Raw genomic sequence first — 68502 nt, forward strand, 5'->3', positions numbered from 1 at the left:
ATCACGTTTTGGTGAAGGTCAGGTCAAGGTCAGGTCAAATTAGGTCAAATTTCAATTTTGATATTTTGCATAAAACGTGTATCGATTCGATGCAGCTCGTCACGGAGAGTCTAATGGTGGTATTTGGTGTGCGCTACGTGGCCTAGAATTGCCAAAAATTGAGCTTGAAAATCTTACGTCATCATTTTTAAACAGCTCTTTTCTCGCTATAACTTGGCCAAAAAAGAGATATCGATCTGAAATTTGGTATGTAGATAGAAAACGGTAGGTACTATCATATATATATATTCCGTTTTTTAGATTCATTTTTTGTAATATATCAAAAAAAAAATCTTTTTCATTTTTGAGAGCCAACATCCAGAAATGTCAAAAATCCGAGATTGCAGTTTTATAGCCCTATCAATTCTACACCTTTTAAATCTTATTCATTTTTCTGTATCTTCAAAGCTGTAGGCCTGACAGCTCTTCTCGCGAAACCTTTTTTGGGTCGAAAATGGCAGAACATGACGTTATTCTGACGTCATTTGTGGCCAACCTATCATAGCCTCTGGATTTTTTTTGTCATAATGTGTAAAATTGATGCCCGGAGGGGTCCTGAAAGTTTGGTGGCGGTATCTGCAGCCGCGGGAGATATCCACCTACGGGGCGCGGGTTCTGTTCTGTTCTGTTCTGTTCAAAACACCGGTTCTGTTATTGAGACGGAGATAAAGATGGAGCGATATTTTATTGTTTATGCACATTTAAAAGCAGGCCATCTACTTGTGGCATGAATGCAATAGACGCACCACCTATATTTGGTCAGTGTTTTCTTGTCTAAGTAGTTTGCCAATAGCCCTCATATTGCTGTAAACGCCGTTTATCTTTTGTGATGGGTGTCATTTGTGCACTTGTGGTTGTAATTCACTGCTAAGAAGCGTACATTGCTTAGAACTCTGAGAATGTTCTTTTCTTTTGAGCATTCTTTAAAGAAATGACACTAAGATAAGTAGCTAGGTTATGTGACAGCAGACACATAAACTGTATTTACACTACTGTTGTGAGTTGTGAGTTGGAGGAATGGAATGGTGTGGTGTGTTTGCACCTCCATAGTGGCTCAGCGGCCTGAGTGGGGTGACATGACGTGGACAGTGTGTGGCAGTGTGTGATTGGCCGTGTGGATCAGGTGCGTTGTGATTGGCCGAACCCCGACCTGGCGGGTGCTCACTGGTCCGGGGCGGTCAGTTGGGGTCTGGAATAGACTGTGAAAGGAGCCCTGTGTGTGTGTGGAGCCCGAGAACACGCCAAACTACTATCTAGTTTTGCCATCCTTAACAGCCCTCGTGAACTAGGATCAAAACAGACGAAGGGAGGTGATCTTCAGGTATATTTATTACCAGACGAAAATAACGACGAGCTAGGCAATCACCTAAGGACATAAAAACTAAAACTATGGAGGTGCAGACCCCCGTCATCAGCACCCCTTTCGCGTCTTCAATAGCCGTGGTCAGTTGGCCACCAGGTGTCGGGGCAATCGAGCTAGGGGGCAGGGCGACCCCGTTCAATCACAACGTCTCTGCAACCAGTGTTTTACATTTTCTTCTCTCACATGTTATGTATGTAATTCGGTCGACTCAAGCATCACAAAAAGTTTCCGTCTTTAGTTTGCCCCTACCACTCCCTACCCCGGACGCTGTCGCAGACCTCCCCTCCCCCAGAGCCGCTGCCGCCGCTGCTGGTCCCGCCGTCTGCCGAGCCGCCTGACCAGCAGCTCCACGCCCAGCAGCAGGCAGCCGGCGGCGGCGGCCAGCGGCGTGACGGCCAGCACGGCGGCCAGGTCGGCCAGCGTCAGCGGCCGCACGGCGGCCACGGCGGCGCAGAGGCGGCGGCCGTGGCCGAACCAGCGGCGCCGCAGGCGGTCCACGGCGCCGGACTGCAGCAGACGCTGCAGACTGCGGACACGATGTGGGGAGAGACGTCACTGCTGGCATATCAATCACGTGGTTGGCGACACGTGTTTAACAACGTGTTTAACAGCGTGTTTAACGTGTAAACAACGTGTTTAACGTGTAGTTTGTCTTCGTTACTTAGTCCACAGTTACCTGGGCGTTACGCTGTGTAATGAGCCTTTTGGTATGCGTCGATAAATGCATTTTACTTTGGTTGTAAGCGTGAAGTACGTTTCATCATTCATGTTCTAGTTCAAACATCACAGTAGAGACACAAATCAAAAACCTTGAGATGAGACTGGAGTCGATGAAAAGATGGTTGCCCATCCAATAGGCCTCAGTCAAAATGGTTCGACACCCGGGTTGCTTAAAATATGAAAATCGTAGCGCAACCCTAACTCATGAGCTTGCTGCAATAGAAAAAAATATTTCATATAACATCATACTCACGGTCCAGATGCCTAGACAGTAGACAACCTTATGATTATATGACGATTTTTTAGAGCCAATGATGCATTTTGTACATGCAGTCGCACCTTGCAATACTTATCGTACTCACTAAACTGGGTGTTTGCAAAGTTACTGCACTGTAGCTTTGCGTGCCATCTGCAGTTTGGAATGCCAGCAAACGTGCTATGAACCTAACACCGGTCCACTAGGCCCCTTTGACATGGCGGAGCCGACAGTATACCATCGCATACCCCTCGTATCGTAAAGGTCATTGCAATTTTAAGCTTCGTGTATAAACAAGATAGAATCGGCCGTGCGGGAAAGCGCAGTCGTTAACTTGACAGCGCCGGATTATTGTTTGGCAGTTTTGTAGCTTGAGCGCGATGTCGTTTCGCTGACTTAGCTAGTAAACAATGCGCTGAGCGTCATTTCATTGTACGGTGGCCTGGCCAATGGCCGCCTCTGTGGGGTCGGGGAGGGGGCAGGGGGAGGGGTTTGATTGTGTCCCAAGGCCAGGTCCCAGGACAAGCAATCTGTACTAATGGATGTGGTGTGGGTCTGTTTGGAAGAGCGGCTTTCATTGTCATGCCATTTGAAATTGATTTGCTCTTTCAACCCTGATATATAGTGATTATTAAACCAATTTATATGTTGAATGCGTATGCAAGTTGCAATAACAAAATGAATCAGTGGTCTGTTTTAGGCTTAGACTCACTCTATCATTAATTACCTCATTAATTCTATCATCATTTACCGATTTATTTTAATGTTGCTTCACACCGTCCGGTTATCACAAACCTATCTTTTAACTCACAGTTTGTTCATCCTGTTCCTGAGTGCACCCAGTCCCCTGCGCAGCACCAGGTAGTTGGGCTCCTCCCGGCGGTGGGGGTGCTTCTTCCGCAGCGGAAGCAGGTGGCACGCGTCCTCCTCCAGCCACTTGAACAGCATCGGCATGTTGTAGTAGAGGAGCGTGTTGGGCCGCGCGGCGCGCGCCATGACCTCCGGGGTGCCGTTCAGGGCGAGGAACCGCTCGCCGGTCACCACGCGACGGTATAGGTGGCGCTCACTGGCCGAGGCGCTCTTCTGCAGCAGAGGAGGCGCAGATGGTTACCATGGAAACGCGACATTTCGCTGGGGAAGCGACTCGTCTGCAGAAGAGGCGCGAATGGTTACCATGGAAACATCTCATCGTTGGGAAATTGGCAACGGTACGCATGAAGGAACGTCCTTTGCAGAATGAAATATAAATTTACATGTTCAATAGAAACGCATCTACTGACTACTGGTTCAGTAGATTAGCCCCAATAATATTCAATTGAACTTTATTTTTAGTCGATGCACGTTCATGGTTGGTTGTTGATTCATTAAACTTTAGTTGAACTGGATGTTTGAACCAAAAATAATCCTTGCCATTGAACAACCGGTTACAATTCAACATACCTGTCCTATCCATATATTGAGACGGGTTACACAGCACATTCGGGTGGACGCGTTTCGTCTAAATGACTTTATCGACACCCTCTCGGAAATTAAAAACAATACTTGTATACTTGTTTGTATTGTTTTTAATTTCCGAGAGAGTGTCGATAAAGTCATTTAGACGAAACGCGTCCACCCGAATGTGCTGTGTAACCCGTCTCAATATATACAGTTGTCTATTGCTACTCATACCTATCCATGCTAATCAGGAGCAGCTATGTAGGCACCCTCCCGTCGTCTTACCGCCCAATCCCCTATGATGCCCACACCGCTCTCCATCGCGAACGTCCAGTCGTCCCTGGCGGCAAACTCCTCCAAGCTGTTGATGGGAGCCTCCGGCCGACTGACTGTCAGAAACGACATCAGGTTGGCCGTGTAGTTGATACTGATCAAAATACCTGAGAAACAGAGAGAGAGAGAGAGAGAGAGAGAGAGAGAGAGAGAGAGAGAGAGAGAGAGAGAGAGAGAGAGAGAGAGAGAGAGAGAGAGAGAGAGAGAGAGAGAGAGAGAGAGAGAGAGAGAGAGAGAGAGAGAGAGAGAAAAAAAAAGACTGCTCAGTCGAGTGGATCTCTGAGCACGAGTTCGTATTCGGAAGCCTTCCATTATCCATATGGTCTCTAATCAGAAAACAAGTCATTACCTATGGCACATTGGAATGACAGCTCTACACAGAATTCATTTCAAAACCGTTTCTTTAGAAGTGCTGTAATATCCACAAAATGCAAACATCAACAATCTCCTCTCTTTCCGTTTTGTCTGTCTACAAGTCGCTCGCCAGCACTGCTGCGCCGCCAAGCCTTTGTGCATTGCGGCACAGTATGATTCAGGCGGTCGACATCCCTGACATCTAGCGAGCGCTCTGAGAACTACACACCAAACCCTGCGGCACAGCATGTATCAGGCGCTTGAAACTGGTGACATCTAGCGGCTGTTGTTGCGACTATTTTAGGGCTGTGACCGTGATACACCCGAGTGAAACTTTCGCTAAGCGACCCTCATCGGGCATCAATTTACACATTAACAGTGAAATTTTATTTTAAGTAGTCGTATAAGTATTTTAGCTTTACTGTTAAATGATATGGGTGTTGTCTGTTATTGTGCAGTTACACAATGTGCACTGTAAAGTCAATTGTTAAAAACATTTTTTTTTTTGTATTCTGCGTGTGACGAGAGTTTGAGGGAATCCGGAGCGCAATTCCAACTCGCCCGTATAGCGCCATGCGGTCAGCATCGCTCATTTTAACGGGCCAAGCCAGCAAACATGGCCATTGTACGCCTGGCGACTGCTTTGAATAATTAATCGTGCATGCTATAGTGTCGAGAATGGCGACCTCTGCACATTGTCCATAGGCATTTATATGCCGTCTCACCGCTGGAATACAAGTTCACGGCTCATGAGCGGGTGCTGTGTAGCCCGTAGTGATTTGTGAACCGTCTATCGCTGCAGCAGTGTGTCCTTGACGGCTCAGATTGTCGGTGAATCAGCGCACACTGGCCTGTTTAAATGGCTCAGTAAGTGCCTTTGTGTCCGGGGGCGCAACGCTGGTCAGTGCTAGAAACTGCCGCCGCATACCGCGTTATTATTGTAGCTGTGTATCGTAACCTAGGACACGAACCCAGAGACAGTCCAGCTGAACATCGTGAGGGAGGACACGATGGTTCTCGGACTGACCCAGGACCCAGCTGGAGATGGTGACGGTCCGTGCCGAGAGGCAGGCCGGCAGGACGGACCAGCCCTGGCCGGTGACGGTCATGAAGATGGCCAGGACGCTGGAGCCCAGAGAGAACTGGCGGCACGTGCTCTCCGTCTCCCCGCGGCCCCGATTGAGACGGACCGTCAGCGTCAGGCCCACAGACAGTACCAGGATACTCAGCACTGCAGAAAAAGAACGGTAAATGATCAACAGCACCAGGATACTCAGCACTGCAGACAATGAACGGTAAATCACCAACAGCACCAGGATGCTCAGCACTGGAAACGGAAACAAGGACAGCAGATGAGAATTGTAATACTTGAGATATAAAAGTGAAAAAATGTGTGTCAGCACTTCCAAGACAAAATTACCGGTCAAGAAAGTCTCTGCGATTGTAAAACTGCAGCCAACATCGAGCATGTCAACAGTCGTGATGTGTCATCGTAACTGCCACATCATGTAAAACCTCACAAATAAGTGAAGTTCTGCCTATTCACACATCGTCGCAGATCATTCGAAGACTGTCCTGCGTCCTGTTTGGTATTTTACTAGCTACACGTGTGTGGTATGGAATTATGTACATATGCGCTTATGCAACATTTCATCAAGCTAATGGCGTGAAAAGCCACTCCTTTTCTTATTCATTCCGCTATCATTCGCTATACTCATGGCGCACTGTGGTCAAGTGTCGCTTATGCTAGCCGAAACTACAGAAATATATAAAAGAGCGTGTGTTTGCGACGCCATATACATTCGAGGGCTTGTTTTCTTTAATTCAACATTTGCGCAAAGGAGGAAAATCATGTTTGATGACTATCAAACACTCAGTACATGTGAAGCGACACATGCACTGAGAGCATTCGTTATTTATTTATTATCTTTTTGCCTGGACATGCAGTTTATTGGCGGTGTTTGCTGCTGTTTAGTGGTGTTTCTATTGACCCGTGTTTTATATGCCTTTGTGTTCGTATTGATATGTGTTGGTCAGTTTTGGTTGGTATTTGTATTAGCCGGTGTTTGCTGGTGCTTGTGTTGGCCATTATTTGTCGTTGTTTGTCAGTGTTTGTGTTCGTAATTCCCGCAGTGTCAGCCAGACGTGCGTTGCAGCGGCCGCAGCAAAGAGGTTCACAAGTGTTTGTCGCTGTTTGTTGATGTTTGTGGGTATTTGTCGGGGTTTGTGTTGTCACTCACGCAGCAGGAGCCAGACGTTCGTGTGCAGCGGCCGCAGCAGTGAAGAGAACACGTCGCCGCTCAGCTGCGGCGCGTCCCGCTCTCCGGCGCGAAGGAAGAAGTCGTAGCTGGCGCTGAAGACGGGCACCATGTCCAGGTACTCGAGGACAGCAGCCCGGTCCCGCCGGTAGTGCAGCCACGAGAGCGCCACGTCCGCGCGCTGAACGAGAGGGGCACCCGGGATGACATGAACACGCGCTGTCAGAATGGCATGCACAAGCTCTGAGACTGACATCCTTCACTAACACGATATCAGACATATGTTCTTCCAGTTCCATGTACACATTGCGCTGCGCATGTTGTCAGATAGATGAATCGCCGGAAAAAAACGTCACAGAATGTCACAGCGTCGCATCAAACAAAATGTCGCGCATTGTAACAAATCCACAACAGCTGACCGAGACACCAAATGCGGTGTCGAAACATGTATTAGCCACCTTGCAGGTCATCTGTTATTCATACCAGACCAGACCCACTGCATGTTGTATAATGATCGCTCTCGGACATTCAGATAGTTTTAACGGTGACACTTTCGGTCTATAAATAATTCAGAGTACATGGAGATTAAGGCTGGTTCGGTAGCCGATGTCACTGCTCAGCGCTGCTAATATAAGACTTCGTTCATTTTTAAAGCAATAGTCCCCGGCCGACTGTTCACTGAGTGATCCTCTAAGGCCATAGATAAGAGCCCAACTGGGGTTGGAATAAATGGAACCACTCACTTTTGATGGATTAGGAGTCTGACAATCTGTCCGTTATAGTGAAGAATATGACCGTCTTATTTATAATATCAAATTGTCTTGCAGCCTATGTCATCAAGCTATCTTTGCAGGTGCTCAATTAACCCTCGCCGGCACAGGGGGTTGATGCAGCCCCTCCCCCTCGGTTTTTCGCGAATAACTCGTAAAAAGCGGCTGATCACGACGAAACTTTCAGTACCCTCGAATTGATCAATTTTACACCTATCCTTAAAATTTCATGACCCTGATCCAAATTACCTTTGACCTGTGACCTCTTTTCCGTGACCATGTTTGGCCGGAATCGCGATTCGGCGTATGTCGGCTCGCATTAGCCGCGAGTTGGCAGTCTTTTCGTGGTTTCAAGCGTTCAAACATGTGAAATGATATTGGTCCCATGCATAAGGGTGGGTGTCAAGGTCACCTGAATGTCAGGTCAGGTCACTGACCTTTGATGACCTCGATTCACTTTTTCGAGCTTTACATGTTTCTAGGCCAGTTTTTGGAGCTGAATTCGAATTGAGCAGCCATATGAACATTTAAGAAGTAGTTTTGGTGCCTTCGTAACATGTTAAGAAGCTGTCAGAGGCGACTGACACCTACTACGAATACCCGGCAGGACCCCTACTGGTTGACCTGACCTGACCTGACCCGACCTGGCCTAAAAGCATCAAGACATCATCTGTGATTAACCCGCGCCCCGTTGGGCTCTGCCGAGCAACGCGCCCTGTTGGGGGGGGGGGGCATTTTGGCCCCCGCCCTAAGATCTCGAGAACCACGCAACCTAGCGACAAGCGGCAAACGGTGTTGGATAGCCCTATCAAGGAACTACCTTGTGACCTATTTTATTGACCTAGGTCAAACCGATGACGTCACAGGTCAGGTCAAAGGTCGAATTTTCACCGTTTACAGGCATTTCAAGAAATGCGTTGTAAAATCGAGTAAAATGCATTTCATTGAAAGTCATCGATGGGGAAATGTACTTCAAACACATATTTTGCTATTTGAGGTCACTGATACCAGGTCAGGTCACAGAGGTCAGGTCACCGGGGGGTCACAATATGAAAGTGTCGTGTGATACATGTTTTATGGTCCATTTTACATGACAAATGCGATTATGTGGGTCAGGTAGCCTTTGGGACCAGCTTAGGTCACGTTTTGGTCAAGGTCAGGTCAAGGTCAGGTCAAGGTCAGGTCAAATTAGGTCAAATTTCAAAGTTAATATTTTTGCATAAAATGGGTATCGAATCGATGCAGCTCGTCACAAGGAGTTCAATGGTGGTCTTTGTTTTGCCGTCCGTGGTCTAGAATCGCTAAAAATTGAGTTCAAAAATTTGACGTCATCATTTTTGAACAGCTTTTTTTTTGCTATAACTTGGCCAAAAAACGAGATATCGATCTGAAATTTGGTATGTATATAGAAGAGCGCAGGGACTATCACATATATTCCGGTTTTTTTCGAAATTCGGAAAAATTTTGATTTTTTAGTTTTTCTAAAAAAAATCAATTTTTTGAATTTTTTGGGTCAAAAGCCCAAAATTTTGAAAATCCGAGATAGTAGTTTTGTAGCGTCGCTATTTTCTACTAGACCATATAAAGAACTTTGAAATTGCTTGATAACTGTAGATTTGGTGAGCGTTTCCAGATTGCATGTTTTTTGCTCATTTTTGCTCGAACATGACCTCAGTTTGACCTCAATAACTCCTGACCTAAGGTGACCTAAGAATTGAAATTTGGTGTGAAGGTGTCAAATTGATGCCCGGGAAGGTACTGAAAATTTGGCGGCGCTGCGTGCCGTCGTTTTCTTGCTATTCAGGAAAAACCACAGGGGGCCGCCAAAATGCCCTCCCTCCCAACGGGGCGAGGGTTAAAACTAACATGATATTCGTGATCAGCACCCCGAAAAAAAACCATAGTAGCCACACTTTACGATGTTCTAACAGGTCCCGATTTTCTTGACTTTGGGGTCATTGACCTGACCTAGAAGGTGGGACTGTGACCATGTGGGACTGTGACGCTGTGGGACTGTGAGGTCGGAGCTCACCACCGTCTACCCACATGGTACACCACCTGCTGCGCTGAATACCCACCTGGCTGACCACCTCCCCCACCATGTCCGTCCAGGGCCCAATCTTTCCAATGCCGTAAATAGGATTTGGCAGCACTGGTCGGAGTTAACGGCATTGATATCAATGATATCCTTTTTATTTACATCCAGCTCATCTTGTCCAATAATTTTGATAGCGTGAATGATTATGAATGCTGCCCGAACGAATGAATAAATGAATGTTGAATAGCTGTGAGTGTTACCAAATGCCGTGAATGCGTATTCACGGCATTTGGTAAGATTGGGTACAGGTGCCGTACCCTCTGCTCTGAATACCCACCTGTTCTCCCACCTCTGCTCTGCATACCCACCTGGCTGACCACCTCCCCCACCATGCCCGACCAGGTGCCGTACCCTCTGCTCTGAATACCCACCTGGCTGACCACCTCCCCCACCATGCCCGTCCAGGTGCCGTTGGTCAGGAGAGCACCGAATCCGCCGGGCGAGGGGGGCAGCATGCGGTACGTCACGTTCAGTTCGCGGCACATGACGTCCCACAGGTCCAGCAGGTAGCCGCTGTAGTTATAGCGGCCCTCACCTATCTCCTCGACATAGAGGAACGGAGGGTCCTGGAAAAAATCGATTTTTGCTGTAAAGCTTGTTTGAAATAACTATAACAAGCGAAAATATACATAAAGAAGCCAGCTGTAGACAAACAGCCCTCAGGCCTCTGAGTTCTGACAGTCCACCAGACTTAACTGGTCGATAAGCTGAAAAAGCAGCCTCAATAAAAGCAACATGACGCAGCCAATGTAAATGATTATCGGCAAACTCACGTGGAAGTTGGCGATCTTTAGCTCTTCGGTGTACACGTCTGAAAAGTTCCCGAGACGGACCAGCGATCCGACGCGCTCCATGGCTCATGTCCGACTAATGGCGTCTGGAACACTGTGGTCGGTGCCCCCTGCCTACGGACGGATAGTGTTGCATCGACAATATAGGTCATGTGAGAAAACGAGAGCACGCAGCTGCAACTTTTATCCCTAACCATGTCATACATAGCTTACCTAATATACAGCTTACCTCAGGCAACTAACAGGAGTAGAGCCATCACATTCATGTCATCACTCGCTCTGCATCTGAGACAAGTCGTTTAACCCTCGCCGGCACAGGCCATTTTGCGTCCTTCGACGGCACAAGGAGGGGGGAGGGTACGACCCCCCCCCCCCCGCTCGCGTTTGGCCCCTGATCGAGCTAGAGCTTCGCGGAAAAAAAATCGATCGTGTTGCCCGTCACGAGAGGAAGCCGATGATATCCAATTTCAAGGTCCTAGGTCATCGGGTGACCTTCCCGGTCAGGTCAATGACCCGAAAACCGGGAAAATCGGGACCTGTTAGAAAGTCTTAAAGCGTGGCTGCTACGGGGTTTTTCGGGGTGCTGATCACGAATATCGTGTTAGTTTTGATCACAGATGATGTCGTTAAGCATTTAGACCAGGTCGGGTCAGGTCAGGTCAACCGTTAGGGGTCGTGACGGGTATTCGTAATACGTGCCAACCGCCTCTGACAGCTTCGTAACATGTTACGAGGCACCAAAACTACTTAGTAAATGTTCAAATGGTTGCTTACTTCGAAATCAGCTCCAAAAACTAGCCTAGAAACATGTAAAACTCGAAAAGTGAACCGAGGTCACCAAAGGTCAATGACCTGACCTGACCTTCAGGTGACCTTAACATCCACCCTAATGCATGGGAGCAACATCAAATCAAATGTTTGAGCGTTTGAAACTACGAAAAGCTTGCAAACGCGCGTCTAATGCGAGCCGACATACGCCGAATCGCGATACCGGCCAAACATGGTCTCGGAAAGTAGGTCACATGTCAAAGGTCATTTAGGTCAGGGTCATGAAATTTTCAGGGTAGGTGTAAAATTGATCAATGCGAGGGTATTGAAAGTTTCGTTGCGATCGGCCGCTTTTTACGCGAGTTATTCGTGAAAAACCTTTGGGGGTGCGAGGGTTAATATTTGCTTTCTTTCCTCCCTCTTTGTATTTATGTATAGGTACTGGTGGTGACTCTACTTTCTCAATTCCTATATAGAACGGACCTTATTGCTGAGTCAAAGCGCAAATATTGTCATTTAATCTACGAAATAATCGCAGACGGCACACATGACACCCTCCTCACTACCATTCACTGCGTCTCAGTTGTGACCCTTCCAACACAGTATCTTCAATTACCTACCATTCACCGTGGCCCAGTGACAGCCCAGAGATATCACACGCGTACACGCGCACACACACAGTGTGCTCACGGTTCGGCCTGCGCCGGTCGACTGGGGCCGTGAGGTGGGGTGTCGCCGGCTCGACCGACTTGGCCGGACCTGACACACGGTGACTATTGCAGTCATGTTGGGACCATGCATAAAGTCCGAGCTTTGTGTCATTCACATATTGATTTTCACAACCTGCACGACAGTGCATTCATAAACTTATCCACACCACACAATGGGCTAGCATCCGTTTTAAGTTTGGTCGAGGCTTTGCTCGCTATTTGTTTCAGGCCCTTTTAACTCCTTGCTTAGCAACTGTTCAAAGCTCTTTGTCCATGAAATATCGAAATAATACGGTGACGAAGTCACGCGCGCCGGTTGATTCTCTGGTAAATGCGGCCTCGCTGCAGTGACGGTGGACTGAAAGTCGGAACATTGCTGACCTCTCACAGTGACGGCGGGTGATGCACTTACCTAATGAGCTGCGCTGGCACCTCCGGCCAACCGGTGCAACACTAGGCGTGGAGCATTCATATGACGTGTGTTTGATTGGCAGCGCTCTAAGGCCCTTTGGTTGGAAGCAAAAGACGGCTAATGTAGGTCTGATGAATGTTTTGTCGACATTGAGGAAGCCTCTTTTTATCAACTTGCAATACCATTGCTGACAATATTCTCTTATTCAAGCCACCACGACCGTAATGACGATTTGCTAATATGAATATCCATTAATTTGTACTCGTATTGTCTCATTGTCTAGCGATCGGGGAATTATTTCTCTGATTTGGGAGTCATTCTGATTTCTTATCATGCGATGAACATTTAGGTATATACCTACTGGCTTGAACTATTTCGCTTTTATCTATAGAAAACAAGTTTGTGCCCTTTTCTAACATCAATAGCACTTCAAATAACTGTTCGTCACCCTGTACCATTGATATGCATTATGCGGCCCTCTGACGCGACCACGTGTGTCGCGGCCGGTCGGCAGTCCCGGCCCCTGACCAGCCGCCATGAGACGCGCAGTTGGCAGAGCGAGCTCAGCGCGGGCGGATGGGTTCTAGGTGTGAAAAGGCCGTGCGAGTGCGGCACTGAGTGTGGAAATGTCTATTTGGTGAGAGTAGCTGACAGGTAAAGCAAATAGGCAATAGCGCCAGCTTGATCGTTTATCTTCATGAGTGACGAAACGATATCAAAGAAAACGAGGAGTCGAAATCATTAAAATATTTGCAAGATTTCCTTTCGTCTTTGAGAACCCGAAGACGAAGTGGCATGTCCATGAGGCTGGAAGTAGCATCTTTAGTGTGATAATAAGCCAGTTTCAGCGCTGAACTTAATGAAATATTACTATCGGACACAGTTATGGCGTTAGTGATGTGAGCAAACAAGACACAGTAACTAGCGAAACATTGGGTATTCAAATAACGTTAGGTTGTGACACCGGTCGCACCGACTGAATAAAACAATGACGACAGCGCTCGAAGACGGCAATCAGATAAATGGATCCACAGATAACAGCGAAAACACAAACGGAGACTGCAGAAGGAACTCCAGTGATGGAGAACCACCACCGCCAGTAGCTGGTAAAACGGACAGCCAGACTTACCAGACATTCGAGAGCGCCGACCTCCCGCCCCTGACTCTGACTCAGAAGAAGACGATGGCGGCGCTGACGCTGGTGAGCCTACTGAACGGCTCGCTGACGGCCGTGATGATTCCGTTCTTCCCGGCGGAGGCGGCCGACCGCGGACTCTCCCAGACCGCCATCAGCGCCGTCTTCAGCTGCTACGCGCTGGCCAAGCTGGTGCTGAGCCCGGCGGTGGGCCGGGTGGCGCCCGCGGTCGGCGTCACGCGGCTCTACACGCTCGGTCTGGCTGCCGCCGGGACCTCCACGTTGGTGTTTGGGGCGCTGCAGCACATCGCCGAGCCGCGCCTGTTCGCGGCCGGCTGCCTGCTGGCGCGGCTGGTCGAGGCGGCCGGCACGGCGGCCGTCTCCGGCTGCGCGCTCACCATCATCGCCAGTCAGTTCGGGCCGCGCACGAGCCGCGCGGTGGCGCTGCGCAGCGCCGCCTCCTCGGTGGGCCTGTCGGTGGGGCCGGCCATCGGCAGTGGCCTGTACACGCTGGGCGGGTTCTCACTGCCCTTCTACGTCACCGGCGGAACCCTGCTGGTGATGGCCGCTCTGATCCACCGGCTGCTGCCTCCGCTGGAGAACTGCCAGCGCCAGTCCATCCCCTACGTCACCATGGTGCGCACCTTCTGCAGGAGCCCGCAGAACTGGCTCTGCATGCTGAACGTCTTCATGACCCCCTTCATCGTCGTCACGTTCGACACGTCGCTGGCGCCGTACGCCGGCCGCGCGCTCGGCGTCACGCCCTCCACACTGGGACTCTACTTCACCGTCGCCACGACCGCCTACGCGCTCACGGCCTATGTGTGGGCGCGTGTGGCCGAGAGCGCGCGCCGTCCGCACGTGTTCATCGGTCTGGGCCTGCTGGTGGTGTCGGTCGCGCTGCTGCTGGCGCCGCCGTCGCCGCTGCTGGTCGGTCTCCAGCCGCGCTGGTGGCTGCTCGGCCTGGGCATGGTGCTGATGGAAGCGGCGCTCGGCGGCGGCTACATCCCCTCGTTCCAGCTGATGCTGGCGGCGGGGCGCCGCGCCGGACTGGAGGACGGCCTGGTCACCCAGGCCTTCGTGTCGAGTGTGCTGAGCACGTCGTTCGCGCTGGGCAGTGTGGTCGGCCCGCCGCTCGGCGGCGCGGTGGTGGATTGGCGCGGGTTCCCGGTGATGATGACAGGACTGGCGGGGCTCACCCTGATCGCCGCGCTGCTCAACGCTGGGTTCGCACTGTTGGCCGGGAGTCGGCGGGAGGAAAAGGTGGGAAGCACTAACGCCGCGAGGAGCCGGCGGGAGGAAAAGGTGGGAATCACAAACGCGGCAGCGAGTGTCACAGAGGACACTGAGACCAGCACGGATACGGACGGTTCGGTCCAACGAGGGACCAGTGGGTGTGTGAGGGAGTGCAGTAATTGATCAATGTTGTCACGCTCGAATGTTTAGTTGTATGTGACTTTTCGTAGGGAGAGAACAGTGGATGTTTGGCGACATCGATTTCATATTTTTTTCTTTCAATAGAAATTAAAAACAGATGCAATCCCCGTCTACTGGCTGAGATAACCATCCCGCGCCGTGCTGGTGGCCTGAGTTTTCCGTGTCGTGGTGGGGGGGGGGGCGTTTTCACGCCTCCCCCCGTCTAACTCGGCTCCGCCCCTGGGCCACGTAGCAGCACGCGGTAAGCGGTATACAAAGAGAGTAAAAAATAGAATGACGAAACACTTTTGTCATTTGTTTTTTAGCTCAGGTCAAAAGTCAGATCGCCAGAGTTCATCAAGTGTCAAATTTTGTCCATTTCAACAACTTCGGGAACTGCAAACGGCTTACTTCAATCAGAAGAGCTTCAGGGCCGCGGAAAAGCGCATTCGATAGCCCCTTTACATACTTTTCTGATTATTGTTCTCAGATCAACGTCCGGTCAACGGTTTAGCCTTCAGAGGGCAAAACTCTAAAAATAGTTAGGTAGCCGCTTTCACGTTTCGGTAATAACTTTAACTCAAGAGAGTCACGCTATTAGTTTTGCCAAATGCCAGTATTGTGTTCCTGTCGTCCAGACGCGTCGAATGAAGAATACGTTGACCTTGAAGGGTCATTTTGAAAATGTGACCTCAGGTCAAGGTCTTGACCTGACTGGAAAGGGTCATGTTGCATATCAGTCGATCCCTATCGTCGAGCTGAACACATCTGGCGTGTTTTCACCGCTTTAGCACGTCTCCGATTGAGTGTGTCATCTACTATACTATTTGTGAAATGAAACTCTGTCTTTCTGTGTGAATGTGTGTTTGCACCGTGCAGAGGTGTGCTTTGACGCCGTGCACAGGTCAAACGGTGCGGTCGATGGGAGTGAAATTTTCACAGGGTGTTGATGACGTCATGGGCACGTGCAGTGTCGAGGTTCGAGTCTCGGGGGGTGGATGGTTCGCACGTGGCACGCGCTGGAAAAATGTGCTTTTTCTTCAAATTTTGCTCGGCTCTCAAGCTTGCTTCAAGGCATCGGCAGCCGGGTTCAATCGCCTTTGACAATAAAATGCATGACGATCGGCGGCGGGTGCCTCTCATTTGCAGATTGGCAGCTTATTTATTTTGATAAACAGAGGCGAATGAAGGTGTTGATTTTCGGTAAATAAAGAGTTTTTAATACGCTTACACAAATGCACCGCGCTTGCCGCAACGCGCCACATTTGTCACGAGGCGCCATTTTTGTCGCAAATCGCACAACTTTATCAAATATGGTCCGATAAAGGTGTCATTCGGTAGAAGGATGCATGACAAAACGACAAGTACAAATGCACCACTTTTGTCGCAATGCGCCACATTTATCACAAAGCGACATTTCCATTTTCCACCAAATATGATTAAGAATAATAAGTGACAAGATTAGGAGCAAGGCTAGGAACACTTTTAGTTTATCAGTTTATCTGAAAGTCTGTGACCTCACATGACCCAGTGGTAGTGGTAGGTGTAGTGGTAGTAGTATTGGTAGGAGTAGCGGTAGGGGTAGTAGTAGTAGTATTAGGGGTAGGGGTAGTGTTAGGGGTAGTAGAAGGGGTAGTGGTAGGGGTAGGGGTAGGGGTAGTAGTAGGGTAGTAGTAGGGTAGTGGTAGGGGTAGTGGTAGGGGTAGTAGTAGGGGTAGGAGTAGGGGTAGTGGTAGTGTTGGGGGTAGTGGTAGGGGTAGTGGTAGGAGTAGTGGTAGGGGTAGGGGTAGGGGTAGTGGTAGGGGTAGTGGTATGGGTAGAATTAGTAGAAGTGTGGTACAGGCCGATCCAATGTGACGTGGTGACCTATACGACCTGGCCTGACGAAAGGTGACCTGGCCTGGCCCAATGTGACCAGGGATGACCGACTAGACCTGACTTGACCCCGGATGACCCAAATTTTATCCAACTAAGCCATCAGAATATTCCTTTATATACGTGTATCTGCTTCCAGACGGCTCATCGGTATGAATCAAACACCATTCGAAAGCAAACTGGCTGCTGCGTATTCTATGGCTACGCCGCGAAGCAAGTGGCGCAGCCGCTTGTCTACTATACTATTTGTGAAATGAAACTCTGTCTGTCTGTGTGTCTGTTTGCACCGTGCAGAGGGATGCTTTGACGCCGTGCACAGGTCAAACGGTGCGGTCGATTGGGCTGAAATTTTCGCAGCGTGTTGATGACGTCACGCGCACGTGCAGTGGCGTGTTTCGAGTCTCGAGGGGTGGTTGGTTTGCACGTGGCACGCGCTGGAAAAGTGCGCATTTCCTCGGAATTTTGCTCATTCTTCAAGGCATCGGCAGCCGGGTTTGATGGACTTTGCAACTAAAATGCATGACGATCGGCGGCGGGTGCCTCTCATTTGCAGATTGGCAAGTTATTTATTTTGATAAACAGAGGCGAATGAAGGTGTTGATTTTCAGTAAATAAAGACAGTTTTCAATGCGCTTAACCAAATGCACCGCGTTTGCCCCAGTGCGCCACATTTGTCCACATGCGCTATTTTTGCCGCAAATCGCACAACTTTGTCAAATATGGTCCGATAAAGGTGCAATTCGCTGGAAGGATGCATGGCAAAACGACAGGAATAAACGCACCACTTTTGTCGCAATGTGCCACATTCGTCACAAGGCGCCATTTCCACCAAATATGATTAAGAATAATGGAATTACACGAGTAGGAGCACGGTTAGGAACGCTTTTTTTAGTTCATCAGTTTATATGATAACATGTGACCTCACATGACCCAGTGGTAGTGGTGGTAGTGTAGTGGTAGTAGTATTGGTAGGAGTGGCGGTAGGGGTAGTGGTAGTATTAGGGGTAGTGGTAGGGGTAGTGTTAGGGGTAGTAGTAGGGGTAGTGGTAGGGGTAGTGGTAGGGGTAGTGGTAGGGGTAGGGGTAGGGGTAGTAGTAGGGGTAGTGGTAGGGGTAGTAGTAGGGGCAGTGGTAGTGGTAGGGGTAGTAGTAGGGGTAGTGGTAGGGGTAGTAGTAGGGGTAGTGGTAGGGGTAGTGGTAGGGGTAGTGGTAGTGGTAGGGGTAGGGGTAGAGGCAGTAGTAGGGGTAGTGGTAGGGGTAGTAGTAGGGGCAGTGGTAGTGGTAGGGGTAGGGGTAGTGGTAGGGGTAGTGGTAGGAGTAGGGGTATGGGTAGTGGTAGGGGTAGTGGTAGGAGTAGTTGTATGGGTAGAAGTAGTAGAAGTGTGGTACAGGCCGATCCAATGTGACGTGGTGACCTATACGACATGGCCTGACCGAAGGTGACCTGGCTTGACCCAGTGTGACCAGAGATGGCCAACTTGACCTGACTTGACCCCGCATGACACAAATTTCATCCAACTAAGCCCTCAGAATAGGTATGTTCAAAATTTTCCTCTTCACGTTTCCGTCCATATCTCTGGTTCCAGACGACAGATCAATTTAAATCAAACACCATTCGAAAGCAAATTGGCTGGTGCCGCATTTTCTGGCTACGCCGCGAAGCAAGTGGCGCAGCCGCTTGTCTATATTACTATTTGAGGAGGGTGCGTCTGTCCGTTACCGAGGTCCCAACTTGGTGTTGCTTTGCGTGGACTACAGGCCAGACCGTTGCACCTAGCCCGGTGAAATTTGCACAACTTATAGATCAAGGATGCGCAACGTGCCTTTGAGGTGTCTCAGCTCGATCGGATTGATAGGGAGCGCGTGGCGCGTGCTCAAAAAGTGCAAATTCGCGTCATAGACTTTACATGTTTAAATCGGCGTGCGAAATCGGGCGAAAACGGCTAATTTTGGCCGACACGGGTCCAGTTCACGTGCAATATCTTGGTGACCAGGGGTCCGACCGGCACGGGGAAAACAGCATCGTGTACAGAATTGAACGGGCTATTGAATGGTGTGCAATGCAGAGGATAGCACGCGCCACGTGCATCGGAGAGGGCACTTTTATTTGAAAAATTGCGGTTTTTGAGGGATTTTGGAATTAATTTTATCTTTAGGTGACCGTTAAATGGAGCGAGTTGAATCAACGCCTATTTGCAAGAGAAAGGTACCGCCTCTCATATAAAAATTGTGAAAAGCTGATTAATCCAAATCAAGGTGGTGCAAATCACAGGAGAAAATGGTGTTTGTCAATTTTGTGCCACTTTATTAATCACACGGGGTTTGCTGCATAACCTGATACCTTTGGCAATTGAATATGGTACCATTGGATAGAGCATTCAATTCTGTCCAATATTCACTTTTCATTTTTGCATGATTAGCAACAGTATCGTTAAAAATGTAAATGTTCCAAACCATTACATTGTCATTTTTAGCGAAATTCATCGATGGCCCTCAAAAGACTTCACGCCAGTTTTCGAATCATTCTAAAGTAGAACGCATGATAATACGACACGGGCACCTCGATGCGATGTATCTTTTTGTTTTCTTACAAAATGCTTGGCCGTCAAAAAGCAATCGAACGAAATGGATATCTACCAACCAAATCGACACAGACCAACCCAATACCCACGGGTCAAAAAAAATCCCCCCTTCGCGTTGCGGAGCACGCGGGTAACCCTAGTTTTTACCTATTATGTGATGTTTGAGTGGGTTTCGAGCGACATTCGTCGAAGAGAGGCGCTTTTTAATTTTCTCCCATTGACTTAGGTATAATGAAGAGGTCGCAAATTTGATCTGACGTTAGGTCACAGATAGGTATAAAAACCCGAGATACCTATGCATTTTATACATAGGTACTGCTACTCTTATCAATAGCTGAAAGTTTCAAAGTGATCGATCAGTCGGTGTAGCTAAAGCGAGCTTTTTAAGTTTTTCTGAGGTAAGGTCACTTGATGCGACCTGGTGACCTGACCTTGAACGAATCGGGTGTGAAATTTTCACATGTGCGGAAAAGTTATCGAAATATCGAATACATAACAATACGAAACATATCGAAAAGTTATATATACCTTTTTGTTATCGACATTTGCAAAAAAAAAAAACTGAGGGGGCGTTGAAACGCCCCCCCCCCCCCGCACGTCGCGGGTCATAAACGTATTTTATTCGCTGCGCAGAAGTCGCACCTATAAGACGAAAAAGGTGCTTGCACTGCATCTCTTGAGCAGCGTGGCATTGAGGTTGACCTAAAACACGGCCCAAGCACTCATGCATTATGCACCAGGGTAAGATGTATGCAGAGACGACTGCATACCTTTATCACACCAAAGGTCATCAGGCTGCATCACAGATTTACTGCTTCGCCACATGTTTTTTCCATCGCGACCGTGCTACCTACGTGCCGTGCTCGAATTAGCTTGTTGAATGTGTCTGGCCCACGGACGTTTATTTATAGATAGCGTATATACGTACGTACGTGGTCTGGCCTGTGCTTAGGAGGCGTCCGTCTAGCCACTTCAGAGGTGGGAGCTTGGGGTTGGAAGGGGAACATCATGACACCCATGCGGAGCACAGTCGCTCGGTGAAAATAATCAATAGTGAACAGATGGCGACGGTCTGACGCGGAATGGCGAAAACGCGACTCACACTCAGTTGTTGGTGTGACACGGCTGTTGGACTGGTGCCTCGTGCCATTGTGCTGAGCTCAGCCTCAAGCACGTGTTCGCTCCCGCCCAAATGCAGCCTACTATGCACATATAGCACGCCATAGACGGCCACACACAACACGTCAAATAGACGGTCGCATATATACTACGTCAAACAGACGGTCACATATAATACATAGGTACGTCAAATAGACGGTCACACACACGACGTGAAATAGACGGTCACATACCTATACTACGTCAAATAGACGGTCACATACCTATACTACGTCAAATAGAGGGTTACATATACCTACTACGTCAAATAGACGATCACACACACACCACGCATAGGCGGCGGAACGGGGAGGGCACAGGGGCACCGCGCTCCCCTTTGATTTTGGCATTTTAACATTAGCCCTATGGGCGTTGCATGGAAAGAATGGGACCAAAAGTCGGCAGTGCCCCCCCCCTTAACCCGCGCCCGGCTGGGGGTCCTGGATTTCCACGCCCTGCTGGGGGGGGGGGGGTGTTTGAACACCCCCCCTTGTAACTCGGCTCCTGGGCCACGTAGCGATACGCGGAAGGCGGCGTTCGAAAGAGCGTAAAAAATAATGACGAAATCACTTCGGTCAAATTTTTGGTCAGGTCAAAGGTCAGGTCACCAGAGGTCATTGAAGGCAAAATTTCGCCGATTTCCAGGTCGAATGTCGAAAATTTCCAAGAAGCTAACGCATAACTCGGGAACCAATAGAGCTACAGCGCCGCGGAAAAGCGCATTCGATAGCCCTATTAACGCCCTTTCTGAGTAATTCTCTCAGATTTGACCTAACGTCAACGGTTTTGCCTGCAGGGGGCAAAAACTGCAAAAATGGCCGATTTTTTCGGAAACAGTTTTTCTGCAATAACTTTTGACCCAAGCCTTGTACGAGCTTACTTTTACCGGCATCGTGTTCCTCTCGTCAAGACGCATCGAATAAACTATAACTTGACCTTAAAAGGTCAACTTGAAAATTTGACCTCAGGTCAAGGTCATTACCTGACCGGAAAGGGTCATGTTGCATATCAGTCGATCCGTATCGTCGAGCTGAACACATATAAGGCGTTTTCATCGCTCTAGCATGCCTCTATCAAAAGTTATTTGCGAAAAACTGTTAGATACCATTCGTGACCTAAGATGACCTCAGGGCACAAACAAGGGTCACGGACACCATTTTCATATTCAGTGTGTCTAAACCACTTGTAATTTGGTGTTTGGGAGTGTTTATAATGTCTTTTGTCCGAAAGAGGCGCATTTCAATTTTCTCCCATTGACTTATAATGGGGAGGTCGCAAAATTGACCTGACCTTAGGTCATCGATATCAAAATTCTGAGATATACATTTTGTACATGCTATTGCTCTTAGCAATCGCTGAAAGTTTCAAAGCGATCGGTCACTCGGTGTAGCTATGACAGATATTGAAACTTTTTATGAGGTGAGGTCACTTCAAGTGACCTGGTGACCTGACCTTGAATGACCTTGGTCTGAAATTTTCACAACATGTGTAGAATTGATGTATGATAAGGTGTACCAAAAACGGCGGCGCTCCGCGCCGCCGTTTTTGAGATATTCGCGAAAAACCACAAGGGGGGGTGTTCAAACACCCCCCCCCAGCAGGGCGCGGGTTAATCGAAGGTGTTCCGCCGCTACTGACACCACGTCAAATTCAAATAGACAGCCGATATGATTTCAGTGGCGGATCCAGGGGGGGGGGCAAAATGGGCATTTGCCCCTCCCAAACGGCATAATTTTAACATTACGCCTATGGACGAGGCATGGAAAGAATCGATAAGTTGTTATGGTTTGCCCCCCCCCCCAAAAAAAAAAAAACTCTGAGCTGGATCCGCCTCTGTATGATTTTTAACTTCTTAACGGCGATTACGGGGCCTGAAGCACTAGCGCCTCTACATCGAACGCCTCACAGCTGTAGTTACATAAAATTGCCACCAGGTGACAGCAGTATCAGACTCGCAGATTCGTGAATATCAAACTGCTGCTAGATTGACGGACATGTGTAGAATGCTTTTTTTTTTTTTTTTTTTTTTTTTTTTAGTGGCCCTAACTTACGTTACCGGCCTCGCGAGGAGGGCGGCGACCTAACTACGCCGCGCAAAACAAACCGGCCGTCCTAACTAAGACCGGTGGCCACTTTTACAGCAAGACAACATGGGAAAACCCATATCCATGTACTATGCCATGAATATGGGAAAAAACCCATGAATTTACGTTAAGACACATAAATGACAGTGAAACTTACCGGTAAATTGATGTTTGTGAAGGGAGGGAAGGAGGAAGTTTGTGAATGGTAAGGTTACGAGAGTTTGATGACAGGAATGGTTTGAAGAGTGGGGGATATGTCGCTGGGAGGGATGGGGTTTGTGAATGTTTAAGCGTCACGATGAAAGGAATGGTTTGGAGGATGGGGAATCTGTCGCTGCTGCAGTTGGCGGCCGACGGTTGTCTGTGGTCGTTCAACCCGGCCGCCGCCGCTGTTCAGCGGCCGGGGTCCGCTGGTGTAGCTCGCTGGGCCGCTGAGCCTCTAAGCCTGCTCCAGCGGCAGGAGAAAACCCGTCTGCCACCGAAGCTCTGTGTTTCGGCACCAGCGAAAAACCCGACCCATCCCGTATCACAAGTCAGCCTGGTGGTAGCGAAACGGGCGCCTGCTAACAGTCAAGGCCGTTAAAGTAGCTCTGAGTAGGGTGATGTTAGGACGAAATCAAGTACCAGGTTTGTCAATGTTGTGTCGTCCCCGAGAAGCGTCGGGAGGTCGTTTTTAAGGTGTTGTACCGCAAGATAGTTAGTGATGTGTCTTCGTTCGTGATGCAATGCCGTGCATGCGATCAAAATGTGCTCTACGGAGATGCGTGTGTCGCAGGTGTGGCAAATCGGAGGGCCCGTCCTATCAAAAAGGTGGCCATGGGTGAGGCGAGTATGACCACACCTCAATCTGGCCAGGGTCACCTCGCGTATCCTGTCTGGTTGGTTACATGTGACCCATGTTCTAAGTTCTCGTTTGATCGCATACATATGTGCAGCATGATGTTGGTCCCATTTGCGTTGAAGGTACTCGGCGAATTTGATTTTTATCATATGAATAGCGTCCCCTTGGGCCATAGGTTCCACAACTGGATCAGGTCGCATTGCAGCCTCCTTTGCGAGGACATCCGCACGTTCATTTCCTGCAATACCGTAATGACCTGGAACCCAAAGAAGGGTCACATGCTGGCCCTCATTGAGATCTGATGTGATCCTGAGAATATTGTAGATACCGTGGTGGGTAACATTATCGGTCCTTTCCAGTGCTTGAAGAGCGGATTTCGAATCAGTACAGATGGTTGCCCGATCAATCTTTTCTGCCTTGATGTGCTCCATAACTTTTTCGATTGCGTGAACTTCGGCACTAAAGACTGTCGTAAATTCTTGAAGCCGGGTCCCAAACCTAAGCCCAGGGCCGACGGCTGCTGAACCTATCTGATTTTCGTGACATGAGCCATCTGTGAAGAAAAAAGCAGAGTCGCAGTTGAGCTCTACATACTCCTGGAAGAGCATTTGAGCTTCCACCGGAGGTATACTGGTCTTCTTATAATCAAAAAGAAATTCAATGGATAGGTCTTTGAGGAGCCAAAATGGAATCATAGGAGGATTTAGAGTAACTTCAGTGCGCCTAATGTTTAGCAGTTGATGAGCTTGCTCAAGGCACCCGGGTAGAAAGCACGATCTACGCAGTGGGCGTCGGGTTCTTGGTTTCCTCGCCTCCATTGCTGGTACCGCAATGTGATTTCGAACACTTTTTGCTCTGTAGTAATAGCGGAGGAAAAGAAAGACGCGTCGGTCATCAAGTGCTGGAATGCCGGTATCTGCACGAAGCGCAAGAACTGGCGATGTGCGAAAAGCCCCAGTTAGAAGTCTCAAGCACGTTGATTGAACGGCTTCTAGACGTTTGCATAAACTGGGCGACAGTGTGCTAAACAGATAACAATTGTACTCAATCGTAGATCTGATTAGCCCAATATACAACATTTGCAATGTTTTCCTGTCCGCACCCCAAGAAAACCCACATATGCATCTTAGGACATTGATTCGTTTAATACAACGTGCTCTTAGGTGCTCAACGTGTTGACGGAAGGTTAGATTAGTATCCAAAATGATCCCTAGAAATTTGTGTGACGTGGAAAAAGGTATTTTAATCCCATCGATGTGTGGGGATCTTTCAAGCGATGGACGGGGTCCACGTTTGAAGACCATCATGACTGATTTTGGTGCTGACAAAAAGAATCCCCATTTTGTGCACCATTTAACGCAGTGATCAACCACTGTTTGCAATATAGAATAAGCCTGTTTGTAGTTTTTGTGGGATACCCATATTGCTATATCATCAGCAAAAAGCGAATAGCGGACAGAAAATGTTAGAACACGTGGCAGGAGTAGGAGCATATCGTTCAGGGCAATCAAGAACAGCGTAGGTGACAGCACGCTGCCTTGAGGGACGCCATGTTCCATTACAAAGTCGTCAGAAAGTGTCGCTTGGCAACGAACTTTGAAAGTTCGGGGTTTTAGGAAATTTTGAAGAAACGCAGCCAAATGGCCTCTGATTCCGATTGAGTGCAGCTTATAAATTATCGTCGAACTGTGTACCTTGTTGAAGGCTGACATTAGATCTAGGAAAATAGCAACAGTCGGTCGCCTATGTTCCCAGTTTACCTGGATGTCCGAGATAAGGCGAATGATATTGTCTGCCGTACTACGATTTTTCTGAAAACCGCTTTGACATATATCAATGCAATGGTTGCTCTCAAGGTAAAATCGCAGGCGCCTGTTTACCATTCTTTCGAAAATCTTGGAGACACAATTGGTTAGTGAGATTGGGCGATACGAATTTGCGTCGTGCTGGTCTTTGCCGGGTTTGAGGATAGGTATGATTATACTTTTAAGCCATTCATCCGGGAAGTTGTCCTCAGTCCATAGTTTGTTGAATGCTATCAGTAGTGTGGAAAGGTTAAGTTCGTTCAATTTTGTGAAAAAAGAATATGGAATGGAGTCTGGTCCTACCGAAGTTTTAGTGCTTGCCTTTGCTAGGGATAGTTTAAGTTCTCTTAGGGTAAAAGGAGCATTGTATGGTTCAGAGTTTGCAGAAGAAAAATCAAGATTTACTGTTCTATTAACGAGAGCTCGATGCACGCTCAAGGAGTAAATATCTGTAGACGATGTGTTGGCAAAGTGTTGGGCAAATATATTTGTGACGGTAACTGGGTCAGTTACGAATATATTGTTTGAAAGCAATTGCGGAAAGGCACCTAAATTAGTTCGTCGTGAGGCGAAAGCACGAACATGACTCCAGAGTTCGCTGAGCGGGGTAAAACGATTACATTTAGCGGCATAGTTTTGCCATGCCGCCTTCTTTTCTTTGTATATAGTTTCCGCACATTCTTTACGGGCAGCGGTATACAGTTGGGCATGTCTGGGACATATGCATCTCTGGAAGTTTCTGAAGGCTCTTTTTCTTATTGCTTTGGCTCTTTGGCATTTCCAGTTCCACCAGACAAGATTTTTAGATTCATTTGCAGTTCCAATCTTAATAGTTTTTTCTTTTAGCGTTTCACTGGCCGATTTCTTCATAGCCCCCATAAAATTGGAAATGGTCTGAGACAGGCCGTAGGGAGCATGTCTGTTGACCTTTGCGTTAAAGCCCGACCAATCCGCGTTATTTGTTTGCCATACCTTCAGTGTCGGTGCTGGTGACAGCGTGGTTGCACTGGTAAGCATGATGTGAATTGGATAATGGTCTGAAAACAGCGGATCCGATGTTACGGTCCATCTAAAGAGCGGTGCGATCCTCGGGGAAGAAATTGACAAGTCAATTGCAGAGGTTGTGTGGTAGCTACTACTGACAAACGTTGGGTTGCCGTCGTTCATAGCTACAAGGGACTGGCGGTTTAGTGCAGCTTCAATTATCCTGCCTCTCGGCGATAAGTGTCGGCTGCCCCATAGTGGACTATGACCATTGAAATCGCCGAGCAGAAGGCAATTTTCTGGCATTTGCTCTAGAAGGTCATTCAGATTTTGCTGGTTTACAACAGTTGCATTTGGCGGCAAATACACTGAAACAACCAACAACTCGCGGTTTAGTAGTGAAACAGTAGCTGCTACAACATTTAGCGGGGAAGCTATGTTTGTTTTCCGTTGTGACACTGAGTTTGCTACATAAAGAGCTACGCCACCCTGTCTATTTGCTAGATTTATGTCCTGTCTGTACAAAGTATATCCAGCCACATTGTAATTGTAATGATCTGTGCTTTTAAAATGAGTTTCCTGAATCGCCGCTAGAAGAGGAGCTTCCTTTTGTATATACTGTTTAAATTCAGACAAATGGGATAGAAGTCCTCCTACATTCCATTGAAGCAAAAAATCCATTGCAGCAGCTATCTAGTTTGTTTGGCGCGCTATTCTGGGATGAAGGATCGTCTGGTCACGACCTGGGTACGAAGGCCCACATTTTTCCTCTCCTTTGTTGAGCGTGCTCGGAGGCGAGTTTTGGGGCCTTCTGCATGGAGGGTGAGCTGAGTGTCGGAATCGCTGTCATCAATGACTGATGGCGATCGCAGGACGGAAGACACGGCGACCATTTTGGGGGTCTCCTCGTCCTCGCTCGTCGTATTGGCATCATAGCATGTGTCGTCGTCGGAATCTGTAGCCCTTGTCCGGTGGAGTGGTGTAACTACGGAGACGCCAGTTGGGTTGCTGGGGGACATTTCACAGGTGCCTGGTGTTTGGGCCTGGTGTCGTGTCCCACCACTTTTGTGCGGGCCTGTTTCTCGCTGATCAACCACGGTGGGAGAGTCAGGGTGGACTGTCTTGGGTGTCGGTGTCGACCGGGCGCAGCCTACATCGATAGACCGAGCGAGTTCCGGCGTCGCGGCCGTGCGCTTCCGAGCATGGGTGCTTGGGTGGTCTGGCGGGCTCGTGTCTTTGCGGGCTGGTGGCGTCAGCTTTGCGTGACGTGCGACATGGGGCAGATCCCGAGGGGGTGGGAGCTCTGGCCAGTCCTGTGGGCGGTTTGCAGCCTGGGATATCTGAGCCTGTGTTTGTCCCACATGGCGCGGGACTCCCTCGTGGTGGGAGGTGCTGGGCTGGGTCATGGGGGGTGACCCACCGTGGGTGCCAGCCACGTGTCCAGATCTGCGTTGTGTGGCCTCGCGGAGCTCCTGCACCTTTGCAACCCACACGGGACAGTTCTTGTCAGTCACTGGGTGCGGTCCATTGCATGCAGCACAGTGGGGAGGGGCGACACATCCTGTAGACGGATGCTCCTCTGAGCAACGTTTGCATATTTCAGCACGAGACCTACATGTGCCTTGTCCGTGTCCATAACGCTGGCACTTGCCACAGCGCCGAGGCAGCTGGTGAGATGGCCTGACTTCATAGCGCATGTACACTGCATAAAGGTGTTCAGGCAGCTGTGTGGCCGAAAACCTCACCTTGAGCAGTGGGTTCGGTCTGGAATTTTTTGAAGGGAGGCGTGTGACACTTGTGACACCCTGGTCACGGCTTTCCTCAAGTATGGTTTGAGGAGACTCCATTGAGAGCTCAGGGGCATAGACCATCCCCTCCACCTGGTTTAGGCGGTCTGCTGGAATCACAGAGATGTCCTCCCCCCTGAATGACCTCCAGGCTAGCAGAGCCTCGGTCTGGTACATGTCCCTCGTTTTGACAAGCAGAGAGCCGCTTCGAAGTGCAGAAACCTTAGCAGCTGCATAATGGATCACGTCCAGGAGCTCATCTCGAATTTTGTAAGGGCTGAAGTTCCGAAAGCTTTGGTTTTTTTCCTTAAATCTCACGAGGAGGTAAGCAGGTCCAGTGGGAAGGAACTGACCTTCGTCAGTAGCGGTAACCGCCTTGGAGAACATGGCTGGCATAGCTGGAGAGAACGACACCAAAAAGCGAGATAATCTTGTGAGGAAATTACAAGTCTTGCCAAAGAGTAGTCAACAAAAAATGAAGACGTGAAGAGGAGGGAAAGCAGACTCACCGTGGAATCTTGCTTTAATAGTGGGAAGCCGCTCGGGCAGAGTGAGACGAATGAGACGAAAAGCTGTCGAGACTAAATCCACCAGAATTCAATTTCACGCAAAGACAAGGCTATTTTTGATAAAAAAAAGAAATGCTGAACAGGACGGGAACAGAATATCCCGTAAAAAACACCCTAGCACTTAAGGGAAACTGCAAAAAGTCTACTAATCTATAAAACCACGCGAACCACGCCGTCAACGAGACCAAGGGTGAGTGTAGAATGCGTATACCAGCGCAGATGATTCAAAATATTTTGTTCATTTGTAGATATTACAGTTCACTTGTAATTTCATCTAGTAATTGCTATGGCAACCAAAGCTTTTGGGATGGTGATAGCAGCTTTCATTGGCCTATTCAGCATTATGAATTCATTTACGAACAGATGACCATGGACTTTATATTTGAGCGTGCTCATGGTAAGCCCGTATTCTTTGCTCTATTTTTATTCGACCTAGTGCGATAAAATAGCTGTTGCTTCCAGGGTAGGTATGTATAGAACAACAGAACAATGTTGCTTCTTGGCTGCTTCAACCTTTCGGGATTCAAGGCATTATAGTTCTCTATGTACCGTGGCATCATAATTCATTTCAACATCAGGCTATCATAATGTGAGTGAGTGCTGGTATCTGGTGTTGGTGGTGTGGTTAGATACCTATTACCCAGGGCAAATGCGATAAATGCCATTTATTTTTTCAGTTTTAACATTGGCCTGCCTCTTGTTTATAATAATTGGTAATATTGACCTGAGCCCCTTTTTACAGCAGGCTATTACAGGGCTATCACACTCGGTTTTCATGGAAACATCAGGCTTCTTAATGTGCGTCCAAGTTTGTTGAGATCAGGGCTGCGGAGTCGATGGATTTTCGGCGACTCCGACTCCGACTCCGACTCCGGCTTTCAAAAACCAGCTCCGACTCCGACTCCGACTCCGGGCAGAATTGTCGACTCCGACCGACTCCAACTCCCGACTCCGACTCCGTAGACCTAGCAGTGCTGCGGAGTCGACAGATTTTCGGTGACTCCGACTCCGACTCCGGCTCAGGTTTCTAAAATCGACTCCGACTCTGACTCCGACTCCGGTCACAACTGTCGACTCCGACCGACTCCGACTCCGACTCCGCAGCCCTGGTTGAGATTTACCTTGGTCCCTAGTACCTACTCCAGAAGTATAATAGCACGAAAAGCCTGAGGAGTCGCCTTGCAGTGCAGTGTGCCTCTGAAGCAGGGCATAGATTGGACATTATGTGTTGACATTTTTTAAAGACATAAATTAAGCACAGGCAACAAAGTTTTTATGGTCACTTTTAAGTTTTACACCTTCAAATTAATGGTATTTTATTAAACTCTTATTCTTATCATTTATACCTATAATACCTTATCAATAAAATCCATGTTTTGATTTTTGTGTGTTTCTAGGACAAACCTGGGAGATGAAAGATGAGCTGTGGAAAGTTAATTGTTGTCAACATTCAAAAGGACATATCTGAAGTTGCAGCAATGCCAAAAATGAATTAAACCCCTCTCCTCTATGAAGTTGATGCACAAATGTCTGATTTATTATACCTATGTTCATTATTAAATGCTTCAACAATAGTTGTTCCAACAATAGTTTAATTACATATGGCTTTGATAGTATGGAGTCATAACAGATAAAATTCAAGCTCATCAAATGAAATATAAATGCTTCAAATTTGTGCAGAAACTAAATTATATAGTAATTATAAATTATCCTGTTATATAATATTATTTCATGCTTATTCATTGTTCCCATGAACTCTAACTGTCCCCACGTCCCCCGTGGCCCCGCAGCGCCATGGTGCCGCCGTCGGGGCTGCCGCTGGCCGCCTGCCTGGTGAACGTCTCCAGCGGTCGCCGGCCGGGCGCCGTGGCGCGGCTGGCGGCCGCTCCGCTGCGAGCCGCCGCCGGCTCGCCGCTGTGGGAGGGCGCGGCGGCGCGCCGGCTGACGGAGCGGGCCGGCCTGCGCGCGCCCGTCACCGTGCTGAGCGTGTTCTCGGACACCGACTACGACCGGACCGTGTACACGGTGGCCGGCCCGCTGGCCACGCTCGGTAGGTCGGGGCGACACGGGGATCCCCGGATCGTTCAACTACTCTTGTTACGGATGGTACACCGGGCATCCGCCACTTTTTCCGTTTTGTGATAATAAGCGTCTAATAACTTATCAGCTAGACATTCTAGACAACCATGTTGTTTCATTCTGCTGTTTTCATTTCGATTCCAGTGTTTCTTCTGTTTACATTCATTGTTTCACTTCACCCACCCATTCGCCTACACTGCTGTCCCTCCCACTCCGCTCACCCCGCTGCCTTTTCCGCAGGCGCCGGCGTGCTGTCGCTCTGCCGCGAGGCCTGTGAGCTGGTGGACCTGCGGCACCACGCCGGCAACCACCCGTGTCTGGGCGTCGTGGACCTGGTGCCCTTCCACCCGCTGAGCGAGGACGTCACACTGGAGGACTGCGCCCGGCTGGCCCGTGGTGAGCGGAGGGATAGGACCGGCTGGGCTGCACTGAGGGCCGGTCTCTTAGTGTGTAAAGCGGCAGCAGTTAGACCGGTATTTCTGTTCCTAACGGATGTTTCTGTTTATGAGAGCACTTGGAGTAGCTGACTGCCCTGGTTCGGGCTGGTTGCTGTCTGTGTCTGTGACAGTGTTTGTGAAATTGGTTGTGACAGTATTTGTGTTTGTAAAAGTGTGTTTGTTCCAGCGGTCGGTGATCAACTGACTGCCCTGGTGCCCGGTACGGTCTGTCTGTTTGTGACAGTGTTTCTGTTTGTTCCAGCGGTCGGTGACCAGCTGACCGCCCTGGTGCCCGGCACGTCCTGTTTCTGGTTCGGCGAGGCGGACCCTCTCCGCCGCTCGCTGCCGCTCCGCCGCAGACAGGTGGGCTGGTTCCAGCGGCGGCCAGTCACCGAGGAGATCGACAGAGGGACGCCCGACCCGCGGCTGGGGGTCACAGGTCAGCGGGGGGGGGGCTCTACCCGACCCGCGGCTGGGCTGACTGGGGTCTCCCGTTTAGTTGAGGGGGAGGGGGGGGTGTCTCAACAAGCGAGCTCAACCTGTCAGCGGTGAGGCTCCGAGTTCAATAAAATGATCATGAAATGTCAATGACCCCAATTGGCTTTATCAATCAGTTCACTACTACAAATAATGTGTCTTTCGGAGGCACGTATGTATGGAGTTTCTTTGCCTGTGTGTATATTGTGTAGGCATGTCATGGCTAGCTGTCGACCGTCCATGTGATCAATCCATGACGTCGATCTTGTATTGCCGTGGTTTGTGTATTTCCACTATAACCTGTCTGTGACCTGATGTGTGCCGTTTCCCGCCAGGAATTGGCGCCATCAATTTGTGTTAATCCGCTGTTTGTATGGGCCCTGAAGTGCGTTGTTTCCCGCCAGGAATTGGCGCAATTAGTGCGTGTTGATTCGCTCTCTGTATTTCTCCTGATGCGCGTCATTTCCCACCAGGAATTGGCGCCATTCCGTACATGACCAACTACAACGTTACGCTGGACACTGACGACCTGTCGGTGGGCAGGGAGGTGGCTGCCGAACTGAGGGCCACCGCGCCCCGAGGGATGCCAGGTGAGGGACAGCGAGGGCCGGACGGAGGGCCGACACACTAGGAGGGATGCCAGGTGAGGGACAGGGAGGGACGGACGGAGGGCCGCCACACTAGGAGGGATGCCAGGTGAGGGACAGGGAGGGACGGAGGGCCGCAGCGCCCGGAGGGAGGCCAGGTGAGGGACAGGGAGGGACGGACGGAGGGCCGCCACATTAGGAGGGTGGCCAGGTGAGGGACAGCGAGGGACGGAGGGCCTCAGCGCCCGGAGGGATGCCAGGTGAGGGACAGGGAGGGACGGAGGGCCGTAACACTAGGAGGGAGGCCAGGGGAGGGACAGGGGAGGGACGGAGGGCCACCGCGCCCGGCGGGATGCCAGGTGAGGGACAGGGGAGGGACGGAGGGCCGCCACACTAGGAGGGATGTCAGGTGAGGGACAGCGAGGGCCAGAGGCAGGTGAGGGACAGGGAGGGACGGAGGGCCGCCACGCCCAGAGGGATGCCAGGTGAGGGACAGAGAGGGACGGAGGGCCCCACACTAGGAGGGTGACCAGGTGAGGGACAGGGAGGGACGGAGGGCCACAGCGCCCGGCGGGATGCCAGGTGAGGGACAAGGGAGGGACGGAGGGCCGCCACACTAGGGGGATGCCAGGTGAGGGACAGGGAGGGACGGAGGGCCGCCGCGCCCAGAGGGATGCCAGATGAGGGACAGAGAGGGACGGAGGGCCGCCGCGCCCGGAGGGATGCCAGTTGAGGGTCAGGGAGGGACGGAGGGCCCCAGCGCCCGGCGGGATGCCAGGTGAGGGACAGGCAGGGCCGGAGGGCCGCCGCGCCCGGAGGGATGCCAGGGGAGGGACAGAGGGACAGCTGAGGGACGAACTACAATTCCTCAGTTGTTTTATGTTTGGTGCCTAAGTCACTCAAGAGGTACTGATTTACTCAATTGAACGCCACTGGGTCTGACCGCCCACCTTCCTTCCCCTCCGAACCAGGTGTTCAGGCGATGGCGTTCGCCCACCAGGGCCGGGTCGAGGTCGCCTGTAACCTGGACACCCTGCCCTCCGGCGGCCCGGAGCCGACGGCCGTGGAGGCGCGCGTCCGTCAGCTGACGGCGGCGCGCGGCGCTCAGCTGACCCCCGACTCGCGGGTAGTGGGGTTCACCCGCGCGGGAGCCGCGCGCGCCGCCTGGGAGGCGCTCAGTAGCGGGGACGGCGAGGCCTGGAGGGGGCGGGGCGGGGCGCACATGTGAGCGGTGTGAGGCGCAGTGGAGGTAACCCGAGGGACGGGGTACGGGACTCAGACTGTGGCTGTGGAGTAGTTGTTACTGTTCGTTGAACAGGGAGTAGTGGGAAGTGCTATATATATATATATATATATATATATATATATATATATATATATATATATATATATATATATATATATATATATATATATATATATATATATATATATATATATATATATATATATATATATATATATATATATATATATATATATATATATATATATATATATATATATATATATATATATATATATATATATATATATATATATATATATATATATATATATATATATATATATATATATATATATAACTTTGGCTGTGCGGTGTGTGTGGCTACGAGCCACACTGTAACCGGCTGTGTTAGTGAGCCGACTTGGCGTTTTAGCGGTGCGTTGGCGGGTATTATAGCTGATATGACGGGGTATTATAACAGTGCAATACGGGGATTTACACATATATTGGTTAGGTGGTATATAACAATATACACTTATTCAGTGATGGGTTCAGTAGAGTGCAATATGCTACGATGATGCCGATTTTGTTGGCATCAACCGTTTCGGGGACGCCTTATATCGGTGTTTTTATACCAAACATTTTGCATTGGTTAAGTATCTATTATTGCTAGTGTTATGCGGTGTGCTTATGAATATAGGTACTTGTAACGATTTCTGAATGCCACAGATTTCGCTTGTCGGATTTGAACACTTTTGGACCATTTGTATTTCGGGCTCTTTCCTTCAGAGGTGTCTTGTGGAATACCCTGGCGTATGTCGACTTTAAAAATCAATGAAACTTACTTACCTTCTCAGCTCTAAATTAGTCGAGGTGTGCTGCTTTTTAAAAACATGTAACAAATTATTGTAAAAAAGTCAAATTTCAGTGCAGCATCACCGTTAAATTTACGTAGACATTTGCGCCGGCCAAAATGTTCGCATTTTCTTTGATAATCTACGACATTGATTCACTCTTTAATAAGGAATAAGTGGTATGTTATCTTAAAAATGCCATGTAAATAGAGGGTCGCTCATTTTGTTACTTTTTATTATCGTTTGCTTTGAATCAAAATGGCAGCTGAAAGCGAGGATAGTCCAAACGAATCGGCCTCAAAACCAACAATATCCTCATCGAAACCGGACGCCTCCAATGGAAACGCCGCCAAACCGGAAGAGGATAAATCTGCTGTTCCGGCGGCCGAAAACCCCACTGACCCATCCAGCCCTGACGGCGTGGGGGATGGTACTGCGGTGGTGAGCAAGGCGTCCGTTCAGCAGACACCCTCACAGTCGGGCCCAGCCCCGCCGGCCGACCCGCCGGCTCCGGCTGACACCGCCCCGGAGCCGGAGCCGCAGCCGGAGCCCGCGGAGCCGCCGCCGGAGCCGGCCGCCGTCCCGCGGGTGGGGTCGGCGGCGGCGGCGCGGGGCTCGGCGTCGCGCGGCGGCGGGTCGGCCGCCGACCTGCCGTCGGGCCTCTCCGAGCGGCTGTCGTCGCTGAGCGCCGCTGCCGGCGCCAGTCTGAAAGATATGATGGCCCGGAGCAGTGTCACAGGCTCCGGCTCTGGCGCGGTGAAGGCAGGGGACTCGGGAGCCACCCGGCCGGCGCCAGACCCCGCCGAGCCTCCCGCACAGGACAGCACGACTAAGAGCGAGACCAGCGAGTCGACAGAGACTGCTGTAAAGGAGGAGCCGGTGGTGAAACAGGAGCCTCTGGACTCCTCGGGAGCCGGTTCAGCGGAGCCGGCTACCGGACAGGCTCCCGGCGTCACTCTCAACACCCAGGAGTCGGGAGTGTTCACTCCGACAGCTGCGCCGCCCTCCCCGGAGCGGGAGCAGCGGGAGGGCGCAGCGTCCGCCCCGCCGCGCGGCACACAGTCGGCGGCCAGTCGCGGAGTGAAGATAGTGAAGGACGAGTCGGCGCCCACCGACCGGCGCTCCTCCTCGTACCTCTACAACGACTGGGACCGCACCCTGTATGAGAAGACGGGCCGGCCGCCGCCCGGCGAGGCGCACTGGTCGCGCGACAAGAGCGCGCACAGCGACCGCAGCCCGGCCCGCGCCGGCGGCGCCGAGTCGTGCTCTCACTCGCGGGGCTCTGCGCAGCCGGCGGCACGCTCGGCGTCTGCCCGCCGCCGGCCGCGCAGCCGCCGCCGGCCGGTCACCTCGCCCGGCGGCCGGCGCGCGTTCGACATGGCGCGCTGCCAGCGGGAGACGCAGGACCAGTTCGGTAGGAGGATCGTCTACCGGCACTGCTTCATCGAGCCGGAGTTCACGCTGCGCGGCCAGAGGATCCCGGTACACGGCGCCCGGAAGGGCAGCATCGTCAACGCTGAGGATACGTACGCCGCCTTCGCGCTGGAGCTGGTCACGCCTCCCTCCGAGGGACAGCTCTCCGCTGAGAAGGTGCAGCGGCGCGCGCGCCTCAAGAAGAGACGCCGCAAGAAGAGGAGGCGCTCACCGGGCGGTAAGAGCCTGCTGCGGGAGCGGGCGCTGATCGAGGAGCAGAGACAGCGTCTGGAGGAGGAGGGCGAGAAACTGGAGGAGGACCGGATCCGGCTGGAGGGGACGCGCCGCCACCTGGAGCAGCTGGAGGAGTGGTGGGTGACAGAGGGACTCCAGATCCTCCAGCGCAACGAACTCCGCGAGCAGGAGGAGAAAATCATCAATGCCGTGATCGAGGAGGAGTGTCAGCGGATCCGGGAAGAGAGGAGGAGACTCCAGGAGGAGTGGCAGTTCCTGGTGGAGCGTGTCGAGCGTCAGGAGAAGGAGGAGCGGAGGGTTCAGGAGGCGCTCCAGGAGCTGGACGAACGACAGGAGGAGCTGGCGCAGCACGAACGGGCCGGGATGCGGCGCATCCACGAGATGAAGGCCGTGTTCGACATCGAGCGGCGCATGATGGAGGTGGATAGGAAGAAGCTGATGGAGGAGGCGCTGACGTCGGAGGCGTTCCGCGACGCCCTGGAGGACGCCGAGCTCGGCTGCTGGGAGTCGCTCTCGGAGGACGGCCGGAGCCGGTCGCGGGTCAGCTCGGCGTCCCGGGGCGCGCGCCAGCCCGAGCCGCCCGACCCGTTCACCAACATCAAGGACAGCCGGCTGGAGCGGCTGCTGGCGGACATCATCCACTCGCCGGGGGCGGCGGAGCCGGAGCAGCGCCATGACGGGCCGACGTCCGCTGAGTTACGGCAGCGCTCCTCGGAGCTGCTATCCCCGGAGCCCAGCTGCCTCTCCCCAGAGCTGGTCTGCTCAGAGTCCGACCAGCGCTGTGTGCCGCTGCGGGAGGACGGTCCCGGCCACCCGCCCAGTGGTAACGCCTGCGGTCGGCCGCAGCGACCGATCACGGCGCGCGGCCGGCCGGCCAGGGCCTCCCGCTCCACCCCCTCCGGGGACGCCCGGACCGCGCCGGCGGCCCTGCCGCCCTGCGCCGCCCGCAGCGAGGGGGGTGCGGCGGTGACCCCGGGCCGGTCGACAGGGGACGGTCTGTCGGGCGGCGGGGAGATCGCTGACATCTGGCGCCGCCGGCCCACCGCCGCGCAGCGCCGCGATCCGTGCAGCGAGGCGGCTATCGCTGAGGACCGGAGTCCGGCTGCAGGCAGTGAGGGGAGCGGGGCGGCGCCGGCGATACCGGACCGGCCTCAGCCGGAGCACCACCTCCCGGCGCCGGCAGCTCAGCGACAGCACGCCAAGAGCGAGGGCTTCATCGACCCGAGCGCCCGGCGGGCGGAGGCGGAGCGGCGCCGCGCCAGCGCCGCGCCCTGCCTGGAGAGTCGGGGGAGAGCGGAGCCTCCGACACCAGGGGAGCAGACCGCGGCGCCCCCGCAGACCGCGGCACCCCCGGCGGCCGGCGGGAGCTCACCGGCCGACCCGGCCGCGGAGGGCGGAGGCGGCGGCTCGCCAGCCGCCTCCCAGCCGAGCTCGCTGCGCTCCGGGCTGCGGAGCGCCGACTCGGTGCAGCGGAGAGTGTCGTTTGACCAGAGGGCCACCGTGCAGACGGTGTCGGACGGAGCGGCCGGCGGGGCGGGGGAGGGGGCGGGAGGAGAGGGTGCAGAGGGGGAGAGGGACGGCGGCGCGGACAGCGGTCAGTCTGAGGCTAGCTAGTGGGTGAGTTCAGGGCGATAATGTCACGAGGCACCTGCCGCGGAACACTGAATGGACGCAGGCTTTGACTCGCAAATCTCAAATCGTTATTTGCCTTTTTCCGTTTTGCCTTTGCAATATTTTCAGTTTTCATTTTGTGAGAAAGAAGTTTCGGCGGCAACTGTTAAAACTCTTCGTCAGCAAATTATGGCTTCGAATCGTTACGAACGCAAAATATTACTTTTTCTCCTATCGGGATGTTCTTGCTTGATCAACACAATAAATACCTGCATCGCCCGCGTCATCTGTGAATGTCTTATCGATCGCGGCCTTACTGGGACCTGAATCCTCTCCTCTGACCTGACATCTGACCTCACTGACCTGACCTATGACCTCACCAAAACACCATGGACCTGACCGCTGACCTTCGCTCTCTCCTCTGCCCTGAATCCTGACCTGACCTGTGCCCTCACTCTGACCTGACTCATGGCCCGACCTGTGAACTCACTCTGACCTGACTCTGGCCCGACCTGTGACCTCACTCTGACCTGACTTGTGACCTGTGTCCCGACCTCAAACCTGACTCATGACTCGAGTGTCCCTGACCTGACCTGGGTCCCCAGTAAACATGCCGACGTCGGCCCGACGTCGGCCGACGTCGGGGTGACGTCGGCAACTCGGCATCGGCATGCCGACGTCGGCCCGACGTCGGTCCAACCTCGGCACGACGTCGGCTGGATGTCGGATATGCCCGCATGTTCCGACGTCCAGCCGAGGTCCAGCCGACGTCGGGCCGACGTCGGACCGAGATCAATTGCTGAGGTCTAGCCGACGTCGGGCCGACGTCGGGGCGACGTCGGTCCGACATCGGTCGCTGTTTTGACCGTTAAAATAATACAAAATACATGTTTCATGTTTCATAAAGAGCTTCTGTATTCAAAATATCCTCAGGAAACTCAAATCTTCCTCTCCTCCACGCCGCAACCCCCTGATCCGGACTGGACGGGAAACTTTATCCCATTTGGGATTGCCCGTAAGCCGAGCTCGCCCGTAGCCGGGTGCGGTGAGTGCTTGGGGGCTGCTCGGCCTATACTTTGGTCAGGCTCAGCCCCGGCAACTCACCAGGGCCGGGCCCAGTTCATATAGAAAGGCCAGTCGGCAAGTGTCACTTTGCCAAAGTGCCACTTATCAAAGGGACACTTTGGGCAACGTTGGTGCAGGTGTGTAAGAGTGGCTATATGAATCCATTGTGGGGTCGCCCTTTCCAATAAGTGTCACGTAACAGCAATGGGACCAGGGACTCTATATGAACTGGACCCAGGGTGCTCGCCAAGAAGACCAATGTCTCCATCCTATGACCCTTCCGGCTCTGAAATGGTCTTGTCAGACCGAAGGGGCATAACCCAACAAAACAGACCTAATTCATTAGCTGGCTGCGTGGTGCAGTGGTTAGCGCACTAACCATGCGTTCGAATGACACGGGGTTCGAATCCCATCGCCGGCTGATGCTTTTGGCGTGTTGTCCCAGTAAACATGCCGACGTCGGCGACTGGGGGGCTCGAATCCCGCCGCCGGATGATATTTTTGGCGCGTTGTCCCAATAAACATGCCGACGTCGGCCCCGTCGGTCCAACGACAAACGATCTCGTCAACCTCGGCAAACGATCTCGGCCCGACGTCGGCTCGACGTCGGCTGGACTTCGGGTGGACGTCGGAACATGCGGGCATATCCGACGTCCAGCCGATGTCGGGCCGAGGTTGAACCGACGTTGGGCCGACGTCGGGCCGAGCCTCGGCCCGACGTCGGGCCGACGTCGTCATGTTTACTGGGTCCCGACCTCAAACCTGGGTCCTGACCCGATCTGTGTCCCTGACCTGACCTGTCATGACCTTACCTGTGTCCCGACCTCAAACCTGGGTCCTGACCCGACCTGTGACCTCACCTGACATCCCTGGTGGGCTAACAACCCGTCTCAGAAGTCAGACCTGACGGGGTCGAGTACCTACCACCCACAGGCAGCGGCGTGTTGTATGAAATGGGTGCATCACGTCTGGTCGGCCTCAGGTAATATTGATTTTTATTTATAATTTTAGTGTTTATATTTTCATTGTAATGTGTTTAGCGCTACTCTTGTAGAAAGTTGGGACACCTTGTCAAATAAACTATTTTTAATACTCTTGGGTAATTATGGGTGTCACATTTCTGGCGCTCTATTGTCGATTAGTTGCGCAGTGTTGTTTTGATTATTGCGCTGTTTGGAGACGAGTGGGGATGTATTTTCGATGAAAATAAGCTAAAAAGTACTTAACCTGACAGTAATTGACCTGAGCTTGAGCTGGTAAATGGTAATAACGTCTTGGCTACTGAATCTACATCGATTGATGTAAAATGCACAAGAGACCGAGGGGTGAAAAGATGTGAAGTGGTGCCTGAACCTGAAGTCAAAGTCTTACAGAGGCAGACCGGAGCATTTTCTTTTTTTATCAAGTATCTAACCCAAAAATGAGGTCAATCAACAATGCAATGAGCTTGAAAAAGGTATGTCGTTAGATCACCTAATATTGTAATGCACCATTGATTTGCCTCAGGATATCTGGCTTACGTTTTCAGCACAAAGTCTGCATGAGTATGCCCTCAATTTCGTCCTGACTGTTTGAAACATTGAAAATTAAATGTGCTGTTTGGCCTCTTGGAAAGCTGGCTAGATTATTTGGTACCTATTTATCATATTGTTATGCTAGCAGGTTCCAAATTTGCAGTTCTATCACCTCATTTAGGATCCATCTTTTATTTTCAGTTCATGCTGCGGCAGGAAGTCCTGACTCTCTACAGGTCCATTCTGAGATCCATCAAATCAGTCCCAGAACAGGACAGGGCCACAATGAAGGCATGGGTCCGAGAAGAGTTTGAGCTGCATCGGTCTGTTCAGGATGAGGTGAGCCACGATGCACCATTACTAATCCACAATATGTTGTACTGAAATATTGAACTTAAGTATGTTCAAGGTAAAGCTAACAGAAAGCATCTCTGTAACCAGGGATGTGATTACCTTGCATTGATTCATTCTCCAATTGTCAGCAAAACAAAATGTGGGAGGAGTGTGCTCAATGCTTACACTGTGCTTATTGCAGTCAAATAGGCTAAAGTCACCTTAACTATTGCTGAAGGTGATGAGGAAACTGGCAGACCTGTTGTTTTATTGCAGGCGCTCATCAAACAGCATTTAGCTCGTGGCAAAAAGACATTCAAAGAGCTCCAGCAAGCAATGAATCTTGCATCATCCTGACAAGTTTTTAGCAGCCAGCTCAACTGTTGCTCCTGTTCATCTACTACTTGAATCTACTTTGGTGAGTCAGGTTATGGATGTCTTGCAGTTTAGTATCAACTCTCAATCGCCATGACGGCGCCAGTCGCCCAATAACTATGTCGCTCGCAGTCGCGCGGAGGTCGATGGGTAAATACCCGCCATATCCCCACAAAACCAGGAATTGAAGCAGAGTGACTCAAAAATATACATTCACAAATATTATATTTGTGCTTTATGTAACAATGCACGGATATCATCCACTGTACGCACACTGCACACTACGCACTAACAACCGTACATGCCAGCGCATGCACAATGCACATTACCCGCGGGGACTCCCAGTTGAAGAGCTAAAACGTCGGCTCGCGGAGCCGAGTGTCATGTTTGACAGAGTGCACTGGCATAACCGGTGGTGTCGGTACGGGACTATGACGGGTCACCGATCGGCAGTCGGAATGAACTGGCAATCCTAACAGCGGCTAGAAGGCTATCTAACAAATAGCGATCTCCAAGCGCCTGCCCTCGACATTAGAAGCGGGACTGGACATTAGCCAACAGCTGCCTGAAGCATTCCAATCAACGAAAGTGCATTGACAAGCGCCCTATTTCAAATATGAGATCACTTCTATATCACCCATCACAGCAGAGGTTATGATAATTGACAGGAGGAAGCAGGGAATCACGCCCATAAAGTGCGTTATGAGTATAAATGCCGAAGGGCCACAGTGCATCATTGAAGCATAATCAGCTTTGCCACCCGATTGGTGCCTGGCGAAATGACAGTGCATAGTTTGCCCTGCCATCACTTATTGCGACGAGGAAGCACCCAGAGTATAACTGTAACAACGCTTCAACGAGTTCTTCTCAGAAAGCACCACAAGGACTCGTGGTTCCGCTGAGCTCAGGCCGCCCTGAAGACGCTGCGCAGCCCGAGCACCACGTTGGCGGCCAGCAGCGCCGAGCCGGCCAGCACCCCGACGCGCTCGATGGTGGCTCTCCTCCGGCGGGAGACGCGGCCGCCGAGCGCGGCCTCCAGCAGCGCCGCCCAGATCCACTGGCCGTCCAGCGCGAAGCAGGGCACCACGTTCAGCACGGCCAGCGCCGCGGAGAAGGAGAGCACGTAGTGCGCCAGCGTCTGGAGGCGGCGCGGCGCGGCGGCCGGCAGCGGCCACCAGCGCGGCTCGTGGTCAGACACCGCCGCATCCGCGAACACCGTGCCCGGCGCGCCCAGGAACAGCACGGCCGGTCCGGCGCGCCGCCGCAGCGAGAGCAGCCGTACGGCCGGCTCCAGCGCCGGACGGAAACAGCGCGCCGGCTCGCCGCACGAGGCCGTGGTCTGGCAGCGCGCCGGGCCGGAGTCGAGCACGGCGCGCGCCGGCAGACACGAGACCGGCGGCGCCGTCCAGTCGGGCGTGCCGTCGTCGCCGACAAACTCGAAACACAGGTGCGAGCTGCTGTTGGAGGCGTCGCAGCACTCCACCAGGCCCGTGTCGTCCCGCGCGTACGCTGGAATGGGGGGGGGGATCGTCAGATGCTGAGGTTGCTGAAGAGCGTCAGTTGCTGAGCACCCTCACCAAAAACAAATCAGGGCAAAGCGCTGATATTTGTTCCCATTGATGTGACTAACTGAAAGACGCAGTTCTCGGTCGTTCGTTTAACGATGCTGATATTCAGATGCTCACTCTCAGTTACTCTTACGCAGCGAGATATTTGGAATTTAAATGGTGAAAGGTGTTGTTCCCTCTCTTCAACGTCATTCCCACGGCATGAAGTTGCGTAATTAAGCATGTGCTATATGTCCGCTCATTTCCCATTTACAATGCTAAAAAATGGTCCAAATCTCCTACCTGTCACCCACATGTGTAACAATATCGAAAGCACGAGGTGTGATTGTCGCGGTGCTCACAATGATGTATGTTCTCTAGTACTTACGATATTGTGTGGTGTCGTCCGCCTATCCTGGTGCTTACAATATTGTGTGGTCTCGTCGGCCTATCCCGTTACTTACGGTGGTGTATGGTCTCGTCGTAGGTGGCGCTTAGGTCGGTGGAGACGCAGTAGCCCGTCTGCGGCTCGGAGGCTGCGCGCGCCAGACAGGAGAGCCAGTCGCGCCGCGAGCGGACCGGGCACTCGTTCACGGCCGTCACCAGGTCGCCGGCCGACAGACCGGTGGCGCCGTGCAGCGGAGAGTCCTGCAAACACGGCCGGGAACGTCACCAACAGACAGAGAGGGGTAAGGGCGGGTGCGTGCAGAGAGGGAGTAGAGAGGGTGCGTGCAGTGATCAGAGACGCACAGAGACAGTGCGAGTGTTTTAGCTTGAAGTCAGTATTTATAGTTGTTATACAGCTGTGTGTGCCTTGAATACCTGGTCAAAGTGCAATACATGTGAGAAAGATAATGGTGTAAACTTTGCGTATTTTATGGTACGTCAATCCTTCAACAGATTTAACTGACATCGAAGTCGAGGACGCCTGGGTGTTGCAGAGAGCTGTCATGTGTTAACCCTGACCAGCTACTGACCTGATAGACGCTGTAGACGCCTCCGTCCTGTCCTATACTGACCTGATAGACGCTGTAGACGCCTCCGCCCTGCCCGATACTGACCTGATAGACGCTGTAGACGCCTCCGTCCTGTGCTATACTGACCTGATAGACGCTGTAGACCACAGCGCCCTGCCCCACCCTGTACAGGGGCGCGGTGAGCAGCGGCAGAGCGGCCAGCAGGGCGGCCGCCGCCGCGCACAGCACCACGTTGTGCCAGACGCCGGCGCAGAGCACGCGCAGTCGGCGGAGCGGCGGCAGCGCGGAGAGCGCCTCCGAGCAGACGTCCACGAACGCGGCCGGCAGCACGAGCACCAGCAGCAGGCCGGAGCCGAACACACGCACCTGCTCACTGACGGAGCGAACGGGAGGGGGGGGGCGTGAGGGAATGACTGACGGGAGCCGACAGCGCGTCGTGGGGGATTTACCACCGGGGACAGGCGGTCAGTGAGGACGCAAAACGACGCAACACTTTTTAATGACGCTGAATAAGGTAAATATCGTTACTCTGACCTCTCTTCCTATAAAACAGCCACCGATATAAAAATTAGTTATCTGTGGAAATGCCCCTTTCGTCGCTTCCTAGAGGCCTAGAGAGGCCGTGCAGATGTTTTTTTTTCATTCTTCGACCCGGAACATAAAATGGACTCGTCTGCCGAGTTCGGGGTAAGGGGGCGGCATTAATCGGTAGACTAGACACTAGACAGGGCTGACGGACCTGTTAGGGCGGACCTAACAAAGGCTCTCCCGCACCGCTATCAATGACGGCGCTCACCGGACGGCGGCCACGGCGTGTCCGCACTCGTGGTAGACGCTGCACACCAGCAGGGTGATGACATAGTAGGGCACGTCCTCGGCCGGCAGGTTCACGCCCGGCAGCTGACGGACGGGGGACAGGGGGCGTCAGAGAGTACGGCGGGGTGATGCACCGCAGCACCGTTAGCGTTAGGCCGGAGACAGGGCGAAACGGTACAGTGAAACATCGACCATGGCGAACCATGGTGAAACATGGCGACCGTTGTCTTTATATGCCATAAAACTGCGGACAGTCAACGGTGTGCTGCATTTTCTCGAAATATGTCCCATTTTTTCGATGCTTGGATTGCTTCCGACACCACCCTCCCTGCCAGCTCCCTCCGGACTCCGGTTCCTCTCTCCCGCTCTCTCCTGCTCCCCGCCCCACTCACCACGGGCTCCAGTACGAAGGCGGGCGGCGCCGCGGTGGCCGCCGCTCCCTCGGCGGCCGCCGGTCTCAGCAGCGAGTGTACCGTGTGCAGCAGCAGCAGCACGGAGGGCACCAGCAGCGCGCAGGTGACCCACACCCCGGCAGAGAACCAGAGCCGCGCCAGCCGGCCGCCGCCGCCGCCCCACCGCTGGAACGGCCGGTTCAGCGCGCGAGTACTCCACTTGAGCTGCAGCGGACGGACCGTGACGCCGGAGGCCTCCAGCAGGTTCAGGTACGGCAGGTGCAGGCAGGACTGAAATCGGGGGCGGGCAGGACTGAAATCGGGGGCGGGCAGGACTGAAAACGGGGGCGGGGAGGACTGAAATCGGGGGCGGGCAGGACTGAAAACGGGGGACTGCTCACCAGTAGCTGGAGTTGCTGTGAACTAGAGGCTACCAGTAAGATCAGTTGTTGACAAAGTGTACAGTTACAGAGTGATTTCAATCCATCAAGCTTTTATCTTAATTAATAGATGCTAAGTGCACCTCTGGATTTTCAATGATAAAATATAGCAAAACAAAGTATCTGTTCTTCAAATGAAACCATCGAACTGCCATTGCAATGGAACCCATCAGCATCTCCAAGGTGAAGGGATTTGCATACAATAAAGAAAATTAAGCATCAAGCTGGCTTACCTTGAGCACTGTGTCCGTTACATACAGCACGACATGGACCAAAACAATGACTAAAATCACCCAGTATGAAGCCATTTCCACAATTATTGATGGTACCAGTAGAACAGTGAACTAGTGACGTTGCCTACACTGTGTGTACCATTTGATAAATGATCTCATAATATTGCAACATAAATCAAACTACAATGCATGCTTCAGATTATGCTTCTTTGATCTTATTTATGTAGCCTTTGATGAAAAGTGGAATGGTTCAAATGCAGCCTGAAAACGACAAAGTGTCATGTTTATCTTCCACTGGTATGGATATTTGACACCTGACTGTTTGCATGAGATGTTAAACCAAGTAGGACATGCATGGCATACAAATAAGTGGCACATTTCTAGTGATTTGGATTGAGGACATTGGCCAAATGGCACTATGCCATATAGGTTAGGTAGGTACTTCAGCACTCTCAAATTTTGAAATTGAGAAAGTGTCTTCAGAACAATTGAATTGTGGAAGGCATAAATAAATATATGGCATTATGAAAATATAGGAGGATAGGCACCTTGACCAACCCCCAAATTCCCTCTGTAAAAGAATCCCCTTTTGCAATCAACTAATAGGCAAGCTAATATTATTTATAGTTATTTATAGTCACCGTGGCTAATATGACTTTTTTTTTTTTTTTTTTTTTTTTTGCTCGGTCGGCCTAGTGCCATACCCGAGCAGGGGGCAGTTACTCCGGCAATTTTCGCCGGGCAGCAAGTCTTACGTTAAACCGGTTTATGTGAACCCGGTAGCAAAAACAACGTGGGATCCTATCTTAATGTGGAATCAAAGCTAAGGGAGGTACTTACGTGTATAGCCAAAGAGCCGAGATGTCTGGAGTCGCAAACACAACAGTGGGAATGACTTTTATTAACAATACATAATAGACATGAACACTTGTGAGCTGGTGTCAGTGTAATGGAGCCGGGAAGCTTTCATCGCACTGACAGAAGGTATAAGACCTTCTAGGCTCCAGCCCCCCGGCGGGGCCTTGTTGTGGGGTGTAATGGTCGGGAGAAAAAGTCCTAAATAATAAAAAACCCGACGCCTAACGCAAAGGGCAAAAACCTCGCACCTAAGCCAAAACGGCGCGAGGGAAAAAGCCCTGTAACCGCGATTAATTAATGTGTGAGTTTGGGGGTGAGCCGGGAGACGAGGGCTCTGATTAGCGTTTTAGGGGCGGCAGCCGCGGCCCTAACACGCTAAAGGCTCTTGATGATCCGAGCGTCGGCGAGAAAGACGAACAGAAGGTCGTGGATATCCGGATGAGTGTCGCCCAGGAGAGTCGGAAGGTCGAGAGAGAGTCCATGTGTGTTAATGTATTGTACTATATGTCTGCGGTGTTGGTGTAGGTGTGGGCAGTGGAGGAGGAAGTGTGAGATGGTGTAGCGTGGGTGGTCGCGGCAGTGGTGACATATGGGTGGAGGTGCTCTGTCCAGGATGTAGTTGTGGGTGAGTTGTGTGTGGCCGAGCCGGAGCCTGGCTAGGACTCTCTCTTTGATCCTTGTGTTTTGATGGGAAGAGTAGAAATGGCAAAGTTTCGGTTTAATGGAGAAGAGATGTGGTGTATGATCATCTATCCAGCATTTCTGGCGGTATCTCTGGAAGGCACGGAAGAGCGAAGACAGAAAATCCGGAAGGGGGAGAGCGAGATGATTTCGAGGTGGGAGATGAAGACCTTCTTTGGCTAGCTTGTCCGCTTTTTCATTCCCCTGTATTCCAACGTGGGACGGAATCCACAGGAGAATGACGTGTTTGTTTTCATCGGTAAAGCCAATAATCATCTTTTTTATTTTATAAACGATTTCGTTTTTTTCCATTTTTCTGTGAGCTATTGCCTTTACCGATGAAGCTGAGTCTGTGCAGATCACAGCCTTTTCTATGTTTTTCGATGAGACATATTTGAGTGCTGAGTGAATGGCTATCAACTCAGCACTAAATATGCTATGGTCGTCGTGTAGCCTACTTGTTTTGTTATGATGGTCAGATGTGACAGCGGCTGCCGTCCTCCCGTCACAAACTGAACCATCTGTATATATGTATGCATAGTCTTTATGTTCTTCTTTATGCTCATAGAAAAGTTGAATGCTTTCTTCTTTTGTGACTTTTGATTTTGCCTCTGCGTACAGGAATGCAATATTCTCTATGGCTGGCAGAAAGAAAGAAGAGATGGGTGGCCGATGAAAAATAGATGGAAAATCCAACTGGAAATCACTGAGTGTCCTTTCTATGCGATAGGCGATTATCGGGTATTTGAGTTGGGCCGTTGTGGGAGGGTCGTCCGTATATCGATTGGAGACAATGCGGTGCGAAGGCGAATAAGGGGACAAGAAAGTGCGCGCATAGAAGCGAAGGAGTTGGAGTTTACGGCGGTGAGAGAGAAGAGGAATATTACATTCTGCGTGGAGAGCCTTGATATTTGTGGTGCATTGGGCTCCTGTAACTATACGCAGGGCCTTATTTTGTATAACTTGAAGTGATTCGATCTGATTAGAAGCTATATCATCAAATAGAAAACTGTTGTAATCCAGGATAGGACGGATTAGGGAAGTGTATAGGTTAAGGAGGGTGCTGCGATCAGCACCCCAATCCTTTCCTGCTATACACTTAAGTATGTTGAGGCGCCTAGTGCAACGCATTTTAACGTCTTCAAAGTGATGTTTAAAGGAGAGTCTACTATCTAGTGTGATGCCGAGGTATTTGAACGTTTTAACATATTTGATAGTTTGGTTCTTTACTTTAAGTTCGGTATCAAATTTAAAACGGGACTTATGGGAGAATATAAGTGCTACTGTTTTGCTGGGCGACAAGACTAGGCCCCATTTATCGCACCAGCTATGAATATCCTCCATTGCGTTTTGAACGGAGGCAAAAGCCGAGTCAATGTTTCTTCGCGTTACCCAAATGGCCACATCATCGGCGAAAATAGAATGCTTAAGGCTACTAGGTGGGTTTTGAAAAAGGTCGTTAATCATAATAAGGAAAAGGGTTGGGGAGAGGACACTGCCCTGAGGGAGGCCGTGATCCTGATTAAGATTGGGAGAAAATGTGTTACCGCATCGTACGTTAAATGTTCTATCTTTGAGGAAATTAGAGATATAATGGGCCATGTGGCCGCGAATACCTGTCTTATGAAGTTTGATCAGAAGGGCTTGTTTATTTACTTTATCAAAGGCGTTTTGAAAATCAATGAAAACTGCAAATGTATACATGTCATTTTGGAAGCCCTTCTGGATGTCATCAATGAGGTGGACTATATTGTCTGCCGTGGAGCGGCCGGACCTAAATCCTGTTTGATGTGGAGAGAGGAGGTAGTTACCTTCTAGATATGCCCTAATCCGTCCATTGACCATATGTTCTGTCAATTTAGCAGCGCAACTGGTTAGGGATATAGGTCTATAACTAGAGGGGGAGGAGGGTGGTTTGGAGGGTTTAAGGATGGGGACGATGGTACTGTTTCTCCAGCTCTCGGGGTACAAATTGTTTTCCCATAGATTATTGATTACTATCAAAAGGTTTTCAAGGCCGGATTCAGAAAGGTTTTTGAAGAAAGGATAGGCTATCTGATCCGGCCCTACCGACGTTTCACCACATCGAGATATGGCGTGTCTAAGTTCGAACAAGTCAAAGTGCTTGTTATAATTTTCAGTATTTGCTGAGTCGAAGGAGAGGGTGTCGAGTGTTGTGTTAAAGCTGTCATGTTGTACTTGTGTGTATTGTTGAGCAGAAGATATTCGTGCGTAATGTTGGGCGAATTGTGTCGCAACTTGAAGGGGAGTGGTGTAGTGGGTGTTGTTAATGTAGAGATGAGGAATTTTGTAAGTTGTGCTGCGCCTTGTCGAAAAAACTCTAATTAGCGACCAGATTTTAGAAAGGGGAGTAAATCTATTAAAGCTGTTAGAGAAGGAGTGCCATCCTTCTTGCTTTGCTTTAAGTATTATTTGTGAAGCATCATATCGGGCCTTCCGGAGGGCATTTTCATGGTAATCGCAAATACATTTGTTAAAGACTCGTAAGGCACGCTTCCGCAGAGCTACAGCTCGATTGCAGTCAGCGTTCCACCAAGGGGCAGCTTTGTTTTCACGTGGGGGGTGGGTATGGGGAATATTTTGGTGAGCAGCAGCGAGAATCACGTTTAAAAAGGTGTTGATGTCAGGGGGAGGGGTGGGAGTGTGTTCATCTATATGTTTTTGAAAGGAGGCCCAATCAGCTTTCTTAAAGTTCCAACGAGGAAGAAATGTAAAATTGGCTTGTCCTGAAGGGACATTAAGTTGATAGTGAATGGGATAATGGTCGCTAAACAATGTATCATCTCCGACGTGTTGAGTAAAAGTGTCGCGGTGTTAGTGTCTGTGAAGGCCAAGTCGATGACGGAGTGTATGACTTGACCTTGGTTGCTTCTGGTGAAAGTGGGTGTGCGGTTGTTAATGCAAATGAGATCAAGTGAATCCATTATCTTATCAATTAGTGTTCCGCGCGCGTTGTTCGTTGTTGAGCCCCAGGATCTGTGGTGGGCATTAAAATCTCCTAGTATTAGGCAGGGGTGGGGAAGCTGGACAAACAATTGGCGGAGTTCAGAGGAGGAAAAGCGGTGGCTTGGGGAAAGGTACAGGGAAAGGATGGCAAGGTCATGTTGCGCTATTTTGACTTGAGCTGCGACCGCGTTAAGCGTGGTGCGGAGCTGAATTTCGTGGTGCAAGAGGTTATTAGCAATATAAAGGGCCGAGCCGCCTCGGCGGGGTTTTTCATTTACGTTATTTGTATATAAAGTATATCCACGTATGTTAAAGTTGTAATTAGAGGAATCTGAGTCCAGAAAATGGGTCTCCTGAATGGCGGCTATCAACGGTTTTTTATTTAATATATAGTTTTTGAATTCGCCCCAGTGGCTCACTAGAGAGGAAGTGTTCCACTGGAGGACGAATTCATCAGATCGATGCATGTTTTATGTGTGTTGAGTGTTAAACAGATTTTTCACGAGCAGCCGCCGCTGCGGCTCTGGTCTTCATCCCCTCTGACGGGGTTGGGGACGGGGCGCGTGTCGTGGCTCGCGGATGCTGAGTGTCTGCGTTTACATGCTGGCTCGCCGCTGGGGCGGCCTCATCCGTCTCTAAGTCAGCGGGCGGAGAGGCCACCGGACCCACGATAGTAGAGACGGTCTCTGTGTCAGAAACGTCTGAGTCCGCCCCTGTGTCCACGATACTGTCGACCCATGACTCCATCACCATGTTGCCGGTGCTGTTTGGAACCGATTCGTCGTCGCCGCGGTCGCACTGCGCCTGTCCCGGGGTGACAGCCGGAGGACCGGCCGACATCTCCGTCTGCTTTCCGTCCGGGCTGAGGGGCGATTCAGTCACCCGCTCCGGCTCAGACGCGGGGGTCTCCACAGCCTCGGGCGCGCTCAGCTGTCGACGGACAGGGGCTTTCGGGGTGCGACTCTGGACCGGCGGGTTTTCGCGACTCGGTACGGTGTCCGTGAGTGAGGCCCTGCGTGGAGAGGGCGAGAGCGCCGGATATTCAGAGGCACCTGACTCCGAGTAGGAACTCGGCGGGAACGGTGGGGGCGGGGGTGGTGGCGCCAGCTTGGCTTTGAGCTTATTTTTTTGGTACTCCCATGCGGGGCACATCCGATCCCAGGCTGGATGCGGGCCACCACAGTGGCCGCACCTGTAGAGATCCCGGTCGCACTCATCGACCTTGTGGCCGGATGTGCCACACTTCAGGCAGTTCAGTCGCTTTGACCTGCAGGTCGTCTGGTTGTGGCCGAAGCTGCCGCACTGTCGGCAGAGGCGGGGGCTGGGCTCCCATTCCCTGACCTCCAAGATTTCATATCCCGCGTATATAGCCGGTGGGCAGGTAAGGCCCAGAAAGTGGATTTTGATCCTCGGGTTTGGGGCGGGGCCACGCGAGCGGAGTCGAGTGACGAGGGTGACCCCCTGCGGCCGCAGTTCGTGTAGGAGCTCCGTCTCGTCCATGTTTTTCAGTGATGGGGCAAATACAGTGCCGGCCACCGAGTTCAGTTTGGTGGCAGGGCTGGCGGCGACTTCGTTGCCGAGGAAAGTCTGGATCGAAAGGGCCAGCGAGGCCTGAGCCTTGTTTTTAACCCGGATTAGAAGAGATCCCGATCGGACTACCTTTGCGGTGACAACCGGGCCGATTAAGGTGTCGAGTTCTCGTTTGATTCGAAACGGTGACAGACCCTGGAGGGACCGATCAGGACTAGTCAGGATGATAAACGACTGCCCGTCAGGCACGTCATCTAGCGGCTCCCAGCCTCGACCAGGCGAGCCCGGAGAGGAATCTTCGAGGAGGGGGCGGGTCAGGGGAGGGCGGGGGCGGGACAGGGGAGGGGCCATGTTTAGAGAATGTGGATGGTTGGAAATGCGCCGAAAAAAAGCGTGCCAAACGCAAGAAGAGGGTTGAAAAAACGAGATCTCACAGGAGGCACACCCAAGAAACGAGTATGAAGGAAACTTTTGATGGAGAAAGAAGCAAATTAACAAAACAGAGACGTAACAGTAAGGAGAGAACAGAGAACCTTACCGGTTTGTTCAAATCACGATTTTCCAGGTGGGAAAATGGCCGACACTAAACCGACGCGGACCGAGCGCGGCGCAGCACCGCCGCCGCCAGAATTCAGCAGAAATTCACAACGATGAGCGCCAAAAAGAGAATACCGAGAATGATAATTTCGAGAAAGTACTGGGAAAGCTAGCCAGTAGCCACGCAACAACAATCGCTTAAGATCTAATATCTAATAAGCCTAAGAGCAAAATCGCACACGTGCGTCCTGAATAACGCGTGCCGAACCACTGCAAGCAACTCCGACTGCTAATATGACTGTTCTTTCGCAATAGCAGCATATGTAGCATCCGCGCCGTTTTTGAATGAACGCAGGCCTGAAATAAAAAACAAAAAAACTGCTCGAAGTAAATGACGCAATAATTCCGTGAAACGACGTTTAGAGCGTTCAAAGCATGGATTGAAGTAATTGGGTCAGTTTATATTACCATTTTATACTAAAAGTTCGTTGAAATACAGTTTAAATGAATAAAATGTCAATTTGCTCGTGTTAAAAATGATTAATTTTTAATAAACGTAAGTAGACCGAAACAGCAAAATAGACGCTTTGTCAACGCTGATTCTGCTGTTGGACAGATAGAACATTTTCTACTGGAAGCCGGCTGATGAGTGCTGACTGGTGCTGACTGACGGAAGATGACTGTGCAGTTGCATAGGTGACTTATGCCCGGCTTACGACGGGCTTTTGGAAATAATTTTCTGCCCATGCTGTCCTAATATTTTCTTTCACGATGGCTGACTCAAATAAGCCATCAGCAGTTCCCATTTACATTTCAATTATCTTGTTTGTTTGCTTTGTTTACGGGATATATGATTATCTCACCGGTTTTGAAGAAAACGGTTGTGCGTTGACATACATGTATGAATACCCACAATTCGTGGTAAGTTACTTTTCTTTAAGTTGAAATTTTTGAAGGTTTAAATAAGGTTGAAATATTTTCTACACCATGTTTCCTTTAGACGCACAGGCTGCAAGGCTATCTTGGACCTATAAGCCATCAACAGCAACCACATGTCATCTATGATTGCCTTGACTGAAGGTACTTTTGCAGTGGAACTAATCCATGATATTTTTCCATCTGAACTTGCTCAGTGCCTCATTCTCATGCAACACATGATCAAATGCTGGTCAGGATATGGTTGTGATTTAATGGAGGATTACGCGTAGTTCATCTTGCTCTTAGAAACATGATACTGGGCATTATGGTAGCTGTGTTCGTATTACAATTCCTGGGTAGGTATATAGTTGCAGTGTTTGAATTGTCCTATTGTTTTTTTTCAGAGAATTCAGCTGCCTCAGAACATCTCCCAGAAGTATCCTCGCTACAAGCTGTATGCTTATGGCGAGGGAGTCTACACTGAGCAGCTACGAGATGGCAAATTCAATGGTGTGCCAGTTCTCTTCATTCCTGGCAATGGAGGATCTTACAAGCAGGGTCTGTGTCTGTCTGTTTTTGTCTTCTGTGAGGCTTTCTTAGCTGACATTGAAGCATTGCTTCTGATGAAAATGTGTTCACACACTCATGACCATTCTGCTATCATTCATATCCACTAACCTCACCACTGAGACCTCTCCACTGACCTGGCCTCTCACCTCACCTCTGACTAATCTCACCACTGACCTGACCTCACCACTGACCTGACCGCTCCTCTGACTGACCTCACCTCTGACTGAACTCACCTCTGACCTCACCATCGACCCACTCCCCCACTGACCTCCCAGTGACCTCCTCTGGCCTCTGCCCTCCCCACTGACATCACTAACCTCTGGCCTCCCGCAGCGCGCTCGCTGGCGTCGGTGGCGTACCGTCAGGCGGTCGACTCTCGTCTGCGCACCCCGCTCAACGTGTTCACCGTGGACCTGGCGGAGGACCTGGGCGCCGTCCACGGCCGGCTGCTGGCCGAACAGACCCGCTTTGTGGCCGCCTGCGTGCGGGCCGTGCTGCGGCTGTACGGCAGGGCCGCCGGGCCGCCGCCCGCCTCCGTGGCCCTGGTCGGACACTCCATGGTGAGAGGCGAGCGGATACGGCAGATCGATTGGAATGTGATCTGTCTGGGTGGGGCTGTGGTATGGAGATTGTTCCGTCTCGTTTTACCCTTTACACTCGCTCTTAGCGAAACCTCGGCACTCCCTCTCGGCACTCTCCGCATATTGCTTCGTGTCGCCACATCGCCCCGCATCTCCGTGTGCCGATGCATCGTCTCGTCACAAGACTCTCTCCATTTATATTTTAGATCGTCTGACCGCTCCCCTGTATGTTTCCCGGGCGGTGTGGTTGTGGTGGGCAGTAGTCCACGGTCTGTTCGTGTTGTCGGTACCACCTGACCGCCCCTCTGTGTGCCCACAGGGCGGTGTGGTGGCCCGCGGCCTGTTCGTGTCGTCGGTACCACCTGACCGCCCCTCTCTGTCCCCAGGGCGGTGTGGTGGCTCGCGGCCTGTTCGCGCTGCCCGGGTTTGACCCCGCCTCTGTCAATGTGCTCCTCCTGCTGGCGGCGCCCATCGCCGAGCCGCCGCTCAGAGTCGGTTAGTGCAGTCGTTACTATACTTTACCACCCGGCACACCGTCGGTCCATCTCGCCCACTGACTCACCGCCCGCCCGGACACAGCTAGGCCCGGGCGGCAACCTGACACCGCCTGAGCAAAGTCCATCCAACTGCACATCAGGTAGAGCATCACTTAAACTACAGTTGGCTGACGGAAGGGGCATAACATTTTACTTTGAGTCGCTCACTTGGGAGTGGGAGGGGCGGGCGGCAATAGCAAATAGTGTGGTCGGATCCCACCAATATGAATACGAACGCTCGCTGCCTGAACAATTACCACCATGGCCCATCTCTGACCACAACATCACCGTCCGTGTCTCTGCTGTCAGACCTGGCGATGGTGCGCTACTACGGCTGGGTGGAGTCGTTCTGGGCAGCGCGGCGCAACACCACCCTCTCGGCCGTGACCGTGGTCTCGCTGTCCGGGGGAGACAGGGACGTCCAGATTCGACCACACCAGACGCAGCACCCCAGCTCCGACATCACAGCCGTGGTGAGTGTGTTACGACCGCCGACATCACAGCCGTGGTGAGTGAGTTACGACCACATCACAGCCGTGGTGAGTGTGTTACGACCACATCACAGCCGTGGTGAGTGTGTTACGACCACATCACAGCCGTGGTGAGTGTGTTACGACCACATCACAGCCGTGGTGAGTGTGTTACGACCACATCACAGCCGTGGTGAGTGTGTTACGACCACATCACAGCCGTGGTGAGTGTGTTACGACCACATCACAGCCGTGGTGAGTGTGTTACGACCACATCACAGCCGTGGTGAGTGTGTTACGACCACATCACAGCCGTGGTGAGTGTGTTACGACCACATCACAGCCGTGGTGAGTGTGTTACGACCACATCACAGCCGTGGTGAGTGAGTTACGACCGCCGACATCACAGCCGTGGTGAGTGAGTTACGACCTCCGACATCACAGCCGTGGTGAGTGAGTTACGACCTCCGACATCACAGCCGTGGTGAGTGAGTTACGACCACATCACAGCCGTGGTGAGTGAGTTACGACCGCCGACATCACAGCCGTGGTGAGTGTGTTACGATCGCCGACATCACAGCCGTGGTGAGTGAGCTACGACCGCCGACATCGTATTGTATTGTATTGTATTGACATCGCGTCTCATCCACTAGTGTGGCTTTTCATGAGAACAAGTACAGATATAAAATGTTAACATGGATGAGTGGGAACAAAATCACATCACAATAACTATGCACTCCATTGACACACATGATGTTCAAACATTCGGTCGATCTATCATCCCTGTGATTGTACCAAGTATTCTTTCAGCCGTCTTTTGGACCCCCCACGAACAGACTGGGGCAGCGCATTGTACGCGGAGACAGTCCTGTACATAAACTGCCGCCGGCCAGTTTCTGTTCTGATCACCGGCGGTCGCAACTGTTGCCGATAACTGGCACGTGTGCTCCTGTCGTGGACCTGGCTGGTGGTCGTGATCGACTGGGCGATTGTGGCTGGCTCGCCAATGACCAGTGCTTGACGCAGCAAGCAGATACAGCGGTACATACATAGGTTGTGAGCGGAAAGCCAGCCTAACTGTGAGAGCACGTCACTGATGTGATCGTGTTTTCTGCGTCCAGATAAAACTCGGGCACAGAAATTCATAACCTTCTGAATGCGATGCATGGCCTGCTTTGGAGCGCTGCCATAGACGGGAATACAGTATCGAATGATGGAGAGCACTAATCCGTTGATGACAGTGGGCATGACATCGCCCGGCAGTCTATGCTTGGCGTGACGCAGACCAATCAGCAGACCATTACGATTGACAAGCTCATCAACATGCGGCTCGAAAGACAGGTATCTGTCGAAAATCACTCCTAGGTTTTTGGCTGTCTCCGACTCGACAATGCGCGCGCCTTCGACGTGGAGCGTGACGGGGGGCAGACCACGAAGCATTTGACGGGTACCAATCACTAGAAGCCGTGGTGAGTGTGTTACTACCTCCGACAGTGAGTGAGTTGCGTCCTACGACATTGAGCGAATCACGAGCTCTGACCTCACAGTCTTGAGTGAATTACGACCTCTGATATCACAGCCGTGGTGAGTGAATTACGACCTGCGGCAGTGGGCTAATTACCACCTGCGACATCACATTTGCAGACGTGAATGAAATGCCATAAATGTCACAGCAGTGGTCCATTCCACAGATCCTGTTTCACCGCACGCTGTTGGCACATGTGGCGCATTCGGGTTCCATGGGGACACTAACAAACTGGGACGCTCTAAAATATTAATCGTTGTAGGTGCTTTTGCGAGGAAAATAGCAAGTATGAATAGGGTAAGGGCGGGTAAGAGTACGCGGGCGATAAGAGTACGCATCAGCTGTTTCGGTTGCTTAGCAACGCGGGTTTGTCGAGTTCATGAAGTGACATGAAGCCGCCAGTGCGTGCATGTCACCAACGGAACGTGGGCGTTGAGCGGCGACGCTGTTGAGTTTAAGGCGATGAATATTATTTTCGAGCGTTATGATATTATTATGATACGGTACAATAATTTTGATACTTGGCAGTTGAGATGAGGTACATTTCCGTGATTGTTGTGGGAAACTTGTGAGGTTATCTGGGGAAATACTGTACAGTGCAATATTCTGTTTGCGAAGTTTTGCACAACGTTTCGGGATTGTTTTGTGCGCGAATTGCATGTACGGTAAGAGGACGCACTGTTCAGGAGGGTAAGAGTACGCAGAATTATACATTAACCCTCGCCGGCCGAGGGGGGGGGCGGGTGCCGCCCCCCCATAGGGTTTTTTCGCGATAGCTCCGAACACGCTGGCGATAGAGAGCTGAAACTTGGCATACCTGACCTTTGATCCAAGCCGCATCTTTTGACACCAACTGCATTTTTGGGTCAGGTCAGGTCACTGACCTATGACGTCATAAGTGAACCTCTGCACGGTCTTCAGATGTCGCAACTTCGCAACGCCCTCACTGCCAGAGGAGATGTCACAGGGAAATGAAACTTGCAGGATCTAGTATCCATTATGAGTCCCACAACTTGTATATCTCGGATTTTTCCTAAAGGTCATATGAGGTCAGGTCATTTTCGTGACCTCACCATTATAAGTCAATGGGGAAAAATTCAAACTGCTATTCTGGCGCCGGGAACGATCTCCCACCATCTCAATCACACAGAATCGTGATTTGATGCACTCCTTGCAAGGTTAGATGCGTCACTTTTGCAATGTTGACCTTGCGTGACGTCATGACGTCATCAAGGTCATATTAGTTTTTCGTCAATAACTCTTGATCAAATTGAGCTAGCGAGTCGGGGAAGCCACCAATGGACTCAGGAAGACCTGCCAAATCGAATGATATGCGACATGACCCCTTTCGACCAACTTCGTGACCTTAGGGTGCTGACCTGACCTTGACCTGAGGTCAACACCCCAAGTTGACCTGACCCGAACAAAAAGTATATCATTCGACGCGCCTGAGCGAGGCGAACACGATGCTGCCAAAATCGCGGCGCTGCGGCCGTTTTTTGCGAAGTTATTCACCAAAAACTGAACCGTACCTTGGGGCACTTGACCTGACCTCAGAGGTCACCGGTTGACCTAGGACCTTAAAATCGGGTACCAATCTCTGCGTCTCGTAACGGCGCACACGCTCGTTTTTTCCGCGACACGCTAGCTCCACCAGGGGCGAAACGGCGAGGGGGGGTCGTACCCGCCCCCCCCCCCCCCCTCGGCCGGCGCGTATGTAGAAAACCAATAGGTCCGGCGAGGGTTAAATCGAATATGCAGAAATATATAATTATTAATCTATATCCACTAAGTGCGTACTCTTATACGACTTCACCCTACGTGAGGGATCATGTACAGTCCACAGCAGAAGTAATGTGGGGTTTCAGCCATGGGTATGTTCTGCTTCTGAAGCTTAGGAATGATTAGCCAGACTACAATGAAACTTTGAATGTAGCTTATACATATCGTTACCCTTGCAGCTGCAACTTTAGCTATTGACATCTTCTTTTCGATCACTCCGCATTAAACAATCGCCAGTCAAAGCTAACCGTTGAGATTGGTAAAACCCTACATTACTTTAGCGGTGGGCTGTACCTTTTCCTCGGGGATTTGGACGTATGGTCAGCAGTCACTTATCGAGTTTGTGGCCCATCTGAACAGCACCCTACCCTACGATTCACCTTAGAACATTCTGGGGGACAGTCTGGTGTGCCATTTCTAGACACGCGGCTTACTGTTACCAGCGACGACAATATGACAAATATTGAAGCTGAACTGAAAGGCTTTAAGAAGAGGTCAGGCGTGGAGGACGACAAAAATGTGCTGATTGTATAGCTGAGAAGAAGAGCAAGGACGGTTTTTGTCTCTTCCATACGGTGATGAGGAGTTTTTATGCAAATTCAGAGTAGGTAAGGTCGGAAGTCCGGCTTCAAATGATTTGTAAAGTGTTAAGTGCATATGTCTTTATCACATGTCCATTGTCCGTCCGTGTATATGACTATGTGTCCTTGTGTTTTAGCGGAGTGGTAAGTTTGTTCCAGAAATAGGCACGAATATCGACAACGGCAGCTTAAACTTTCAGTTCAAGAGTGTTGCATGTGTACATGAATTTTGTATATTGTTATTTTATCGGTTTGACAAAGGCTTGTAGCCGAAAGCTCGCCGTATTAAATATAACTTTTGGCTTTGATTTTACTTGTTCGAAGAAAAGGTCAATGATCCTTCGCGTATTTTTACCTTCTCTGGCGCTTTAAAGGTAGTGTGCCAGCTTTCCTGGACCGTACGGAGTTAATGGCCCAGATAAGGAGAACCGGATTTTTAGAACTTATCCATACCTTCAAAACTCATGGAAACGTCTTAAATTCTTCACATTTTGAGTACCCCAGTGCGATATTCGCCCCGACGGGTTGTCGGTCGTACCCCAACCACATTTCACACCACTATGAACAATAAATGCACACACTGAAATCGCTATTACCGATATGCTCATCCAATCAAGTTTCGATAAACCCGTTCATCATCATCTGCGGTTTCGAACACGCCTGTTAGGTGGTGCGGTAGACCGCGCCCAAAGCCAGGGCCCCGGTAACGTGAGGTAGCCGAGTCGGGGCAGCGTGCGCTGACCCAAGCCGGGGCCGCGCGTCCTCCCGGTGTCATGTGATAGCCCGGGGCTGCCCGCGGGGATGCGGTAGACCGCGCCCAAAGCTGCGGCCCCGGCTTGGGTCAGCGCACGCTGCCCCGACTCCGCTACCTCACGTTACCGGGGCCCTGGCTTTGGGCGCGGCTTCTGCTCATACTTTGTGGTGCGGTGGTGGAGCTTCGGGCCGCGCGCTCTGACTTCGGCCAAAAAAAAAAATGCGTCAGCTGATCATTGTCATTTCTGCCACTTGCGTGTGGTGAAATGGGGTCATAACTTAAGAGACGGCTTTTTCATATCAATTATTTTACATAAAATCATATTTCAAACCATAAATAATGTTCGACAGCCAAATAAAAGAAACAATACCAATACAGGCTTACAGTTTAAGGCTCGACACTGTGTTGTCTACGATTAGACAGCTGATAACTCATTCCCGTACGTCGTAACTCTATAATGACCTTTGCTTATTGTCACATGTGCGCCGCATTCGCGATTGTTGCCGACGCCTGTTTGCAGATCAGCCCACTACAGTTGTTATACATATCGAAAAACCGATAAACTTTTAGGCGAAAAAGGCACTATTCCAGGCCCATTTTTGATTTTTTTTTTGCGATATTAGGTAAAAACAGAAGCCTCTTATCCTAGGAAAAATAAAATGGGAAATCTTTCAAAGGTGGCACACTACCTTTAATATTGAGTGACGCCAGGAGTTTAGCAGTTGAACTTCACACTACTGTAAAGCTGAGAAGAGCCGTGATTTGGCCTAAGTCACACGACATCATACGTACGACCACAATCTATGACGTCAGCTGCCCCCGAAACGCGCTAGTAGCGGCTAACAGAGTGTCATGAAAGAGGGCCCTGAAACCCCACTAGCCACGTTATAGTATGTGCCACTGACATCGTTTTAGCCGGCCTGATCGAACCTTCGTACGTGCCAAGGCTCTATAGAAGTACGTGCCCTCACATGGTTGTTTCAGAAGTGTGCTCGCTGCCCATCTCGCCCAGCTGCTCCAGCCCCCTGACCCAGTACCGCCGTCCCTTCCAGACGGTCTCCGTTCCGGGCGTGTGGGCGTCGGCCGACCACCAGTGCATCGTCTGGTGCCGCCAGCTGGTGCTGGTGCTGGCGCGCGCCCTGTTCGACCTGGTGAGCGCCGACACCCGCCAGATCACCACCGACCCGGCCGCCGCGCGCGCAGTCCTCCGGCACCACTTTGTGCAGGTGAGAGGGTGGTGCTCCGACACCAGTTGGTGCAGGTGAGAGGGTGGTGCTCCGACACCAGTTCGGCTGTGTTGGTGGAATGGTGGCTGGCCCAGTGCCCCGGAACGGTGGGATGCAGTGGACCTAGGAAGGATAGCAGGCTGTGAACATTTCACTGTCTGCCGGCCCAGGAGCTGTCGTCTGCTGACTGTCTGTTTCTATCAGTCTGTCTCCGTCTCTGCCATGACTGTGAGTGGTAACTGTTATCGATACTGAGTGAACATACAGAGCTGAATGAGAACACACTGTGTCTGTGCTCCGACAGCGTACCCACGGAAAGCACTACCGGAACGCCTTCCACCCGGCCACTGTCCCGCTGGACCCGGCCGGCGAGTGGAAACAGTTCGCCCTACGACAGTGGAGCTACACGGCAGGTACGGACCCGGGGGGAAGGGGGGGGGGGGGGCAGACAGATTGACAGTAGACCCCCCGGCCGGCGAATGGAAACAGTATGCCCTCCGACAGTGGAGCTACACCGCAGGTAAAGACCCGGGACTTATGCCGACACTTTATCAGATTTGCACTCATCGTAAAACACTCATTTTCAGGGTCCAAGCTCACTATATTCGTCGATCTGACATTGACATTACATCTGTGTACACACACACAGGTAAATGCGGATGGTAAATATTCCTTTCCCTCTGTTTTGTTTTTGTTCTTGTTCCCGATTGGTGAGGTGTGCGTGGGCTCACTCTACGGTGCGTTGATAAACTCGTTGTTAGTCTTCTACTTCTCGCCTTTTGTCTCGTTTCACTCCCCCCAAGCTGTGTTGTTACCGTCTTATCACGACCCCACACCCCGATCACACGTGGTTCTGTATGGACGGTGAAGAGGCGGTCCTACCGCCGGCTCCGACCCGCCCGCCGGGTCCGACTCCGACTCCGACTCCGACTCGCCCCTGGAGGCCGGAGGGCCGCCGCCCGCGGTCCTGGTCCGGCAGGGACCGGCCCTGGTCCGGCGGAGACCGGTTCTGGTCCGGCGGAGACCGGTCCGGGTCCGGCAGAGACCGGTGGCCTCCCCCGCCGACGGGCCGGTGGTCGGCCGCCAGCTCAGAGCCCTCCCGCCGCATTGGAGTGCCGCTGGCGCCACCTACCGCGTGGCCCGAGAACCACGGCGCAGGTGGCGACATCTGTGTGTGACTGGTGATACCTGTAGTTAGACAGTAACCCGCACTGATACCGCTGAGTGCTAAACTGACCATAACACGGACTCTGCATTCTGAGGCGCCTATCCCCATCGATTCTGTCTAAACCCGCTCGTTTTTCCTTTCTTTGATAGAATTATGCGTGATTTACCTCTTGCTGTGTGAGTTCAGTGTTTGACGTCTGCTTATTATTTGAGTAGTAAGATAGTGCTGCTCTGCTATCAGTTACAACTGGACGAGAGGAATCGCAGAGGGATTATGTGTGGCTATTACCTCTCCTCAACGACTACTGTCGCTTGTACGAGTAACGGGTGCGGAACCCTAGCATACCGCTGACTTTTTAGAAATTCTTGCGTTTAAACCGTCTGCCCTGCTTTGAACTGTGTCTGGGGTCGAGCGCGACGCAATCCGCCACGATTGGAAGCTCACTAACGGCAACTCGGTTCCCAGATATTGTAGGGCGAGTCGTGCTATCTTTGTATTTGCACTCGAGTCCCGATTGTTATCAGTGTCCATAAGACTTCATGTATGACTGATGCAAGTAAATCTTATTTCAATTGTATTGTTAAATCAGATAAATATTGCGGTTGATCTTTTTTAATATCGACCAATTACGTATCGTATCGACCATTAGGATAAAGGTATTTACATACATACCGAAAGCTTTGTGTATTTTAATAAACATTTGACGCAGTTATTGTTATCATTTATCCTAACTGTCTTTGATATCGCACAAACACAAAGTATCGACCATTGTAAGGTATCAGTATGTGATGACGTTCGCCATTTTATTCTGACCGTGACCCCCGCCCCGTGCGCTCCCGGCAGCGCGCGGCGAGTCTGGCCGTCCCACATACCTGATGATCGGCCTGATGAACAACCCGCTATACCAGCGCGCCACAATCAGCACGGTGAACCTGCCCAGCCGCGACTGGCTGGTGGCCTGTGTGGCCAGCAAGGTGGATAAGGGAGTCAGGATGTGGTGAGTGGCGGGGGAGGGGAGAGGAGGGAGGGAGTGAGTTTGAGACGTGATGAGTTTTTAAGAGCGACGGGAGGGAGGGAGGGAGGGGAAATAGACTCCAGAGAATGTGACAGGCTGTCGCACGTCCTGACACCGATGTCCTATTTGATATCAGTGTCGGGGTTTACAATATGAACATCGAAGGCGTATACTTGTCAGTGTCACTGATCCTGTAGCCTGTGTCAGTGTCAATGTCACTGTCATTGACACCATTCCCTGTGCTCTGATGTCAGTGAGGAGGGTGACAACCTGAGCCGGCTGGCGGAGCAGGTGCTACTGTCCTGACTCTGACACAATTCCCTGTGCTCTGATGTCAGTGAGGAGGGTGACAACCTGAGCCGGCTGGTGGAGCAGGTGCTACTGTCCTGACTCTGACACCATTCCCTGTGCTCTGATGTCAGTGAGGAGGGTGACAACCTGAGCCGGCTGGCGGAGCAGGTGCCGTCCCTCCAGGGCCGCCGTCGCTCCGTCTCTCTGGACCTGGAGCGGCTCCACCAGCGGGGCTACACACACGTGGTGGTGATCGTGCGGCCCGCCGCAGAACAGGTCAGTGGGGGCGAGGTCATCAGGTCAGTGGGGGGTCATCAGGTCAGTGGGGGGTCACCAGGTCAGTGGGGGGGGGGGCACCAGGTCAGTGGAGGTCACCAGGTTCTTGGGAGAGGAAAGATCAGTGGGAATATCACCATGTTCTTGCCGGGAGGGGAGAGACTATACCCTGGGCAGTCACGGGGTGGCATGTTTCACACCTCGCTCAGCCGATCAGTGCAGCTCCTTTTCCTTCCTCTCCCGATTTCTTTCCGTCGGACTGTCTGTCTGGGCTACTTTTTATTAGATGTGCTACAAACGAACCATAAAACCTGTACCATTGATTGCCCCAATAACCCAGTCCTTTCTGTCACTCGACCCTGATATCTGTTGCAATAACCGGCGTCCTGTCCGTGTGGTCGACTCTTCCAGCGGCTGATGCGCCGTTGGTGGTCCGGACCGCTCCACCCGACTCCCGTCCGGGCCTCGTCCTGCAGCCGCCGATCCTACTCCCGTCCGGTCCGGGTGACGTCAGCGTGACGTCACAGTACGCCAGCCGGCGGAGTCGGCACTCAGGGACCCTGAGTCTGCTCGGTCCTGGTCGGATATCCTGTACGAAGTGAAACAGTAAGGTGAGCTTGGTTATAAAAGACATAATCAAAACGGTCAATTTTGTCATATGTGTCGTTAATTTTTATGTTATCTTGTCTCCGCTGGTTTTGAAGTACTGCTAGGCGCCAGCTATCGAGTGATACTTATCTGCTGCGCTGACTCTCCTGAGCTCCTGACCGGTCTTCTGGTCAGTCATCTCCTGACCCTCTGTACTGGCGGCAGAGCTCTGGTGGTCAGTCTCCTGAGCTCCTTTCTGTCGTCTTCTAACCCGCTGTACTGACGGTCATTGTCTTCTGACCCACTGTACTGATTCTGACGTCAGTCTCCGCCGTCAAGTGACGGTGGACTGACGTCAGCTGCGGGCAGCCCCCCCCCCCGTCAGGTGACGGTGGACTGTGACGTCAGCTGACTGCAGCCCCCCCTGCCCCCCTCCGTCAGGTGACGGTGGACTGTGACGTCAGCTGACGGCAGCCCCCCTCCCCCCCCCCCTCCGTCAGGTGACAGTGGGCTGTGACGTCAGCTGACGGTAGCCCCCCCCCCCACCCCTTCCGTCAGGTGACGGCAGCTGACGTTAGCCCCCCCCCCCCTCCGTCAGGTGACGGTGGACTGTGACGTCAGCTGACGGCAGCCCCCCCCCCCCGCCGTCAGGTGACGGTGGACTGTGACGTCAGTCGCCACAGCGACCGTCAGCTGACGGCCGACGTTCCCGCGTTCAGCTCGTTTCGCGCCTTCTTCAGTCAGCAGCAGCTGCTGGCCGAGACCCAGGCGGGCGCACTCAGCTACAACGTCTCGCTGAAGGTGGGTCAGAGGGGGTCAGGTCAGCTACAACGTGTCGCTGAGGGTGGGTCATACGCTGACAAAAAAAAAACTGCCCTGACCATTCTGATGGCCTAAGGCAGGCCAGTGCGCACTCGGTGTAGGTCGGGGCCAGTCGGGGCTTTTCGTCCCTTCGTGAAGCTTGCACACTCGCTAGTCGGCATATGCAGCTGATCAGCTGTTGCGTTATAATATCTAGATGCTGTACTAGGTGAGGGCTTATTGATTATTCACTTGCTTTGTGCCCTGTCGCTGACACATTCGCTAACGTCCGTCCCCAGTCCCTGACGGACCCGCGGCAGGCGGTGCGTATGTCTCTGACCTCTGGTGACTTGTATTCATCTCTGGTGACCACTGGTGACCTGTGATGACCCCTGATGACCCCTGTCCCCAGTCCCTGACGGAGCCGTGGCAAGCGGTGCGTCTGTACCTGACCTGTGGTGACCTGTACTGACCTCTGGTGGCCTTTGTTGACCTCTTGTGACCTCTGATGACCTCTGATGACCTCTGTCCCCAGTCTCTGACGGAGCCGTGGCAGGCGGTGCGTCTGTACCTGACCTCTAGTGACCACTGGTGACCTCTTGTGACCTGTGATGACCTCTGATGACCTCTGTCCCCAGTCTCTGACGGAGCCGTGGCAGGCGGTGCGTCTGTACCTGACCTCTAGTGACCACTGGTGACCTCTTGTGACCTGTGGTGACCTCTGATGACCTCTGTCCCCAGTCTCTGACGGAGCCGTGGCAGGCGGTGCGTCTGTACCTGACCTCTAGTGACCACTGGTGACCTCTTGTGACCTGTGATGACCTCTGATGACCCCTGTCCCCAGTCTCTGACGGAGCCGTGGCAGGCGGTGCGTATGTCTCTGACCTGTGATGACCTGTGATGACCTGTGATGACCTCTGATGACCCCTGCCCCCAGTCTCTGACGGACCCGCGGCAGGCGGTGCGTATGTCTCTGACTTGTGGTGACCTGTACTGACCTCTGGTGACCTGTGATGACCTCTGATGACCTCTGTCCCCAGTCTCTGACGGAGCCGTGGCAGGCGGTGCGTCTGTACCTGACCTCTGGTGACCTGTGGTGACCTCTGTTCCCAGTCTCGGACGGAGCCGTGGCAGGCGGTGCGTCTATACCTGACCTCTGGTGACCTGTGGTGACCTCTGGTGACCTCTGCCCCCAGTCCCTGACGGAGCCGTGGCAGGCGGTGCGTCTGTACCTCCGTCCCACGGCCGCCTGCGGTCTCAGCAGCCAGTCGGGTCTCTCGTTCCACGTGCCGTGGGGCCAGCAGACCCAGCACGTACTGACCAGGTAGGTACGACACGGCGCCCGGGTCCGGTATGCGTTCCGCGAGGGGACGTGTTTACTGTCTACATAGGCTGTGAGAGGAAGGAGCAGGAGAAGACAGCGATAAAACCCTCGCATTGTTACATAGCTAAACATGAAACACTTGGCACTTTGGAACTGACATATTGGCTTTGTTTTTGCATGATAATTCTGGCAGTCGTTTTGGTGCATGCCGTTGAGACATTTATGGTGAGCTGATGGCGGTGTCGAATATCACGTTATTTTCACCTAACTTGCCGCTATCATACCGTCATTATTAATAAACCCGTGCGTATATATTTTGCAGCGGTACTACAGTAGCCAGTGTGGCGGCCAAGCTGCAGTTTCCCCGGCCGGTGAACCTGAGCGCGGACGTCCTGCCGTACGTGACGGCCCACCTGGATCCCACCTGTCGCTACTCAATCAGGTGAGGACGCGCTACTCAACACTGCGGGAGGACCCCTGTGCATGCTGAACCACTCCAGCTGCTCTTGAAACTAGCAGCGCCCTCCGTCCCTATGTCGACACCACGTTGAGCTGGAATGCTGTTTCATCATCGGCTGGAAGCATGACCAATAGTTACATTCAGGGTGTTTGTCCTACCGAATGAAACTAAAAAGACATTGATGGTCCGAAACAATCGAGCTGACAATAAATGGTCAAGTCTTTGAAAACATTGATGACATGATCATGGACATTCTGAATAATTAACTCCTCGTTGACCACTTTCCGTCCGTCTCCCCCCCCCCCCCCTCCCTCTCTCTGCCAGCCTGCAGAGCTCGTTCCCGGAGCTGTGGGGCCAGATGGCGCGCTATTTCGGCGCGCTGCTCCGTCCTCTCTCTGTCTGACCCGTCCCCTCTCTCTGCCAGCCTGCAGAGCTCGTTCCCGGAGCTGTGGGGCCAGATGGCGCGCTATTTCGGCGCGCTGCTCCGTCCTCTCTCTGTCTGACCCGTCCCCTCTCTCTGCCAGCCTGCAGAACTCGTTCCCGGAGCTGTGGGGCCAGATGGCGCGCTATTTCGGCGCGCTGCTCCGTCCTCTCTGTCTGACCCGTCCCCCTCTCTCTGCCAGCCTGCAGAGCTCGTTCCCGGAGCTGTGGGGCCAGATGGCGCGCTATTTCGGCGCGCTGCTCGTCCTCTCTCTGTCTGACCCGTCCCCTCTCTCTGCCAGCCTGCAGAGCTCGTTCCCGGAGCTGTGGGGCCAGATGGCGCGCTATTTCGGCGCGCTGCTCGTGCCGGCCGTGCTGTCGGTGACGCTGGTCACGCTGGCCGAGCAGCTGCGCGCCGCAGACGCCGGACAGACGCTCACCACGCACGGCGCGCTACTCCGGCTGACGCCGCTCAAACTGGTGATGCCGTCTCAGCTGCTGACCTCGCTACTCGGGTCAGTACCTACCGGTCACCGCTGGGTCAGCGCGGGTCACCGCTGGGTCAGCGCGGGTCACCGCTGGGTCAGCGCGGGTCACCGCTGGGTCAGTACCTACCGGTCACCGCTGGGTCAGTACCTGCCGGTCACCGCTGGGCCAGTACCTACCGGTCACCGCTGGGTCAGTACCTACCGGTCACCGCTGGGTCAGTACCTGCCGGTCACCGCTGGGTCAGTACCTACCGGTCACCGCTGGGTCAGTACCTACCGGTCACCGCTGGGTCAGTACCGGTCACCGCTGGGTCAGTACCTACCGGTCACCGCTGGGTCAGTACCTGCCGGTCACCGCTGGGTCAGTACCTACCGGTCACCGCTGGGTCAGTACCTACCGGTCACCGCTGGGTCAGTACCTACCGGTCACCGCTGGGTCAGTACCGGTCACCGCTGGGTCAGTACCTACCGGTCACCGCTGGACCAGCGCGGGTCATCTCAGTTTCGCTAGGAGCGGCGGGTTTTCTTTTGAAAATGAATTGAGTAAGAGTTCAGCTGCAGCTCACTAAGAAAAAAATGCAGTATTAGTTGGGGTCAGACTGAAATACACAATCCATGCAATAGGACTGACTGAGGTCTAACCTGTGTGGAGGTTAGCGGATATGACACCCCGTCAGCTGCAGAGATCTGTATCTGTATCTGTGCCTGTATCTGTATCTGTCAGTATCTGACGGTCCTGCCTCCCCCAGCTGGTCGTTCCTGTCGTCTCGCCTGCCGCCGGCCGACCTGCCGCAGCTGGCCGCCCGCGGTCTCAGCTGCTCCGTTCTGCCCTTCCTGCTGTACTTTGTGTCGTGGGCGGTGGTGTGGCTGCTGTCACTGGTCGGATGGGCGGCCGTGGCCTTCGTCGGTGGACTGGTGCACCGCGTCACCGGCAGGTAGGGCAGAGACGAACGGAACACGGACCATGCGGGGTACAGG

At 51.9% G+C, this 68502-nt stretch overlaps 6 protein-coding genes and 1 long non-coding RNA gene across 9 annotated transcripts in view; 5 read left to right on the forward strand and 2 right to left on the reverse strand.

The window, feature by feature from the left end:
* Window positions 1–1657: 1657 nt before the first annotated feature.
* Window positions 1658–17691, reverse strand: LOC122375419 (glutamate receptor ionotropic, kainate 4-like). The gene is made up of 8 exons (XM_043354795.1): window positions 17661–17691; window positions 10402–10533; window positions 10000–10194; window positions 6743–6941; window positions 5530–5733; window positions 4101–4204; window positions 3190–3461; window positions 1658–1928 (listed from the first exon to the last, which is right to left on the reverse strand). Exons 2-8 carry the CDS (start codon window positions 10480–10482, stop codon window positions 1658–1660), a joined length of 1326 nt encoding a protein of 441 aa, XP_043210730.1. The 5' UTR covers window positions 10483–10533; window positions 17661–17691.
* On the forward strand, window positions 13236–14979 carry LOC122375412 (MFS-type transporter SLC18B1-like). The gene has a single exon (XM_043354788.1). It carries the CDS (start codon window positions 13298–13300, stop codon window positions 14861–14863), a length of 1566 nt encoding a protein of 521 aa, XP_043210723.1. The 5' UTR covers window positions 13236–13297; the 3' UTR covers window positions 14864–14979.
* Window positions 17692–28977: 11286 nt separating the features above from the next.
* Window positions 28978–33452, forward strand: LOC122375413 (glutamate formimidoyltransferase-like). Its single transcript, XM_043354789.1, has 6 exons — window positions 28978–29133; window positions 30335–30594; window positions 30864–31019; window positions 31323–31499; window positions 32011–32127; window positions 33096–33452. The coding sequence occupies exons 2-6, from the start codon at window positions 30339–30341 to the stop codon at window positions 33350–33352; spliced, it is 963 nt and encodes a 320-aa protein (XP_043210724.1). The 5' UTR covers window positions 28978–29133; window positions 30335–30338; the 3' UTR covers window positions 33353–33452.
* A 1343-nt stretch (window positions 33453–34795) lies between these two features.
* On the forward strand, window positions 34796–37488 carry LOC122375420 (golgin subfamily A member 6-like protein 2). The gene is made up of 2 exons (XM_043354796.1): window positions 34796–37156; window positions 37289–37488. Exons 1-2 carry the CDS (start codon window positions 34921–34923, stop codon window positions 37486–37488), a joined length of 2436 nt encoding a protein of 811 aa, XP_043210731.1. The 5' UTR covers window positions 34796–34920.
* Window positions 37489–39093: 1605 nt separating this feature from the next.
* Window positions 39094–42945, forward strand: LOC122375416. Its single transcript, XR_006255388.1, has 4 exons — window positions 39094–40006; window positions 40266–40403; window positions 40674–40815; window positions 42807–42945. It is a non-coding gene; the product is annotated as an uncharacterized LOC122375416 (long non-coding RNA).
* On the reverse strand, window positions 40972–45810 carry LOC122375414 (membrane-bound transcription factor site-2 protease-like). The gene is made up of 7 exons (XM_043354790.1): window positions 45726–45810; window positions 45178–45438; window positions 44505–44795; window positions 44093–44196; window positions 43423–43669; window positions 42784–42967; window positions 40972–42281 (listed from the first exon to the last, which is right to left on the reverse strand). The coding sequence occupies exons 2-7, from the start codon at window positions 45250–45252 to the stop codon at window positions 41677–41679; spliced, it is 1506 nt and encodes a 501-aa protein (XP_043210725.1). The 5' UTR covers window positions 45253–45438; window positions 45726–45810; the 3' UTR covers window positions 40972–41676.
* A 6591-nt stretch (window positions 45811–52401) lies between these two features.
* The window catches only part of LOC122375417 (GPI inositol-deacylase-like), a 24057-nt gene continuing 7956 nt past the window's right edge, over window positions 52402–68502 (forward strand). For 2 of the 3 annotated variants that reach the window (XM_043354791.1, XM_043354792.1), the window contains exons 1-14: window positions 52416–52671; window positions 53073–53226; window positions 53572–53798; window positions 54206–54314; window positions 54665–54828; window positions 60520–60693; window positions 60998–61106; window positions 62705–62858; window positions 63299–63443; window positions 64683–64832; window positions 66029–66156; window positions 66479–66598; window positions 67339–67551; window positions 68274–68459. In XM_043354791.1, coding sequence (XP_043210726.1) covers window positions 52522–52671; window positions 53073–53226; window positions 53572–53798; window positions 54206–54314; window positions 54665–54828; window positions 60520–60693; window positions 60998–61106; window positions 62705–62858; window positions 63299–63443; window positions 64683–64832; window positions 66029–66156; window positions 66479–66598; window positions 67339–67551; window positions 68274–68459 — 2183 coding nt within the window. In that variant the 5' untranslated portion in view covers window positions 52416–52521. Of the gene's footprint in view, window positions 52672–53072; window positions 53227–53571; window positions 53799–54205; window positions 54315–54664; window positions 54829–60519; window positions 60694–60997; window positions 61107–62704; window positions 62859–63298; window positions 63444–64682; window positions 64833–66028; window positions 66157–66478; window positions 66599–67338; window positions 67552–68273; window positions 68460–68502 lie in introns of all 3 variants that reach the window. The other variant, XR_006255389.1, reaches the window with a different exon arrangement.

This window comes from Amphibalanus amphitrite, unplaced genomic scaffold (genome assembly GCF_019059575.1).
Source record: "Amphibalanus amphitrite isolate SeventyFive unplaced genomic scaffold, NRLGWU_Aamphi_draft 001835F_arrow, whole genome shotgun sequence".
Lineage (NCBI taxonomy): Eukaryota > Metazoa > Arthropoda > Thecostraca > Balanomorpha > Balanidae > Amphibalanus > Amphibalanus amphitrite.

Excerpts from the sequence above, each read along its gene's own strand:
- LOC122375419 (XM_043354795.1), bottom strand. The coding sequence starts at position 10,482 with ATGGAGCGCGTCGGATCGCTGGTCCGTCTCGGGAACTTTTCAGACGTG. Across the intron at positions 6,942-9,999 it reads TGGGGGAGGTGGTCAGCCAG|CGCGCGGACGTGGCGCTCTC; the intron begins GTGGGTATTCAG and ends CCTCTCGTTCAG. Across the intron at positions 1,929-3,189 it reads AGGAACAGGATGAACAAACT|TCTGCAGCGTCTGCTGCAGT; the intron begins GTGAGTTAAAAG and ends TCGTGTCCGCAG.
- LOC122375412 (XM_043354788.1), top strand. The coding sequence starts at position 13,298 with ATGACGACAGCGCTCGAAGACGGCAATCAGATAAATGGATCCACAGAT.
- LOC122375413 (XM_043354789.1), top strand. The coding sequence starts at position 30,339 with ATGGTGCCGCCGTCGGGGCTGCCGCTGGCCGCCTGCCTGGTGAACGTC. Across the intron at positions 30,595-30,863 it reads CGGCCCGCTGGCCACGCTCG|GCGCCGGCGTGCTGTCGCTC; the intron begins GTAGGTCGGGGC and ends CCTTTTCCGCAG. Across the intron at positions 32,128-33,095 it reads CGCGCCCCGAGGGATGCCAG|GTGTTCAGGCGATGGCGTTC; the intron begins GTGAGGGACAGC and ends CCTCCGAACCAG.
- LOC122375420 (XM_043354796.1), top strand. The coding sequence starts at position 34,921 with ATGATGGCCCGGAGCAGTGTCACAGGCTCCGGCTCTGGCGCGGTGAAG. Across the intron at positions 37,157-37,288 it reads CGCCGCGCCCTGCCTGGAGA|CCGCCTCCCAGCCGAGCTCG; the intron begins GTCGGGGGAGAG and ends GCGGCTCGCCAG.
- LOC122375414 (XM_043354790.1), bottom strand. The coding sequence starts at position 45,252 with ATGGCTTCATACTGGGTGATTTTAGTCATTGTTTTGGTCCATGTCGTG. Across the intron at positions 43,670-44,092 it reads CACGCCGTGGCCGCCGTCCG|TGAGCAGGTGCGTGTGTTCG; the intron begins GTGAGCGCCGTC and ends TCGCTCCGTCAG. Across the intron at positions 42,282-42,783 it reads CGACGAGACCATACACCACC|CGTACGCGCGGGACGACACG; the intron begins GTAAGTAACGGG and ends CCCCCATTCCAG.